Source organism: Cupressus sempervirens, chromosome 6, assembly GCF_028749045.1.
Source record: "Cupressus sempervirens isolate cs-2001-9-10 chromosome 6, ASM2874904v1, whole genome shotgun sequence".
Classification (NCBI taxonomy): Eukaryota; Viridiplantae; Streptophyta; class Pinopsida; order Cupressales; family Cupressaceae; genus Cupressus; species Cupressus sempervirens.
The window spans coordinates 125,088,573-125,149,650 of NC_143123.1; the positions used below are offsets into that span (position 1 = coordinate 125,088,573).

The 61,078-nt window shown below is 34.5% G+C and overlaps 1 long non-coding RNA gene and 2 pseudogenes across 3 annotated transcripts; 1 reads left to right on the plus strand and 2 right to left on the minus strand.

Moving 5' to 3' along the window:
• The first annotated feature begins 5,877 nt into the window (after window positions 1-5,877).
• LOC149551540 (uncharacterized) lies at window positions 5,878-27,770 on the plus strand. Its single transcript, XR_016352770.1, has 3 exons — window positions 5,878-6,145; window positions 13,509-13,617; window positions 23,994-27,770. It is a non-coding gene; the product is annotated as an uncharacterized LOC149551540 (long non-coding RNA).
• On the minus strand, window positions 7,813-11,687 carry LOC149551541 (disease resistance protein Roq1-like; annotated as a pseudogene). Its single transcript, XR_016352769.1, has 6 exons — window positions 10,884-11,687; window positions 9,675-10,770; window positions 9,274-9,549; window positions 9,045-9,163; window positions 8,295-8,865; window positions 7,813-8,207 (listed from the first exon to the last, which is right to left on the minus strand). The product of XR_016352769.1 is annotated as a disease resistance protein Roq1-like (transcript).
• LOC149551542 (TMV resistance protein N-like) lies at window positions 22,077-26,102 on the minus strand (annotated as a pseudogene). The gene is made up of 5 exons (XR_016352768.1): window positions 25,606-26,102; window positions 24,397-25,491; window positions 24,013-24,288; window positions 22,738-23,901; window positions 22,077-22,637 (listed from the first exon to the last, which is right to left on the minus strand). The product of XR_016352768.1 is annotated as a TMV resistance protein N-like (transcript).
• Window positions 27,771-61,078: the final 33,308 nt, after the last annotated feature.

Consider the following 61,078-nt stretch of genomic DNA (forward strand, 5'->3'; position numbering starts at 1 on the left):
CTCAACACAAATTCCAAGGTACATTAGTAAATGGAAAAAAACATTAGCAAAATACTTTGTTTCCTTTAATTTACAACAACCACTTAATTAACAAGTTTATGGACAATTTTATGAAAATCCAAATCCTCGAGGAGCTTAGTAGCACCTAAGGATTGGTAAAAATCGTGGCAAAACAAAACATTGATAAAAGACTAAAACCCCATTTATTAAACCCAAGAGGAAAAATTGGAGGCAAAAAGGTCTAGTCTTTTCTTCATAGATGATTTCTTCTATGTTTTTTTTACACAATAGATATAAAATCTCATACAGCTAAATACTTACACATTCAATGTGTTTTGCAAAGATATGATCAAAGTTAAAAAAAGAAGTCTTTTAATGAATTTTTCGAAGTTTTGAAATCTAGGGAAACACAACTCTTTATAGTGACCTAAGTGCCTATAACCCTATGATCACCTAATAATGTGCATGTTCATAATTAGTTGGAAAGATCATAGTTGACAAATATTATTATATGCATAGTTTTGATTCTATTGCTGTTATATATGTATTCTTGGGCTTTGTTGTGGATATGGTGGATCAAACGGTGAAGGAAGGAAGTGGGTACTAAGGTTGGTGGAATTTTAATGGCTCTTTTAAGTGAAAAAAGTGACAATCATATTAACCTTTAAAAAATAGTCTGAAATCATAGTAGAAGTTGTAATTAGTTTCATTTTTTTAATAGTTCAAACACTAGAAATGGAGAAATGATACAAACATGCAAATAGGGAATGCAAGAGGAGACTTTTAAAATAAGAACCTAGTCCAAATCTGTTGATGCTTGCTTTTCCAAATTGTTTTCCAAGAACTCAATGTCTTCTTCAGTTCACTTCTAGAAAGCTTGTTTGATCTCAAGTTGTCCTTCACTTGCCGAGGCATAACCGTATATTTTATCCTTCTTCTTGCATGTATAACTAACCCAATCTTTATCCATTGAAACTAATTCTTTAATGAAAATGAAATGAGTTTTTTTAGTGCAAATTTTATTAACTAACTATAAGGTTATCCTTTCTTACATTAGTTATTAAAAAGTGAACTATAACATGAACCCTAAAAATTGTGGAAAACATAAAACTATCTTCTAACCAAATTTTGTTACTATAATGGTAAAGTTAACATGATGTGGGCAAATCATAATTATATAGAAATTATTTGTGGTAAAGTTAACTTGACGTGGGTATCATGTAGATGCTAGGAATATTTTGAAATATGTTATTTTTGCTAGAAAAAAATTGTAGTAGTCCAAAAAAAAGTAATTTTTCACTAAACGTGTAAACAAATAAAAAGATAACAATACAGACTTGATTTGTTGGAAGTTAATAAAACATAGAGAATCATGCACTATTTCTGCATACAATTTTTCCTATCATTACTCCGACAAAGATGAACCTCCAATAGAAGCTTAAGCAATTTTAATTGAACTTCCATCAAGCTGGGATATGATAAGTTTCTTAAATAGCATTAAATTCTTGCAGGTGTCAAGAAAAATCTCAAAAACTTTGATGTAGAGGTTTACGCACAATCAAATACATAAACTATTTATCATTAGATCTCAAAAACGTGATAAGATGGTGGTATTCTACAATTTGTGTATAGTCTCCAAATTTCTTATCATGTGGAATACGAATTTCAACAAGGAGCTAAAGAAGTCCATTAAGAGCCTGTGGGTTGTAATTATATTTCTTTAAATATACTCTTGATAGGCAGTGACATATAAGTTTCAATAACTAAATATAAAGCTAACTCTATAAATGTGGATGAATGGACAATTTGCAAGTGGCGGATTAATAAAGAGAGATAAGGTAGATAACCATAACCATTTTAAGGGCCACTAATTTTATAAGTCCATAAAAGCTTAGTAAGGAACAAAAAAAATAATCTATTAATTTGTGACTAAAAATTGTAGTTGAGAAATGTTTTAAGCTCTATTGTCATATAGCAGTAAGTTTGCCCTATAAAATAATATTTATATGCAAGAAAATATATTATGGAAAAAATTGAATCAATTATACATTGCTTACTTGTTATTTGATCTTTGAATTACAGTACTGAACAATGATATGAGTTATTTTTCTCTTTTAATCAGATTTATAATGAATCATGTATTATGATCAAATATTTGACATGTTAAAGCATTAGTATATATTAATTTCTTTCAGAATATAATTATAATAAAAATATGGTTTGAAAACTTGAAAAAATAAAATTACACATTCTAATTTACAATATGCAAATTAGCACCTTTATAAATTATAAAATTCATCTTTATTAATATACATTCATAAATTAATTAATGTGAGGGTAACTTAATTGAGTCTTTTTTTAGCAAATCACATCTCAAACTTGATTCTCTAATTGGGGAAATTAATATGCTTTGAACTAGTATAAATAAGCCTAAAAGTGTTGGTCATCTGAATATAAAATAAAATACACATTCATAAACATACTCACAACTTCACTGCATGATTTCAAACACATATAATTTTATTTACTGTAAGTACAATATGAACTTTTAAAAAATGAAGATTAGTATCTATGGACCATCAGATCCTAGGTCAACTGTTTACCCACTAAAGTGCTACTTACATTGATATAGATGCTACATTTAGAGATAAGATTCCTCACCAACAATAGTTGGCTTTAAATAAAAGTTACTATTTGCATTTGATTCATAAAGTAATGAATCCACAGGTAGAGTGATGGTTTTGGTTGTCACAACCGTAGAATAAAGTAATCTATCCTTGGCATGTGCTGATATATTATGTGTAAAAAGTTGTAAGAAAAAGAATAATAAATCATGATGTGTTCTTGAAATTTATGTTGAAGAAACATTGACTTTACAACTTATAGGTTCTAAACATCTAGACCTAGCCAAATTGTGTTGATAGTGTATGTTCTAAATGTCTTAAGCTGATTGAAGCATGTTGCATTTATAGATTTATTTCATATTCTATTCCTATGGAAGAAGAATTAGCAATTTCTTTTTTAATGTATATTGTGCCTTAGCAAATATTCTTGTTCATATGAACAACAACACAAGGCCAATACAAACTCTCTTTGAGAATGCAATACATTTGGTGGTTTAGTATGCATTTCATACATCATGATAGGTAGTTGCAAGTGTAGTAGTGGTTATCTTTGTAATAGATTTAGTCTGTGGAATCTGTCTTTATAAGGCAGTCATGTTTCAATTTGCATGTATTTCGACCGTTGTCACTAATTGAATGAATTATTGAATTAAATTTAGTTAGAGATTATAAAAATTTAGATTCTATTAAATTATCTCTTTAATCAATGCAATCTTATATTTACTTTTTTTTACTGTAGGTCATCTTATTAAGAAATGGAGGCTATTTCTGTTTTGTATGTTGTGGAGCTAGTTTGTACTCTTGGTTGGAGCAGGTTCATTTGTGAATCAGACCGACAAATGGTGGTTCAAATGGTACTTTTTTCTAATTGAATAAATTTTTACTCTCTTCTATTTCATATTAAGAAAAATATGAGACAAATTTACCATATTTTATTTGCCCTAGAGTGAAATATAGCCAGGGTGTGGTAGAATGGTTCTACTATGCATCTTGACAATCTAAATCTTGGATTTTCAGCTTGCAAAGTGCAATTACAATTCACATTCTCAATTTTATTTAAGATTCACTCTTCAAAAGAAAAAGTACAATTAAATTCTTGATTTGGCAATATTAATCTAAATTTTTTACCATTCCAACACACGTTCATGTCTATTTTTTTTGGGATAGAGATGAATTTCAGATTTCAAATGTCCTAATAATGATTAGAGCTAAAATTCTTGGTCTGAAAATATAATTGTCAGTTTATAGAATTCCCAAAAACAATTAACAGTAAATTTCCAATCTAAAATAAGAAAATAAGCACAATTCTAGCCATAATTTTCAATCTTAAAACATGAACATGAACATTCAGTCCTCTATCAACCGATAACACTATTACTATTTAGATTTTTAATTCTTTGAGCTAGCATATCAGCATTCAAATATCAAATATAAACGCGGTAAGACAAAATTCAAGTTAATGAGCAATACCACACAATAATGATTTAGGTTGTAGTTACCACTTATTATTATTAGAGTTTTGAGGATTGCAGCATTGCACAATTTTAGTGATGTCTTACATTGCTTTCCAAATCTACTCTAGCTTCTGGGTTAAATCATGATAATTATTGCATTTGGGTGGAATGTTAGGATATAGATTCTTGGGATTATCATCGATGTTTTTTATCTGAATCTTGGTATCTTTGGATAATGAGAACATGTCCTATTTTGGACATTTTGGAGAAGTTCTTAGAAGACGGTCCTTAGTATCTCGATTGTTGAGAATCTTTTTTGAATCTCCCAACAAAGAAATATGAATCTTTGTATTCATTCTTTTCAAATATTAGATTTTTCTCTCTAAGATATGAATCACAATTCAAACTTCCAAAGTGCAATTATCATTGAGTTCTTGGTCTGGAATAAGTCAAGTTTTCAAACTAGGATTTAAACATTGGGCTTTCAACCTTCCAAAGTACAATTATGGTAAAAAAAAAATTGAGATAGAAATGCAAATATCAGATTTTCTATTTTCGAAAGCAAAATAACAGTTGAAATTCTCAAACCAAGGTCCAGGTGAATAAACATCAAGTTTCCACTTTCCAATGCACCTCTATAGTTATATCTTTCAAATATACACTGGAGATTCAATCTTCTCAAGCACGATTACTGCCAAGCTCTCAAGCTAGAAATGTGGATCTCAGATTTTGTATCATCCAAAGCACAATAAAATTTGAAATTCTAATACGAGATACATGAATATTGGGTTTTCAATTTCCAAAGCACCATTGAATACCACAATCTCATAATTCATTCTTCCAAATCATGATCAAAGTTAAATTTTCAAACTACAAATGTCAATTGCAGAAGCACAATTATAGCAAAATGTGAGGATGGGCATAAGTTTTTAAATGGAGATAAGATCCAATTTATCCTTAAACCAAGTGAATCAAGTAGTGGACTCAAGATCTAACTTGGTTACAGATGCAACCGTGGACTTTTTCTTAGATATATGTGTTCTTTAGGGTTTTTGTTTGAAACTAGAGTAAAATGTTGCATTCAACTGAGTTAGTAAATCTAGACAAATGATAATTTATTTACTAAAAATTATTGTTTACTTAAATGTTAGTATGAAAGTTAATAGATTAAAATGAAATAATATTTATTTGTAAAGTTTTATGTATTCACATTTGTATTTGCGCCCTTTCAATTTGGAGATTAAGAAAATGAGTTTGCATTATAGTTAAGGGATGATTTGTAGTGTTAGCATTTTATATCATATTTGAGTTATTATCTGGATTAAATGCATTGGTGTATATGTTTAATCTTAAGGCAAAATAATTTTTTAAACTAATCCTAAAATTTTGCCAAAGATTATGAATATGGAGCGCTCATTCGAAAAAAGGGGTCCTATAAAAGAAAATTGATTGAGCCCATCACAAGTGAATAAAATCAAGTCTATGAAATTTAAAATTTAGAAATATTTATTAAAACTTTAATAATAATGAAATCCAAAAAACAATACAAACATCTAATTGATTACAATGTGTGGAGAACTAAATACAATAGTACATTGCTTTTGGCAGTGGTAAATAATAAAGTGGAATTAATTGTGATCATACTATATTTAATACGTCAGTCATATTTTGGCTTAGCACGTCTTCAATAAATTTAATAATATTCATACCGTGGTGAATCTGGGTTAGATTAACAAACCATGCATGGTCACTAAACTTAATCTTTTACTTGGCAATGTTATGCGGCGGAATCCAAAACTCTTTTATTGTAGTTAAAACATTTCTTGAAAAGATTTTGAGCAAAGATAAATATTCATCATCTTCACAAACCCTACCACCAGCATAATTCTTTGACTGCATATTTGGAAGTGATTTTCTCAGACTGGTTGATAGGTTTTTGATATATCGTCCGCTTTGAAATTGTCAGTCTTGTGATACTCATTTTTGAGGCTAAGTTAGTGATGTTGAAGACTTTCCGCGTGGGTTTCCAATTTGGTGCATGATAATAGAAGCCAGAGCTTATGGAAGGTAAAATGATCAATTTTTTTTAGTGGTTTATTATGAAGAATAAGTATCATTTTCTTGTCGGTTGTTGCTCAATCTTTTTGTTTGTACATGTGACTTCTCCTCGCATATCTTTTGTGAGAGGTCGAAGAATTTAAGGAACACAGACAAGTTTTTGGTTTTCACTTCACCGTGATTTTGGGTATTGATAGAAGATGTATCTCATTTTTTTAAAGAAAGCCAAGGTTTGCTTGCTGACATTATCTCAAGTATAAATTAGGACTTTCAAGATTGTGATTTTTTTTTTTTTTTAGTTAAAATGTTATTTGTCGGTTTTCTTTTTTCACTCTAATCTAAAAAATGAAGTATTGAAAAGATCTTAGTAACAGATGGTTTGAAAAGAAACTTGTTTGGTTTCTTCAGTTGCTCAACAGTTAAAAACATAGTTGTTCATTTTTTGTTTTATGAAGTTGTTATTTATCATCTTCTTCTAGAATATGGGCCTCTCCTTGAACAAGCCCAACCACTTCCTCTTGACTTTCCACCATCTATTTGGGCTTCTAGACCATGATCCTCTTTATCCAATGTTTTGAATCTTTATTGGATTTTAGAGGATTGTGCCTGGTATAGTGCCTTGATTTCTTACGTGTAAAGAACAGAAAGAGAAATGTTTCATACTTAATAGCTTGAATCTATTTCCCCAGTTTAGAAACTAACTCAATAGAAGTAAGAAGATCAATGGAATGAACAATATTAACATATATCATTGCATACAACAATTGGTTCCTCATAAGTGTGTCATAATATCAATAGAAAGAAGCTTGCCAAAAGAGCTTACTATCCTACTAAACACATCCTCATGTTAATATTTGAGAGGAATCCCTGAGAGATTAACCAAACATGAACAACATTTAAAAAACCATCTGATAAATCTAACTTAAGAATCCATTTTTTAAGTGCCAAGGAAGCTTTATCAATAACCTAGGGCCCTTGATGTAAAATGTTCGTGAAGTACCCAACACAAGAGAAATTAAAAGAAAAGATTCATTTGGGCATAGTAAAGACCACAATTTGCCCCTTAAGCTTTGATCATTTTTGGCAGAACATCCCTCACAATATCAATATTGGGTTTAGGACCTAGGAACATTCCCACTAGAGAAAGAACCATGACTAAGATACTATGGTCAATAACATGGTCAAGTACAAAGATGATAAAGTTTGTTTTCCTCAAATTTGAAATATTGTGAGTAGGGGGACCTAAATTTCTCTATAGGTTTAACCCCAAAGAGATAAGCCCATTGTCTAACCTTATCATTATCTACCTACCTTACCCTAGATGAGGAGAGAATCTCCTTCCGAGGACAACAAGTGTGTTATTGGGGAGAGTGGGAATAAAATTTTGACACATAAGAGAATGGTCTAAGGGTTTAGTCACACCAAGGGGAAGATCTATAGTTAACTTACCTTCTAGGTACACCTAGGCCCCTAGCCCAAGATAGAAATTTTACAGGTCTTCGTCCTCTGAATTTGCACTCATTTGTCCTATGCCTAATCATTTTTCCTGAAGACCCATATTCTGAACCACACCAACCACATTAGTCAGAGATCCGAGTTTCATCACCTAAAACACTTTCTAGTATGCTTTGTGCTCTATCATTCCTTAACAATATTTTAGGAATTGTTGATAAAAGTGGACATAAAAATATTTCTTTAATTTTATTATTGCTTTAACCACACAAATCCAAATGGTGGTGTTGCACAAGATGTGACAATTTGTTAGTTATTAGATTACCTTTGTAGGTGCAAAGATATATTTGCGTTTACAAATTTGACCTCAACCTCCAATCTTGCCTTAACCTCCAAATTTGTAGGTGCAAAGATATACTGAGAAGATGCAAGGAAAGCATATAGATTGATTGTATTTGATGAACTCCTTATGTGCAATCTATTATGCGCTCCTCTCTATTCCACCTCAGAAAATAAATTCACTTCCAATCTAGACGATGTTTTATGGACTGGCTTCCCTACGAGAATGTTTTTTTCTGACTGGCTTCCTAACAAGAATAGCTTTTTCTGATGGCAGCTTCTGTCAAAATAAAAATAAAATAATTAATACAAATAAATAGACAAGCAAAATTTGCTTTCCACTCAAAATCAATTGTTTGCGTATTACCTTGAGTCCAGAAATGCAATTCTGTACCCATGAATATCCATGCAAACGGACTTCAATTGTCAGACTTTTCAACCCTTGCCACTCGCCCTCTAAAAAACCTTCTACATTCTCCAGCTTTTCACAACTAGTAACCTTCAATTGCTTCAGATGATGTTGATGTGCAAGGCTTGTCAACGATGTCAACCCTTCACAGTCTTTCACTTCAAACACTTTAAGCGCTGTTAGCCCTGATATTGATATTGTTTTTAATTTAGGACAGTCCCCCACTCTAAGATATTGAAGACCTGTTAGAGAAGATAGCCCTGATACTGATATTGTTTCCAATTCGGGAAAATTTTCCAGTGTAAGAGACTGAAGTCTGGGACAAAACTCTCCACTCACTAGCAGCTTTTCAATTTCACCTAATCCCCTGAAATGAATGGTCTCAAGGTTAGTCATACGGCTTGAATCTCTTCCTCTGCTTAGATTCAAACTCCTTTCTCTGTAGAAAACGCTACCATTTGATAGCAATCGCAATGATCTAAGAGTACTAAGCTGTTTAATTACTTCTAGGAGGGATGTAATATCAGTCAACTCAAAAGAATCTGTAAAATCAGTCTCCTCAGAAGAATCCTCTATTTTTTCAAGGATAAACCAGCCTCGACATAATTTAAAATAACCTCTACAAAATCAGGCATCTCAGAAGAATCCTCTGTAAAATCAATCCTTTCAATCTCCTCATACTTTGAATAGTCCTCTATAAAATCAGTCTTCTCAAAAGAATCCTCTATTTCCAATTCTTCCAAATGACTGAACATTCCTATTAAATCTGGAAGCTTTCCCAACCGGCTACAGTCCATAATTCTTAGCTTTCTCAACTCGAAACTAACCTGCCATTCACGGTTGCTCTGAAAAATAAATTAATTATCAGAAGTAGAAAACCCTGGATAAACTAAGTGTTCTTATATGACTTATTTACAGCAAAAGAATGGTGAAATACCTGGGTATTGGTCTACAACTGTTGACGAAAAGCTCTCCACAAATCTGTCATGTTGAGAACTGATAAATAATGCAATTTTCGCAGAGGAACCCATAGAGGAATTTCTTTTGAGTGGCCATGTTTTAAAAATCGAAAATCGAGTCCCAGGAGATCAGTCTCAGCAGAACCATTTGAATTCCCAATAAAATAAGTAATTTCCGTGTTGGACGAATCCCAGAATGAATGGAAACACCTGCCTTTTGTTTCTCTCAGGATGTGGCGAAATCCTTTTTCTTCCTGCGTGCAAGGATCAGGGTTAATTGTGCAGTCACCTCAAAAAATTTGAAAATAAATTGATTGAATTTTTTTCTCAAAAAGCTTTTTAAACAATTTTTTTTTAAAACAGCAAAGCAGGAGCACACCAGAGATCTAAGAATGTCTGGTCTCCAGAGACGAGGAGGGCCCAACTCGTCTGCTATCTGCCTTCCCAGATCGCGGAGGTGATCGTGCATTTCAAATCTACCATAACTCACTACCTCAACCAAGCACTTGTCTTGCAGGGTCTGAACTGCATGTTCACCGCTCCAACCGAACGCTCGCCAAAACGATTTAGCCATACTTAAATTAGCTCTGTAATTTTTATTAAATAGACAAGCAATATCTATAAAGATCTGTTTCTCCTCTGAATCCAGACCATCAAAGCTAATTTTAAGCCTTCGCATTATATCCTTGGGCTGAATTTTCTTCACTTTTTCAATTTCAAACTCCCAATAACGCTCATTCCTACCTTTCAGATGCGCACCCAAAACTTTCAGAGAGAGGGGCAAACCTCCACAGAATTACAGGAAGCTTTCAACCAATTTCTCATATGTAACGGGGGGATCCAGTAGACGAAAGGCATGGCTACAGAAGAGATCTTTGGCCTGGACCCTGTTCAGTCCCTTCATCTTATAACGGATATCTGCATCCGTTAACATACTTTGGTCTCGGGTTGTAATAATTACAAGGCTTCCAGAGCGCATACCTTGAGGTAACAGGGCATCTAACTGGTCTAAATGATCGACATCATCTAGGACTATAAGAAAACTCAATTGCCTAGCTCTTCCAAGACGTTGTTTCAGCTCTCCAATTCCATGGTCCACACTACTAATGTTTGGACCTTCAATCTTTAGAAGATCTTTCAAGAGCTGACTCTGCAAGCAGCGCAATTCACCTCTGGCATGTGATTCTCTGACATCAAACAGGAAAGATGATCCATGGTAGGCTGAACTCTTATTGTTAAAGAATTCTTTTGCAAGGGTTGTCTTGCCAGACCCTCCAAGTCCATAGATCCCTGCTATCGTGACCTTGTCTACAGTTTTGGCTCTTTTGTTCCTCCTTGTCTCTGAAAAGCTACTTTCAAAATCTTCAACAATTTCAGCAAGTCCAACAGGATATTTCGCAACATCAAGCAGTATTTTATTTTTTCTCTGTTGCACCTCTTGTAGCACACGGGAAACAATATTTTCACACAAATTGCTGAAGTCCAAATCAGTTTTATTTATAGTGAGTCGTCACACTACAGTAAAATTAATGTCATGATTTGAAACAAAAAAAAAGAAAACCAAGATAAATGGGTGCAGTAATCTTACTCTAGATGCGAGAAAGGGCTAAGTTCATAACCAGATATGTCTGCAGCGGATTGGATGGCCCTTTTTTCATTCATCGAGTTTTTCAAGATACCTGCCTTTGCTTTGATAATCAGAAAATGCCTTCGAATACTGAGACTTGGGGTTCTCGGTGTGACGAATCTCCCAGGGTTCCACATCATACAAAATTGGAATAAACAAAGTGTCAGTCTGTTCCAACATAAGAACAAGCTCGTCTAAACACCAAGAGGACTCTGCATATCCTCTTGAGAAAATGGCAATTTGCACAAGAGATGAGCTGATAGCATTTCGAATGGCAAAAGTGATGGAATCTCCCACTTGTATCTCTGGACGGTCTAGAAATGCCCTGCACCCTTTTTCTCGAAAAAGCTTATACAAGTGTTTAGCTAGGGTTTCCTTGACATCAGGGCCCCGGTGGCTGATGAAAGCGTCATATAACTTGGGAGATGCAATTGAATTAGAAGAAGAGGAAGCCATGAAAGCATAACAACAATTGCAAATTGCTTGAAGTTTTCTAAAGCAGTGTTACCAGCGCTCGATTTAACGGGGGATAAAACAATATCTGATAATTTGTAAAGAGTGGTAAGTAAATGCCAAGGATTAGCAGGGAAGTGAGGAGTATTGCAGGGCCAAGAGCAAAAGAATATTGAGCTGGATACACCAACAGCAAAGAAAAAGCAAAATAGTTTTGGGACCACAAGCAAAAGAATTGTGTCCATTATTGAAGACAACAATGGAGAGCATCTTGAAAATTTGGCTTTCTCAAAAGCAAAACAAAACCTTTTATTTTCATTCAACACTTGAATAAAATCCAACGATCAATCGTCCCTATTTATCTAAGGACATGGACGACCATTCCAACACGCACAACTGTAGAATTTTAAAAATCAAATCAGAGGAAAGGGATGAGAAACTTCAGGGCAAGAAAAGAGAAGGCGACTTAGTTGACTTCCAAAGCTTTTTAAAAGGCAATTAAAAGTTGGTGATCTGAAGTTCAACTTCCTGGCGAGTGCAAATGTCTTTTTCGACTGCTATAAAGAGTGTTTCTGGTGTCGGTCGGATATTTCGTAGCAGGTGGTAATGCAATTCGTGGAAATGGGAAGCACAGGAATTTACTCATTCGTAAATGAGATGCCCAGCGTCATTTTGTACGTCACGCAAAATCTGACGTCTTTAACTTGCAGGAGTGGTGCATGATTTGTAGTTACGCGTTTAGGGTTAAAATTATGAGCAAGAAATTACTCCATCCCTGGAGGTGACTCAACGTAAAGAATAAAAGTTCACTCCTCTTTTTTCAGTATTATTAGTCTTATGGGCAGAGACTAAAGTTTTCACCTGCTTATTTCTAATTAATCTATGCTTTGAAAATTGTGTCACAAATTTATAAGCTATGGTCCTCTCAAATAATTCAATTAAAACATAAATTTATATTTTTATTGCTATTTGATGATTGACTCTGGCCAATTTTATCAATAGTCTTTTTTATTTTTAGGTTAACAAATTGAGAAAAAAAAATAAGAGTCCACCTATCTATGAGTCATGGACAGATGGGATTGTTAAAATGGTTCAGCTGGCTGTGTGCATGCTTCTGTTGTGTGGCATCCTTCCCTTATATTATTTAGATTTGTAATTCTATAATCGTAATTAATAGTTATATGGAATTGTTCATATAGAAGGCACCTTCTTGCCCTACAAGATTTGTACTTGAAACCATTCTCTTAAAATATAGATTCACCTGTTTGACATAATTTTAGGCCAGATAAAATGTTGTGCTTATTAATAACTGCTGACTGACACCAAGGTATATATTAATGGTAGATAAAATGTTGTGCTTATTAATAGCTGCTGACTGACACCAAGGTATATATTAATGGTAGATGAATTTTACATCGGAAATGGAAAATGATTCTTTTATAAACTTCAATTTGTGAATGGTTGTCAAAAAGATTTGTTTTGTATTGGAAATGAAAGTTGATTCTTTTATAATTCAGAATATGAATGGTTGTTTAAAAAATCTGCAATATATGATACCCATCATACATAAAGAGTCAAACTGGACACAAACAAGATGTGAACTTTCTCTTTTCAAAATATAAACTCCACAGAATTGACCGAGTTTTTAAATCACATAAAATGGTGCTTACTTCATAACTGCTCACTGATAGCTATATATGCATTAATTGTATTTCCATTTTTTAAAGGGCTCTGAATCCGTCTTCACTACTTTCATGTCTAATATTCTGCAACTGACACCAGCAAGTACCTACCACTTTGATTTTAGTTATACCAGTCAATTCGCTGATGCCAATCAAGACTCTGCTATTTTATGAGTTATTAGTCCCTGCCTTTATAAAGGCAGAGACTATTGTTTTCATGCTAATTATAACCGATTAATTCTCCTTCGAAACTTTGCAAACAATAATATATCGTATGGTTGACAGTGTTTAATATTTCTAATTTTTACGTCAGACCAAATTTTCCCATTTTCCTATTGGTTGATATGAATTTCCTGAGGGTTTTTGGATATTTTTAATTTAAATTAAGAAGGAAAAAATCATCAAAGTACAGTCGTAGTGCACATGAATTAAATGCGTCTGGCAACCGCAGAGGGAAGAAATAGGAGCGAAATAAATGCGACATTTTCAATTAACCTACCTGTAGCATTAGTTGGTGCTTAGATGCAGGTTGCATGGAGGGTGAGAGTTGGTGTCAGAAGGTAAGACTTTGCCCTTTTTAAAATTTCTTCTTGTTGTTATTTTGTCAGTGCCATGAACGATTCTCCCCATTTAAATAGCTGGAGTCACCTGCAATTTTCTCTTTCTATTTAGTTGACATGCTTTGCTATATTCATATGAAGGGTTTCTGTTTCAATAGCAATGGTTTTTCTATTTTTTCCCCTTTGTGCGTCAGGATAGAAATACATGTTTTTTTCCTCTATTTGGTCACTTCAGCAATCTCCTCTATCTTTGGCTCACTGGAACTGATCACAAGTAATGCAACGTGGTCATTGTTCAAGCTTCAAAAAACTTGTATCTCTTCCTGTGATAATTTTGGGTTGGGAGTGTAGATCTTATTTTGCTTATATTTCCCAAAATCTATTCATATTCTTAACTGATAAGGGTTTTAAAATTTTTTTATCTTTGTTATAAAAATTTATCTTTGTTAATGCTCTAGCATTTACAAAATTAAGGCTTCTTATCCGTTCCAATTGTCAAGCCGCAGACTCTGTAAAACCAGAAACCCTGTTACTTCATTTAAACAAAATTGTGCCTGGGCATGAACCCTACATCTGTATCTGCTTCTGCAGCACTATAGCATGCAGATGGCTACAGATCTCGATATGTTGTAGGGTCCACTGCTATTGACTTCTTAAATGTCTGCTCCGCAAGAACCAGTATTGAATGCCCGCCTTCAGAATCAATTTTTTGGTTAGATCTGCCACCATTTTTGGGTCCTCATTCCAATTCACATCAATGATCTTTTGAATAAACAACAAAGTAACGATGCCATTCGGACTAGCCTTGATAGGCGAAAATTGGTGTTCATACGAATGGCCCAAAACAATAAGCAAATGAAGTTGGATAGAACACAACTTCGTAGGGTAAACTTTTGATTTCTGCTCAGAGGTCAATAAAAGTCACGTGTTAAAGATAATCGGCAATAAACTGTTCTATTATGAAAAAATATAGATTCTCAGCTTACTGCTAAAGAGTGCAATAAATCAGAATCTTGCTATGTCTAACTGAATTAATTAATTAATCACATCACGTTTACGATTTAGCACTCCCTCCAAAACTTAACATTGTTTCCACCCATGCAAAAGGCAGGGACTCCTGCTCCCCAGAGCCCTTGTTTTGTTACATTTCAAATTAAATGTGTATTAAGTAGAGTTGGCTGTTCCGAAAGTCAACTAGTATAGGTAATTAAACAAGGATGGTTTAGGGCAGGCCTAGATATCGATGGTTGTATGGGCTGTTTTTTCACTTTTCCACCTTATATGACAGTTTGGAAATTTATTGGCATGTATCAAGTGTTAGGTTATATTTTTATTTTTATAATTCTCTTTGCTTGGTCATATATTGGAGTTAAATTATTTATTGTGATACTCAAAGCTCTGAGTATGTTGTTCTTGTTTCTATCATTTAAACAAATTAAATTGCCTTTCTGAATGGTAGAAATAAAATTGAGGGTAACAATAAACTTTTCATTTCCAAATTGTAAAATAAATGCTTGAATCAAACTACTTAATTAGCAATTTGGTCTAAGAAGAAGATGATGTGTGCTTCTTGAAAGAAGGCATTTCAAGAAGCAATCTTGGAGGTACTTTGATTATTTTGATTTGTCTATGATGCATCAAGGTGGGCTCCCCATGACTAGTATGTTGGAAAATTTCAGAAATAATGTGAAGGCCTAGATGACCATCATAAGATTTTAGCATAGAGGCCAAAAAAATACTATAGGAAATGTTGTTGACATATATAGTTTTATACCATTTATGTACATTGTCCAAATTTTAAATAAAAAATATTTTAAGAATCTTACATAAAGATGTAGTTTGTTATTATTAGACATTGAGAATAAGTTTTGAAAAAATGGAAACACTAAAAATATATAGATATCACATAGTGAAAAATATACAAAATAATCTGACATATTTCCTTTCCTTATTACAATTCCCTCAAAATATGAAAGAAAAAATTAGAAAATACACTACAAAGAAATAAATTATAAAATAAGTAAACCATTGATTTCTTTGAAAAATTGAACAAAGATTATTAAGAGAAAAATAAAAAAATAACTTATAGACAGAGATATTACAAAATCCTAACAAAAGCATATTTTTTTCACAAAATCTTAGATGCCTTATACAAAAAATCCTAACCATATTTGTCCTCATGTAGTGTTCAAATGACTCAATCTTTATCCCCAAGAATTGGATTCATCAAGTCCCAAAGTAGTATTAAGCATATGGGTCTCAATTAAAAATAGGGCAGTTGTAATTTGATGTTCTAGGTTAAGTCGGTATTAAAGATGAGGGAAATGTATTTGGAAGGAATAGTGAAAGCAGTTGAAGAGAAGGGAAGTTATATATACAATGATGAACATGTGTGAGGAAAGCTTCGAAGAAAGGCAAATATCAAAACATGCATAAACATAAAATAAAATCTTGAATGACGTAGATCACCAAAACCCAAGTCAGCTCTAAATATTTAGGTTATAAAGAGTGGACATAAATATGGATCATTCCATACATAAATATGGATCATTCCATATTTAGTAGATTCATAATGAAGTTAGGAATCCTAGACCTTTTAAGTTATGACTATTTTGAACAGCCTTTGGGATGAAAATATATTTGATTGTGGAGTTAATATGTAGGTCACAATTGGATGAAAAAAGATCATTTCCCACCATCTCCATGATTGCTATCTTCACTTGATTTATTAGGAGATTCTATTTCTTCTCAATTCTCTTTGTAATTATGATATGTTCTTCAAAAGCTAATTTTTTTTTTCCTTTTTTATACTTGGATCTATAAAGGTAGCTATTGGAAAGACATAAAGTGAGTGAAAATCAATAATATTCAAGTGGGATATCAATTTTTTCTTTACAAAAATATTCTAAGATTGATTCATACAAATGCTTGCCTTTAGGAATTTCTATTTTAGAGATTGAAAATGTTGAAAATTATTTCAGTTATCATCTTTTGCACTCTTTAGAAATCAATAGATTTAACCATATCTATTTTAATTTTTCATGATTACATGCCCATTGCCTGATAAAATTTTAGATGTATTTAACTAGTTTATGAACAAAAGCAACTTTTAAAAGTCATATAATAAAATCATTAGAATTAGAGGAAAAGAATGATATTGAGAAGAAGAAGTGGAAACTAGAAATGAAAAGGATAATCAAGATAATCGAAAAGGAAGGCAGAATCAATCAATTAGGAGAATACTATCGCAGGTATGAGGTCGAAGACCAACAATTTTAAACATTTAATCATTAGCTATGAATTAGAAAAATATATTTGGTTCATAGTTTTCAAGTCTAAAAATTGTGGTACAAATAATTAGCCAATAGGCTATTATAAGTGGGCATTTCACCAAAAACCCATCTACTCAAACCAAATACCATTGATTTTTTTAGCCTTAGTTAAAAACTACTCATTGAATAGTAAATGAAGATCCTTGTGCAATCTCATATAAAATCAACTGCATTAAAGATAGAAAGTGTTAAAACAACCCTAAATAAAATAAAATGGCATAAAAACAACTGTTGCAATCTAAAATGAACTTGCACTACAAATGGATTGTGGAAATATGATATTGGTAAAATTGCACGCATGTCTATGAGGACAATCACAACTTAAACATATATTTGTCTTGGTAGACATGCATGTAAAATTAACAATATCAGATTTCCATAATCCATTCGTAGTGCAAGTTCATTTTGGATTTGATTGTGTGTGTTTTTTAGAATCATGGTTTCAGATCACTTTGCGTAATCCATCATCCGCCGGATGAGAGTGTAGGATGCATGCAAAATGTCGTATCATAGGCAAGACATGTGAACTGTTTTATAGAATGCCTGAAAAAAATTTACACCTTGTTGGTGGAAATTTCCACTTTCATTGGTCAAAATTTCCACCAACGTTTGGGTTTTTTTGACCTTTGTTGGTGGAAATTTCCACCAACGCTTAAATTTTTTTCGACCTTTGTTGGTGGAAATTTCCACCAACATCTAAATTTTTTTCTACCTTTGTTGGTCGAAATTTCCACCAACACTTAAATTTTTTTCTACCTTTATTGGTCGAAATTTCCACCAATGCCTCAAATTTTTTCCATCTTTGTTGGTCAAAATTTCCACCTTCATTGGTCAAAATTTCCACTAATGCCTAAATTTTTTTTTGCCTTCGTTGAAAATTCCACCAACGTGCAAATTTTTTTCTACCTTTGCTGGTCGAAATTTTGACCAATTCTTGCATGACCTTAGACAATGGCTTCTTGGGTTTTTGACAAACAGATTGGTCGAACTTTCGACCAACTAGTGAGTTGGTCAAAATTTCGACCAAAAAAAATCGACCAATGGGTTGGTCGAATTTGGTCAAAATTTGGTCAACAATTGGGTCGAAAATTCGACCATTAAAGGTCGAAAATTGAACCCAAATGTACTAGTGATACAAGCCACTATGTAGCACTTGTTTAATGATATAGTCCATCTACAATTTTTTGTATTGAAATCAAAGCTCTTCCTTCTTCCTTTTTATTTAGTAGGACTCTAAACCCCTTTTTTACTTGGATGGATAATGCACTAATACCTTCCATATTATGATGGGAGAGTAAAACTGTAATAATCCTTTCACTTCTATCTCGGATGGATATGGGTCCAATATATGTGGAAGAGTATCTAGGAGATGCAAGGAAAGCATAACATCTTCAACATCTAATTTAGAAGGAATAAGAGGTTTGTATTCGAATCTAATTTCTTCAGCCTCCAAGGAGTCTTCAGAATAGAAAAGTTTACTATAGTAATCAGCAAAAGCCAAAGAAATACAAACAAGATTAGAAACTTCTTGATTATTAATAACAAGCTTGTCAATAGATTCTTTAATCTGTTTTTGCTTGAGAAAATTAAAGAAAAATTTAGACCCTTGATCACCATGCTGGATCCAATTAATCCTAGAATGGAGTCTAGCTCCATGAATTTTAGTCTACTGATGCTTGCTAAAGGCATCCTTAGCAGCAATAGCTTGGTTCAAAAGATCTACATTAGAAGGGTCAGCCTAAACATTAAACTTAGTAGTTTGAAGGTTAGAGCAGAGCAACTGTTCAGTGAATCTGTAGTCCTTGGCACACTTTTGGCCAATGGTTTGCAAGAAAGCTTTCCAAGTCAGGAGATTAGCCTTCCACTTGTCATTCATGAGAGAGTCCTTCATGTTAAAGAAGTTGATGTTCTTGATAAGATGCAAGGCACATAGAACATCATCATCATGCAATAGCTTAGTATTCAGCAAGAATTTGGAAGAGGTAGGTTTATGATGAATAGGATCAAAATTAATGTTGATATGGGTGAACATAGGACAACGATCAGACAGGGTGGTGGCAAAAACCAAAACAATACTACCATTACTATTAGGAAGAAAAGAAAAAATGTCTTTATTGCCATAAAAGTGGTCTAATCTGGAATAGATCCTAGATCGACCTTGCTAGAAATTGCACCAAGTGTGTTAGATTCCAGGATGAGAGTCTTTAATGTTAGCTAGGGGTTCAAACAAATTTTTTGAGGTAATAAACTTAGACCAATGCAGATACTCATAATCCTTCCATTTGAACGGGTTCCCACCAATTTTATCCTTTTAGGACTCAATCATATTGAAGTCTCCTCCAAAAAACCAAGGAATATCAGGGAGACTGGATAGCCAATTCCAGAGGGAGATTCTATCCTTAGTATCATTAGGAGTGTAAATAGAGCAAAAACCAATTTGTTTATTATTAATATTCATAGTAAACCAGATAGCCCTTTGACAGCGGGAAACACCATTATTAGTTATGAGCTTCCCCCACTTGGGATTAGCAAGGACAACAATTCCACCTTTACCCCTAACATGGCTAGAGTAAAACTTAATGGCAACCTTCCAAATAAAATTAAGGTTGATATCAAGCAAGAAACTAGTAGCTTTAATTTCTTGCATCATAAACAAATCAACAAAGTTAAAAGAATTTAAAACATGCTTAACAACATATTTTCTATTCGGAGACTCAAGCCCCCAAACATTCCAGGATAAGCAATTCATTGAGACACATTGCAAGGGGTTTGGGATGTATCTTCAACAGTCATGCTGGGACAACAAGGAGCATCCCCAAGATTCTTATTAGCAAAATTGTTTTTGGACCTTGGTGGCCTCCCATGCCTACTAGTGGAAATGGAGTCTAATTTAGGATACTCATCAAGGATTGATGACTCCATATCCGTATTGAGATCAAAGAGAACAGATCCAAAAGTAGGAATGACTTTGAAAATATAACCATCCTCAATTTCCTTAAACACCTTTGGTGGAGCTTTTGGCGGATTCAAGGCAGGCTTGACTGCTTCAATGGAAGAAGCAGGATGCTCAATCGGGACAACACTTAGCGGGGGATTTAATATGGGAGGAGAATCTGGATTAACATAATTGGATTTAGGGTTAATCAAAGTAATCCCTCTCCTCTTTTTCCTATTTCTAACAGGAGTAAATCCATCATCTAATTCAGGCCCTGACATAGTCTCTGGAGGGGGAGATAAATTCAAGTTAAGAGCAAAGACAACTTGGTTAAAATTTGAGGAAATAGGAGCCTTCATAGTAGGTTGACCATCAGATTTAGAAGCAACTAGGGGGTTAACCGGCAAAGGGGACTTGGGAGGGGGATTATTGGTATTGGAAGACTTAGCAGAAGGCTTATTAAGGATGGGACAATCTCTACGCCGATGACCCTCCTTCCTGCACAAAAAACAAGCATTCAAGCCCGCTAAAATTTCAATAGGACAAACAAAATCTTCATAAGCACATTAATATTAATTTCAGACGAAATTTCTTTGCCAAGAAGGAGTGATAAGAACCCTAGCATCCATATGTGGAACTAATCTAATAGTTTCATCCATCCTGATAATTTTGCCCAAATTTCCCAATAGCTGTGGCAAAAAATGCAAAAGAAATGGTGGTAAATTTTTTACAAGAATCCACCTGGGCACCGAGAGGGCCAAAACTTCCTCATGGATGGCCTAAGGGGTCCAAGCCAATGCTCGGAAGGACGTCGACCCAACCATCCAATATTGCTTTTTCAGAACCTCTTGTTGAGCTTCATGGTTAGCGAAAAAGATAACAAAAATCCCTTTTGAAGTTGTCTAGAAAATGTTATGTGAAACCCTAGTTTGGTATTCTAGAAATTATGAAACCGATCATCCATAAACTTGCGTGGAGGGCATTTTTTCAATTTCAATGACAACAAAAAAGATTGCAGTGTCTTTAAGCCTACCTTTCTCTTTAGTAATTTCGGCAACCATCTCAAAATTAGGAATTAAAGAAAAATGAGCCGAGGAAGCCAAAGGGCTCTTATCATCCTTGGCAATCTCATAGTTGTTAGGGCCAGCAACAACAAACCTCGCATGTTAATGAATACCATCTGCTGAATTGGACACTGCCTTTGAGAAAGGTTTAGGTTGAAAGAATTGCTAGCGATCGAAAGAGGAATACCATTAATGTGTGCAGAAGCATTAGCTGAAGGAGGAGGTATGGGGAGCTACTTGGAAGTAAAAGCATCACTTGGAGCGCTGGGAGAAGAACAACCACCATTGACAGTCGTACGTGCGAGGACATCCAGATGTCCACTACCGTCGACCCCAAACTTTTCCTTTGCCACCATGCCAGTAGCGAGCAAGATCAGAGACCTAGCTCTTGCGTTGGACGTAGAGATAGAAAACAGCGAAAAAATGGAGTGAAAAAGAGCAGAGCCAAATCGCCAAATTCCAACTTTGAAAATTATTGCATTTGCAGTTTTTACATTGATTCGACAATTTTTTGCATATAGAAACGCTGGTTTGTGTTTTCGTTTGCAATCGCACCCAAAAAACCTCAAGAATCTTTCAAAATTTCATAGGGCAGAAATTTGCATTCACAGGGTAGAAATTCGCATTCGTCGTAAAAATTTTTTTTCTAAAAGCATACTAATCAAAATAATTATAATTTAATTTACTACATCTAAAAATATTTGTATTTCCTTTTATCTCGATTTATTTAGTTTTTTACTAACAAAGCTTTTTATTTTAATTTCTTAAAAAATAGATGATTTATATCTCCAAATATTATAATTTAAATAGATATTTTATGTAGTATTTATTAAATTATTTTAAAAATTATATTCTATTTATAATAAGTTTTAAACTTTTGACATGTAAATGGTTCTCAAATTTAACTTAAAAGAGTAAAAGTTAACATTAACACGCTCACACCATTCCACTCCCCCATTCTACCATTGTAGAATGCCTATTGGCATTAATTAGAAATATTCAATTAGGTTAAAAACAAAAAATGAAAATTTATAGTAAAAATATAAAATACTATAATTAAAATTTAGTCAAATGACTTTTACTTCCTAAAAATAATTAAAATGATTATTTGTTAATCAAACTAGGAAATGATACCCAAAAAAAATTTCATTTTTGCAAATATTATAGTTCTCAAGGCTAACTTGAGAGCATTATATTTTACATATGCAAAAGAGATATGCAATAATAAATGAGTCTTCAATAATGCTTCAAACACTAATACATCTATACAAGCCACTATATAGAACTTGTTTAATGATATAGTGTATCTACAATTCTTTGTATTAATATCAAAGCTCTGCGTTCTTCCTTTTTATTTAGTAGGACTCTAAACCCCTTTTTAACTTGGATGGATGTTGTGCTAATACCTTCCATATCATGATGGGGAAGTAAAACTGTAATGATCCTTTCACTTCCATCTCGGATGGATATGGGTCCAATATATGCCTCAGAGTAAGTAGGAGAAGCAAGGAAAGCATATATAGTGATTGCATTTGATGAGCTCCTCATGTGCAATCTCTGATGCGCTCCTCTCTGCATCTCAACAACTGCTTCGATGCCGGCCACCTCAGAAAATAAATTGACTTCCAGTCTAGACGATGCTGTATTGACTGGCTCCCCTGAAAGAATGGTTTTTTCTGATGGCAGCATCTGAAACATTTAATATGCCAAAATAAAAATAAAATAATTAATACAAATAAGTAAACAAACAAATTTGTATTCTAGTCAAAATTAATTGTTTGCGTATTACCTTGAGTCCATAAATGCAATTCCGTACCCATGAATATCCATGCTTAGGGACTTCAATTGTCAGACTGTTCAACCCTTGCCACTCGCCCTCTTCAAAACCTTCTACCTTCTCCAGCTGTCCACAACGAGTAACCCCGAATTGCTTCAGATGACGTTGATGTGCAAGGCCTGTCAATGATCTCAACCCTTCACAGTCTTCTACTTCAAACACTTTAAGCGCTGCTAGCCCTGATACTGATATTGTTTCCAATTTGGGAAAATTTTCCACTGTAAGAGACTGAAGTCTGGGACAAAACTCTCCACTCACTACCAAATTTTCAATTTTATGTAATCCCCTGAAATAAATGGTTTCAAGGCCATTAATACTGCTTGAATATCTTCCTCTGCTTAGATTCAAACTCCTCCTTCTGTAGAAAACACTGCCATTTGACAGGAATCGCAATGATCTAAGAGTACTAAGTTGTTTGATTGATTCTAGGAGGGATTCTAAATCAATCTCATAAGAATCAGTTCGGGATTCTTGTTGGATGTCAAGTGCAGCTATCATGTTGCAATGCATTGCCTCTGAAGAATACTCCTTTCTCATTCGTAGCTCAAAAGAATCCTTCTCTATAACATCAAAATTAATACCCTCTGTAAAATCAAAATTAATCCACTCAGGCATTGTCTCTGTAAAATCAAAATTAATCTTCTCACGCATTGCCTCTAAATAACTCTCTGAAGAATTACTCAATGCCTCTAAAGAATCCTCTAAAGAACTATTTGAAGAATTACTCAATGCCTCTAAAGAACTCTTTGAAGAATTACTCAATGCCTCTAAAGAATCCTCTAAAGAACTATTTGAAGAATTACTCAATGCCTCTAAAGAACTCTTTGAAGAATTACTCAATGCCTCTAAAGAATCCTCTAAAGAATACTCTACCATATTCTTCAAAGAATACTCCTTTAAAGAATACTCCTTTACCAGAAAAGAACTACCAAATGCCTCAAAATAATCCTCAAAAGAATACTCCTTTACCACAAAAGAATCTTCTGTAAAATTAGTCTCCTCACCACAATCCTCTATTTCCAATTCTTCTAAATGACTGAACATTCCTACTAAATCTGGAAGCTTTTCCAACCGGGGACAGCGTATAATTCTTAGCTTTCTCAACTCGAAACTGACCTGCCATTCACGGTTGCTCTGAATCATGAATTAATTATCAAAAGTAGAAAACCTTGGATAAAACTAAGTGTTCTTATATGACTTATTTGCAGGAAAAGAATGGTGAAATACCGGGGTATTCGTCTCCAACTGTTGACGAAAAGTGTTCCACAAATCTCTCACGTTGAGGACTGATAAATAATGCAACTTTCGTAGAGGAACCCATGGAGGAATTTCTTTTGAGTCGCCATGTTTTAAAAATCGAAAATCGAGTCCCAGGAGGTCAGTCTCAGCAGAACCATTTGAACTCCCAATAAAATAAGTGATCTCCGTGTTGGATGAATCCCAGAACGAATGGAAACACCTGCCTTTTGTTTCTGTCAGGATTTGCTGAAATCCTTTTTCTTCCTGCGTGCAAGGATCGGGGTTAATTGAAAAAAATATTGATTGAATTTTTTTTTCAAAAAGCTTTTTAAACAATTATTTTTAAAATAAAACAGTAAAGAAGGAGCACACCAGAGATCTAAGAATGTCTGATTTCCAGAGGCGAGGAGGGCCCAACTCATCTGCCATTTGTCTTCCCAGATCCCGGAGGTGATCGTGCATTTCAAATCTGCCATAACTCACTACCTCAACCAAACACTTGTCTTGCAGGGTCTGAACTGCATGTTCACTGCTCCAACCGGACGCTCGCCAACACGATTTAGCCATACTTAAATTAGCTCTGTAATTTTTATTGAATAGACAAGCAATATCTATAAAGATCTGTTTCTCCTCTGAATCCAGACCATCAAAGCTAATTTTAAGGCTTCGCATTATATCCTTAGGCTGAATTTTCTTTACTTTTTCCAATTCAATCTCCCAATAATGCTCATACCTACCTTTCAGATGCGCACCCAAAACTTTCAGAGAGAGGGGCAAACCTCCACAGAATTGCAGGAAGCTTTCAACCAATTTCTCATATGTAACAGCGGGATCCAGTCTACAAAAGCATGGCTACAGAAGAGATCTTTGGCCTGAACCCTGTTCAGTGCCTTCATCTTATAACGGATATCTGCATCCATTAACATACTTTGGTCTCGGGTTGTAATAATTACAAGGCTTCCAGAGCTGAGCATATCTTGAGGTAACAGGGCATCTAACTGGTCTAAATGATCGACATCATCGAGGACTATAAGAAAACTCAATTGCCTAGCTCTTCCAAGACTCTGTTTCAGCTTTCCAATTCCATGGTCCACACTACTAATGTTTTGACCTTCAATCTTTAGATCTTTCAAGAGCTGACTCTGCAAGCAGTGCAATTCACCTCTGGCATGTGATTCTCTGACATCAAACAGGAAAGATGATCCATGGTAGGCTGAACTCTTATTGTTAAAGAATTCTTTTGCAAGGGTCGTCTTACCAGATCCCCCAAGTCCATCGACCCCTGCTATCGTGACCTTGTCCACAATTTTGGCTCTTTTGTTCCTCCTTGTCTCTGAAAAGCTACTTTCAAAATCTTCAACAATTTCAGCAAGTCCAACAGGATATTTCGCAACATCGAGCAGTATTTTATTTTTTCTCTGTTGCACCTCTTGTAGCACACGGGAAACAATATTTTCACACAGATTGCTGAAATCCAAAATCAGTTTTATTTATAGTGAGTCGTCACACTGAAGTAAAATTAATGTCATGATTTGGAGAAAAAATTTAAAAAAACAAGATAAATGTGCGCAGTTATCTTACCCTAGATGTGAGGAAGGGCTATCATGTTGAAAGCCAGATATGTCTGCAGCGGATTGGATGGCCTTTTTCCATTCATTGAGTTTATCAAGGTACCTGCCTTTGCTTTGATGATCAGAAAATGCCTTCGAATACCGAGACTTGAGGTTGTCGGTGTGACGAAGCTCCCAGGGTTCCACATCATAGAAGACAGGAATAAATACAGCATCAGTCTGTTCCAACATAAGAACAAGCTCATCTAAACACCAACAGGACTCTGCATATCCTCCGGAGAAAATGGCAATTTGGACAAGAGACGAGCAAATGGCATTGCGAATGGCAAAAGTGATGGAATCCCCCACTTGTATCTCTGGACGGTCTAGAAATGCCGTACACCCTCTTTCATGAAGAAGGTCATACAAGTGTTTAGCAAGGGTTTCCTTGACATCAGAGCCTCGGTGGCTGATGAAAGCGTCATATAACTTGGGAGATGCAATTGAATTAGAAGAAGAGGAAGCCATGAATGCAAGATAACAATTGCAAATTGCTTGAGATTTCTAAAGCAGTGTTACCAGCGCTCGATTTAATGGGGGATAAACAATATCTGATATTTGTAAAGAGTGGCGTGTAAATGCCAAGGATTAGCAGGGAAGTAGGGAATATTGCAGGGCCAAGAGCAAAAGAATATTGAGCTGAATACACCAACAGCAAAGAAAAAGCAAAATAGTTTTGGGACCACAAGCAAGAGAATTGTGTCCATTATAGAAGACAATAATGGAGAGCATCTTGAAAATTTGGCTTTCTCAAAAGCAAAACAAAACCTTTTATTTTCATTCAACACTTGAGTAAAATCCAACGATCAATCGTCCCTATTTATCCAAGGACATGGACGACCATTCCAACACGCACAACTGTAGAATTTTAAAAATCAAGTCAGAGGAAAGGGATGAGAAACTTCAGGGCAAGAAAAGTGAAGGCGACTTAGTTGACTTCCAAAGCTTTTTAAAAGGCAATTAAAAGTTGGTGATCTGAAGTTCAACTTCCTGGCGAGTGCAAATCTCTTTTTCGACTGCTATAAACAGTGTTTTTGGTGTCGGTCCGATATTTCGTAGCAGGTAGTAATGCAATTCGTGGAAATGGGAAGCACAGGAATTTACTCATTCGTAGAGGAGATGCCCTCCGTCATTTTGTACGTCACGCAAAATCTGACGTCTTTAACTCGCAGGACTGGTGCATGATTTGTAGTTACGCGTTTAGGGTTAAAATTATGAGCAAGAAATTACTTCATCCCTGGAGGCGACTCAACCTAAAGAATAAAAGTTCACTCCTCTTTTTGCAATATTATTAGTCCTATAGCCAGAGACTAAGAGACTAAAGTTTTCACCTGTTTATCTCCAATTAATCTATGTCTTGAAAATTGTGTCACAAATTTATAAGCTATGGTCCTCTCAAATAATTCGATTGAAACATAAATTTATATTTTTATTGCTATATGATGATTGACTCTAGCCAATTTTATCAGTAGTCTTTTTTATTTTTAGGTTAACAAATTGAGGAAAAAAAAGTAAGAGTCCACCTATCTATGAATCATCAACAGATGGGATCATTAAAATGGTTCACTTGGCTGTATGCATGCTTCTGTTGCATGGTATCCTTCCCTTATATTATTTAGATTTGTAATTCTATAATCATAATGAATAGTTATCAGGTGTAGAAGGCATATCATCTGCAAGCAACCTCCCGTGTCATTTTGGATAAGCATCTAGATCCCCTCTTGGTCTACTAAAATAAATGTTCTCCCATTTTATTCCTCTTCAATTTATCTTCACCCAAATGAATGTCTTCTAACTTTGGCAGATCACCATCTATTGAGAGAATTTTCAGCGACTGCATGCTGATAAAAGGGAAGGTATCCATGTGGTATAGCTATTTTTTTCATTCAAAAGGTTTCATGCTAATTTGTAATTCTTTATTTTTAAATATAGTTGCAGGAATAGCGAGTACCTTCTACATTTGTAACTGCCCATAAGCACAGATGCAAGCGATTATTGGACTTTTGTTGGTACCAAAATCTCTTTCACTTGTGAATTCGTAGATAGTTGATATATGTCGGTTTACTTCATATACTTAAATGACTCAATTCATTGTTACCATTATTCTTTACAGCTAATGCTATTAGTATTTTTCAAGGGCATGACTTATAGTTTGACCTCTTCAATTTATAGATTTCTTAATGAGGTTGCCTTACTTGTGCTTCAAAAATTTAGGCAATTATATTTTTGACAAAGACGCACCTCCGTTATGCTTGAATATAGATACATACCATGTTCCAAAGCTTCTAATGTGTCATAAGTCGAGCATGTTGGCAGACATTGCTAATATTATCTTGTATACAGAGGCTCTACATGTAAATTATCAATGCTAGTTATTGCCTGTTTAGCAGATGGAAAGGGACACACCTTTGAATTTATGCCATTTACATTATTCGTGAATTCTTGTTAATATGCTTTTGTCTTCCTAACATTTGGGTTGTGCTCTTCATACCACCTACTATTGTTAGGATTGTGGCTTCGTGAATATTCATGTTATTCTCTTACCCCTATTCATGGGATCTGGGAACACTATTCATTTTAGTATTCCGGCTTCTATTTGGATTGATGAGGTGACTTTCATCTAGAATTTGAGAAATTCATAGTTTGTATATGGGGTGCCCCTTCTCTTGTCTCTTTATGTCACACTCTTCCTATATTCTAATATTATATTGACATGAGGTTATTTCTTTAATTAAAAGGATTCTAAACTGTAACTAATGTTTTCCTAAATGAAAACTCATCTTGTTGCCTCTTACTAGCATTGTCAACAACAAGGTTGCCATCTTCCCTTTCAATAGCATCTAATGCCATGGGATTCTTCAAAAATCTCAGTTTGTGTATATTTAGTTACAATTGCATCATCTGCTATAACTATATTGATCTGTCATCATGTTTCATTGGGAAATGTCCTTATTTGGGTTTAGTTATTTATTGTTGGAATACTTTGATATTGAACATGTTTAGAGTAGGTAGTGTATCACAATAGCCATAAAAGTCCTTATTTTTAACATCCTGAGAAACACATTGAGACAATTCCAGGGCTATAGACAAACACATAGACCATATATGGTCAATTATATTGAAATTAGTCTCAGTTAATATATTTTGATTCCTTGCTTGAGGACGTATAGCTTGGAAGAATCATCATCGAAACAAGTTTATTGTTATATTCGCTTTGTTTCTCTAGTGATCAATAGCTTATATCCTTGATACAACTAATGAACCCATTTAAGTTGATGACCTTGAATGAGCACCAACATTAGAAAAAAAGGGAGGCAACTAAGGCATTGAAAGGAAAGGCATCAACACCTATTGATCTGGAACCAATTAATCATCATTTGATCATTGCAAAATAGAAATAAAATTCAGCTTGTGATAGTAATTTTGACATTTGATGTTTTAATGACTATAATGGTAGGCTGTCCTATATTTATCTAATTGACAATCTCCCATGTAAAGCCCTATCAGCCAAAGAAAGAAAACAATACACTAGAGAAGAATAAAGAAAGAGTCATTTTGAAACAACCATTTACAAATATTACTTTGCACGAACCCCAATGTAAAACTACTAAGCTATTCATTCTCATTTGTTATTTTGTTATTTCCAATGTAAAACTACTAAGCTAATCATTAAATCCTTGAATCGAATTATTATTTATCAAGAATTTATAAAAATATTTTATATTTTTTAATTAATAAATTTATTATTCATTACTATTTGTTAAATTATGATTTTATAGAACATTTTTAAAATATTGCTTTAAATTGACATTAATTTGCATAGATTTTTTTTTTTTTTTAAAATTTTAAAAATTAAATAAAAATGTAATGTAAACACATGTTTATTTCATTTTCATTTTCCACCACTTCAACTATTAGCTGAAGTTGAAATTAATTGAAGTACCTACATTTCCATGGCCCCTAGCACACCTATCATGGGCCTTTCTACTCTATAAATAATTCAAGCACCTTAACTCTTCATTTTTTATTTCAATTGTATATTTGACATATTGGATTTGTATAGACAAGTTTGAAAAATTCTTTTGAGAGAATTATTTTTCCCTCTAGTTAACAATTATCATATTATTGATTAATGAGTTATAAATCATAAATTGTTAGTTAAAATTGATTTACGATGGAATCTTTATTTTTAATTAATAATCTTTACAATTGATTTTTAAATTTGATTTATAATTGAATCTTTATTTGTAATAAATAAGCTATAATTATATTTATTATAATTTTTAACTTTTAAAATTTATTGTACAATAATTTTATTATATGATTTATTTTTTAAATCATTTTATTATATAATTGTTATGCAAGTTTTAGCAAATTATCTAAAACATTATTTTTCATTCAATTATATTACAATTTTTAGTTTCATAGGCGGAGACTTATGTTTTCACCTCAAATTCTTATTATTTGTTTTCTTATGTTCCACCATATTAAACTAAATTGTTATATTTGGTTCTGTTTTTATTTCTATTTTGATTTATCGTAAATATATCTCTCTTTTCATATTTTTGCTGGTGGTCTTTTAATTTTCCATTCAAAAAGCTAAAAAAATGTATTATATAGCTAGTAAGAAATAAGCAAAATTCATATTTTTTAGATTTCTAATGTTTCTAATAATCTTTTTAAAAGTCATTCAAAATGTCTTATAATTTGATTTTAAAATAATAATAAGAAGAAAATATGTAAACAATAAATAAAAATGTATTATATAGCCAATAAGAAATAAGCAAAATTCAATTTTTTTTAGATTTCTAATATTTTTAATAATCTTTTTGAAAGTCATTCAAAATGTCCTATGATTTGATTTGAAAATAATAATAATAAGAAAATATGTAAACAATAAATAATTGATTAACTTTCAATATTTCTTTAAAATATTATTTTTACTTCATTATTTATTAATATTGAAAGTTTGAAAATATTGATGCATATTATATTTATATAGTTTTAATATTTATAAATATATTTAAATAGTGAATTATTTTTTATAATTTTAACAATAGCTTAACCTTGTTCTTTTCACATTAGGCAAAACTTGAGCTCTCTATCGAGAGCTCTTGTTTTCCATATTTTTCCATATCCTCTCATCAATCTACTTGCATCACATGTGAATCATATTGCCGTGGTATTTCTATGGTTTTGTAGTAGCTTGCGTAAATGCATGGGAGAGGGGAGATTATAGGAGGGGAGATTATAGGCAAAGGAGACTTTAAAATTTGTACCCTTTGAAAAAATGGCATTAACGTGAGGTTTTAAAAATATTTAAAAAAAATAATATGTTGGATGGTTTGTTTTTTCTTGAGGAAATTTTTGAAATGTATTTTTCTTATATAATATATTAATAAATTAATCATATTTCATAAGACAATAAGAGTCAATTCTCTACGTACTTGTCAAGTGCATAGACTAAAACAATATGGAAATACTAAAATTATGAATTTGGATCTTATTATTTTTAGACTTGGGATATTTTTTGGTTTGTATGACATTTTTTTGAGTTTCATAATAAATGAGAAACTTTCCTACGTATGTATGAAGTTCCTTCATACATAGACTCAAGATATCTTCCCTTCATACATATAATAGTAGAGTCATCTTTTGTGCAAGGATGAATCAAATTTTATTGAGAAATCATAAACTATATAATTTCATCAATGTACCAATACAAAATTTTTTTATTGAGAAATCATAAACTATATAATATCATCAATGTACCAATACAAAATTCTAAATGTAAAAATGCCTAAATTTGAATAGAGTAAACAAAAAAATCTTGAATACTCTTTTAACTGATTTATGTAGTTTGTTTGAATATTTCATTTTTTCAATTAGTTTATAATATAATAATTTATAATTTTAAAACAAATATTTATATTGTAAACAATTTTATTTCTCTTAAAAACTATCTTTTTAAATTATTTCTAATTTTGTATTTCATTCAAATGTTTCTATTGTAAACCCTTAAAAAATTAAACTTTATTTTCTTATATAAAGATTTGTCTATAATATAAATTAACAAATCAACTTTATGCAAATATTTTCCTCTCATATGTTAAATTTTAATTAATAGATTAATCAATAACCTACACTAGATTTTAAATTTTAAATAAAAGTTTAGCTTATGCAAATATTTTCCTACGTTACGTGCATGTTAAGTAAATACATCTTATAAGGGGCTTGCAATTTCCCATACGAATAAACAATTCAAGAAAATTCATTTTTTAACATTAATAATGAAAATAGAAAGGAAATTGATGTTCATAAACTTATACTTGCCATCAAAATTAAAGTTGAGAATAAGGAAAGTATGATTATTGTAGAAATAAGGTTAATTATTTGAAAAAATAAATTAAGTTTTATTTTTTAAAGAGTACCATTGGAAAATCAAAGTTCAATTAGTACTAACAACTTTTCCATGACAAGTTCAAATTTTGGTAGCAAAGCTTCCTTACAAAGCCTACTAGCTTAAATTTCAAAAAATAGGACAAATGTTATTGGAATGTTTTAGTCCAATGTTTGGAATCTTTGTTAAGATCTTCCTTGCCTAAGGTAAAATGGAGCTATTGAAACAAGATAAGGACATGCATCGAAGGATAAAGGATATATGGAATTTGTTTATGATATCAACTACCCCAGTAAACATGCATGTAAAATTATACAAAATTATAGACAAGTCACATCAACTATTTGATGAAATGCCTCAAAAAGAGATGCAATATTATGCAATGATATGATTGTAAGGTATTCACAAAGTGGATGTGTTAAAAAAGTATTGAAGTTGATGAAAGATCAACCCTACATCTCCCAAGAATCACCTACAACAAGCACCTATCACAAAAAGAGAGAAGCAAAAGTTATGGAAGTTAAAATTCCCAGATTCATAGATGAGACATTTTTTATGAGCAAAAATGAGATTGATATTAATGACAAGTGAATCAATTATGAATTACAAGAGAGATCGATCATTGTAAAGGAGATCAATACACTAATTGAATCTAACCTAGGTTGCATGATAATAATTAATAAAAGAATTAATTATTATATGCCTAAAGTTTAGCTTAAGTAAAATAGAGTTAATTAGAAAATATTTAATTACTTTAACACCTGTCTTTAAAAAAACTTAAGGAATAGTTAAAAACCTAGAAACTACTACTGAAAGTAGATTAGGGTTTCAATAGTAAAGTCTGATGAGATACCCAAGCACAACCAAATCTTTGTTAAGAGGATAACTAGAGAAAACAACATGGGAAAAACTCTACTCCAAAAAGAGATGGAAAGAATGTTGAAAGAAATAGTGAATGACTAAAGAAACCTCTAGACTAGAGAATGTCCTAAAAGATAGGAACAAAAGTATGATTACGTAGAACACCACTAAAGCATGTAAAAGTTGAAAAGCTCTATCAAAAGTAACTGTTTATCTGAAGAACCTCCATTGAAATAGAACTTGACTAGGTAGAGAAGACTCTAATCTACATGAGTGCTCTCAAAAGACTCTACTTGAATCATAAGGCACACAAAGGAAGATAACTGAACTCGAAGATATAGATGTCGTGAAAGACAAAATCTAGAAGAGCATATCAATCGAACATGGAAGGATGTAACTAAAATAGAAATAAAAAGGAGAGTTTATATATGGTAAATGATCTATCTCATTGAAATGCATAGCAAACCATCACTACATCCATCTAGTACATAGGAACAAAAACATATCTTACTCCATTGAACAAAGGAAGCATAAGAACCAACAGAAGAACCCCCTAATGTAGACAAGGGTGAGGTGAAAAGCAACTAGAAAATTGAGCCAAAAGAACTACATGTCAAGGAACCATGATCAAGATGCTCAAAATTATACATATGTGTGTAGTGAGGCAATCAATCTCTCACACATTGTAAGGCTAATGTAATAGAAGGGAAACTCACTAGACAAAGGAAGATGACAAAAAAAGGAAAAATATCAACCCCTCATGATACTTTAATCATAATAGTCTATGTACAATAAGACAAAAGGCATGGTGAGTCCAAAGAAGACAATAATATATATGAGTTTTCTCAAATGACACTGCTCAAATCAAAAGGCAAAATAAGGTAAAACAACTTAAATGAAAATACAAATGAAATATGACATTTTATCTTAGTGCATTTGCAAGAATCCATACAAGTGATGTCTACAAAGGCCAGAAGAGACATAAGACTAATATAGTAGATAGTACAACTCACGATGAATCATTTGAAGCAACATAACTAATCCCCAATCCTTAAACAACCAAGATAACTACTAGAACGCAAAAATGCAAAAAATGTATAGAATGTGCTTGGAGTCGAATCTAGAAAAGAAATCAATATCACTAGAAAGAGTACAAAAAGAGCTTTTCAATCATATAATTTTTTTTTCTAAATTAGAGATTAGATACTCAAGATATGTCTCCTAGAGTGCAAAATAGAACCCCTAACTTTGACTGCATAAATAGGAAACCAAACATAATCAAAAGTCCAAATAACTTACACCATCATGATAGGCTTAGAAAGATCTTTTTGATGATATAATATTTATCAAAAAATACCCCTTTATACCCAAAATATGGCAAAAAACCCATCAATAGATATTTAGGAAAAAACAAATCCAAGAAATGATTATTAAATGACTATCAAATTTTGGATCCAAAATTTCTAATATCATCACTGATGCTAGTACTTCATGTGTAGGCCTGTCAATACTTGCTAATGTTAGCACATGTGTAGGCATACCTTTTGTAAAGGAATTTTTTTTAAAAAAAAATGCACTTTTCAAATTGCTTTTTAAAACTATTTTAAAAAGACATACTTTTTTTTTTAATAAAGTGTTATTTTTGTGATTTACTTTTTTAATAAAAAATCACTGCCTTGGGAAATGTGCCCCAATTTGAGGGCAAAAATGTTTTCCTTACTAGTCAACTGTGTCCAAATTAGATAGTTTTTATATGAAAATGGAGGTTTTTGGGTGTTATGAATCCAATGGGGAGGTCTGTTTGGCTCAAATTACACTAAAAATAGTGACCCTCAAGATCCAATACAAAAGAATCTCTAAAAAATAATAGATTTGAAAACTAAAACCAAAACTCTCATGAAGATAACAAGGGTAGGAACACTTGGAGCTCTAATACCATGTTGAAGTTGATGAAACATCAACCTCACATCTCTCAAGAATTACCTATGTGAAAAAACCTATCATAGAAAGAGAGAAGCAACAACTATGGGGGTTGGAATTCTTAAATCCATAAATGAGACATTCTTGATGAGCAAAAAAGAGATTGTTATTAATCAAAAGTGAATCAATTATGAATTACGAGAGGGATCTACCCTTATAAAGGAGATCAAAATACTAATAAAATCTAACCTAGGTTTCATGATAATAATTAATAAATTAATTAATTATTATACATCTAAATTTTATCTTATGTAAAATAGACTTAATAAGAAAATATCTAATTGCTCTGAGAAAAGGCTTTAGAAAACTTCAATTAAATGAAAACAACTACTTTTCCAATTTTCATTTAATAATAATAATGGGTGTTCATCTTCCATCTTCAAATGAATGACCTACAATAATGACTTCATATCATTCTAGAGTCTATGCATCTCCATGTAATATTGGCTCCAAAATCCACTACTACTATGTGAAAGGGCATATTTCCATCCTTGCAAAGTGCTTGATTAAAAATAAATGATCTATTAGATTCAATACTAGTGGTCTCCCCATTATGATTGGACAAGAAAAATGAAGAGTATTCATATTATTTGGGTTTCTTCATTCACATTCTCACAATTTTAGTCTTTGTAACTACTTTAAGAAGGCTTATATCTATTGAGAATTTATAAACTACAAAATATTGATCATACCCATTGGAAATATTTTTTCCTACACACATATTACTCCTACACCTCTATAGTCATACAACTTATAACAAGTCATTCAAATATTTTGCAACAACTTGCTTTTCTATGCAAATTTATTTCATGAAATATAAAACCACATGCTTGGTTGATACCTAATCTTGTAGATTTGATATTTGTTGTTTGATTCTATTAAAATGCCCAATTTTGTGAGTTCCATATATTTTTAATAATCTACACCTTCACTTGTGTTTTTTCATATGCTCTACTTTTATTTTGTAATGAAGGGTGCTCCCCTTTATACTGCAAACACATCATAGAAACAAAGAAATAACATCAATTTATGAGAATAAAATATGGGCTTGTTATTATCACCATAGATGTTGAACTACATAATTTTGAAATACAATATGTGAACCCACATGGGTGCTTTCCTTACAATAATTTGCAACACAGAGCTACAAACTATTACCCAGAGTTGTCCTATACTATGTATAGGAATCCCTTAAATAGGCATTTTTACACTATTCGAGAAGTTTCTAGACATCAAACCCTGACCCTTGAGACACACCAACTCTAAAATTATGTATATAGTCGATATGATAGACCTTTGACACTTATTTTGGAAATTTTGGCCAGTCCAACTTTGAAAGGCCATAACTTTTGAACTATTTCTCCAATTGGCTAGTATACCACTTTTTGGAATCCTTAGCTTTTGATTCTACAAGGCCCAACTTGTGCAAGCTCTATTTGAGCCCCATTTCGTAACCCATCTGGGGCCTCTAAGGTCTTTAACGTTGAGCCTAAAGTTTTTATACCAAAATTACATGCAAAAAATCTGCAATAAATCCATGAATACTCATGCTATAGTATTGCGCCTCAAGTGGTAGGTTGATGTATCCAAGATGAACATCCACCTTTGCAATTAGGACATTCTAAGCTCATATGATTGACTTACTAAGTAGAAAGCCTCTAAAAATAAAAACTCTACACTAAGACAACTCTTCTTCAAGAACAAAAAAATTGAGAGTTTTGGGTGATGCAAGATGGCTCTTACACCCAAGATGCTTCCACATCAGACACCCAAGGTAATTTGAGAAGTGACCCCATCACATCTTAGGTGTTCAAAGGAAAATTAAGATGGTTAACCTTCTCCCTTGCTATCCAAGATGAATCTTCTACTGGCCCCCCTTTCCATTTGACCAGGTACTCTTCATTAGTTTTGTTCCTTGTAGTTTTTCCAACATGATTGTCTAGTTTCTCCTCAATCTCCTTTGTAGTAGAACTAGTTATCTGAATACTCCATTACACTTCTGCAAGTTCATCTCCATCACCCCCTTAATTATTCTTTGTCAAATCTGAAATGTTTAATATTGGTGAAATATTCAATTTAGCAGGAAACTACACTTCATAGGCATTTCCAAAATCATACCTCTTCACTATCTTGCACACTCCAAACTTCTTCAATTTCACTAGAAAGTGCTCCTTTCTCAAATGAACTATGACTTCATCTCCAATATGAAATTTCATATACCTCCTTTTCACATCTACCTTAGCTTTATATTGTGTACATTCATCTTAATAATGTGCTTCCTCACCTCCTCATGGATACTCTTCAAATGTTCATCAAATTCTTCTGCTTTAGCACTACTTATTTCTCTTTTATTAAACTATCTTAATTTAGAATCATTTCTAGGACTTCCCTCATATAAAATCTAGAATGGTGATTTTCCATATGACTATTGGTAGAATTATTGTATGTAAATTCTACCCATCATAAATAGATCCTCGCCCTTTGGTTTATCTCCAACCAAGCATCCCAGCAAATTCCCCATACTCTAGTTCACAATTTCAGTTTGTCCATCATTTTGTGGATGATGTGGTGAACTAAACTTTGAATTTGTCTTCAATTTCTTCCACAATGTACATCATAAGTACCCAACATACTTGATATCTTAGTCTGAAACTATACTCTTTGGTAGACTATGTAGTCTCACCACTTCTTTGAAAAACAACTCTGCCACATGAATATCACTAGTCTTCTTCCACGGAATTAAATGTATCATTTAAAAAAAAATTCAACCACCACAGATACTAAATCATTCCCTCACCGTGTCCTTGGTAAACCAAGAAAAAAATTCATACTGATATCTTCCCATGGCTTCTCTAATATAGGTAATGTTTGATACAACCCAATATTATGCTTTACTCCTTTTTCCATCTAACATACTCTACAAATCTGAACAAACTTCTTTATATCTTGTTGCAACTATGGCCAATAATAATTCTCAACAACCAAAGCAATGGTTTTGTCTCTATCAAAGTATCCATCAAACCATCCATTATGCTTCTCCTAAATGAGATTTTATCTCGTAAAACTTCTAGGAATGCACAACTAACTTCCTTTGAACAAAATACCATCTTAGATTATGAAATATAACTACTTTATCTTGTCAAGTGTAATAGGTTTTGTACAAGCCCTCTAAGCTTTCCCAAAATCAAGATCCCCTAGATACAAATTCTTGAGCTCCTTGAACCCAACCACCTAAATCTATATTTTTGTTAGCAAAAGTCATCGTCTACTAAGAGCATCTACAACTATGTTAGACTTCTCACTTCCATGTTTCAAAACAAATGTATAACTCTACAAAAACTCAACCCACTTCAAATGCCTTTGGTTCAATTTTCCTTGACTATTTAAATAATATAAAGCTTGATGATTAGTATACAAAACAAACTCCTTAGGAAGAAGATAGTGTTGGTAAACATATTTGTTCTTTTAAACTTGGAACAATATCTAATTAGAAATAGTTGAAAAGCCACTTATGGATGGATTGGCTCTTGTCTAAATTGGTAGGTACAACTCCCTAGAATAGATTTTTAATGAATTATGTTTTTCTCCTAAAATTAATTCGAGGTGTGTTCTTGACCCAAGAACATAAGTGGTAGAACCAAGCCAGACCTAAATAGGATCTAACTCAAGAAAATAATTTTTTTTGAGGATTTAAATCAATTTATGAATCCACACGTCTTATGAATTCACAAAGCTTAATAGAGTAATAACTAGTACTAAAATAAGTTAATTTGAATCTGTACTATAATTAACAAATGGAAAATGTTGAAGGGATTTCTCTTTGAATGAATAATGACACTACTTATCACATTCATTCATTTCTTCGAAATAGGGGAGTGAAACTCTATTTTTTCCTTGCTTCAATTCAAACAAAAAAGAAAATATAAGACTAAATATAACAGAACTGGAACAGAAAATAATTGATATAAAATACCATTCAATTGTCTCTGCAACATAAAGTACTTCACACCAAAAATTCGCTGACCTCTTATGAATCTTTCAATCTCATACATATACAATTTTGAGATGACCATTGCAATGGAAGTTCAATCAATTCATCTTCTCAAAAATGGCAATGAACCAATTTGTCACATTTCAATAATTACAAAAGAAAACAAAAAAGGAGGCAGAATGTGAATCACTTCAACTTCTTCCCCTTTTCTACTTTTTCTTTATAGGCCTTGGCGACAACTATGATTGGGATGAGCTCTTCATGTCTAGGCACGTGTATATTAGTATACCTTAAGAGCCATTTGGAATGTTCTCTAGCAAACTCCTTCACAATATTTAGTTGATTTGGTAGTTCCTTTGTGGCCACGTGTATGCATCCGCTGAGTTCCTAGAGTTCAGTAACCCTATTTTGACTACTAGAAGATACATCAGACAAACTATCCAAAAATTTGGAAAAGTTCTCCTTCATGACATCGATCCCAATGAGTGCTTTTCCTTGGCCACTAGTCTGTGAATCTATATGTAGTCCCTTCATAAGTTCAAATCCTTTGTCTTGTGTCTTCTTCACTTTATCCTCTGTTTCTTTAGGCCTTTTCTCTACTAACTGGATCATTTCCATCTTGAATTGCATGCTTTGAAGCCACTTGAATAGAGGTTTGTCTCCTTTTGGCAAGATTTTTGCTTCAACTACTTCCTTGGCCTTCATCTGAATGATCATCTTCAAGAGGGAGATGCAATCATCACACTTCACCCTTTCTCCAGCCAGTGTTAGATCTATTTTTTCCTTCTCCACTTATCAATCTACCTGCATCACATGTGGATCGTATTAAGTCATTTTGGTTTTAGCTTGCATAAATGCATACAAGAAGTGAGATTTCTAGCAAAAGAAGTCTTTTTTAAATTTGTACCCTTTAAAACTAGAAATCGCACCCAAAGGTGCAATGGGTATGTTGAAGACACATAATTTTAAAAATCTATCATGCCATGTATGATTAAGAGATTAGAAACATTGCGAATAAATGTATGGCACTACTTAAACCACAACAATGTGAATACCAATAATTAAAATAGTGCCAACCAGATTTTACTCACATAGTCTAATGCGTGTATTGATGCTCACTTTAAAATCCAAGCTAGGAAATGGTTAATAGTTTCTGAATATCAAAATACATAGTTGAATCTTTGAATTTCAATTGTAAAATGTTCTTTACAGTGGGATTTTTAAAATATGTTTACCTACTCACAATTATTTGGAGAGGTTGTTCGAGCATATCAAACCAGTAGAGATGTTCAATTATACATCATTGGACACCCCAATGGCCTATTTTAGGATTATATGTCAGATAGAATGTACAATTTTTTTAGGTTCATGTGGGTACCTATTGTTGAACAATTATCTTTAGTTGTTCATGATGTGATAATGTTAAATAAGTTCTCTATGGCCCCCACCTTTGCACAATCTATTGATCCCAAATGGCATTTGATCTAATACAATTTGTAAATGATAGTTGCAACCATGGTAGTTTGGCTGTTGTAGACCAAAGGTATTTGTTTGTGGCATGTGAAGCACTTGTTCTAATCATTTTTGGAATTTTCCTTGTAGGAGAGTGATGTACTTAGCTTTTGTTGTAATTTATTAACTATTTAAAAAAAAAAAAAAACAATAGACACCATTTTAGGACAATTACAATTCACATTTTTTAGAATGCTCTACCCTGAAGAGGAAATGTTCTAGAAATGAAAGGGGCATCTCAGTGTAATTGGGATGACAAACAATGTCCAATGTTATCTTAAACACTTATTCTTATCTACCAATACATATCCTTATATCTTAATATTCTATCTACATGACACATGATAAGTTATTGGAATTGGTTGTTACAATTCCTAGATGAATTTTATATGAAATTGGTGAAATACCACATGGAAATCATTAGCTGTTGTGAACCCTAAAAATCAAAGCCTATTACAAGTTCTAGATGAATTTTATAAAAATAATTAACCTTTGGTTGTGGTTGTAAGATAATTACCAATATCACCTTTGATTTGATCAATGCAAAATTTTGGCCTATATAGCTTCTAGATCCTAGCCCAAAAATTGTAAATAAAATATTATGGGTAGAGGCCTTTGAAGTATCTTCACTAACTCTTAGGGGATTGAACTCGAATCTTCCTCAATAACTCTCTATCATCATGCACCAAGATAGTTTCCAACAAAACCTTGGTTCTTGCTGGGATAGTCACATTCCCTAGCTCCATCTTTTTGCATTCCTTTATTGTTATAACCATGGACGATTAAGCCTTAACATCTCATATAAAATTATGGTCACCTATAAATGAGTCATTGGTTATACTTCTTGGCAAATATTATTTGTTAAAGCACCAATGAATCATTGACTATACTCCTTGGAAAATATTGTTTGTTAGAGCACCTCCATAGAGTCATTAGGAATCAAGGGAATCCTTATAATTATCTATACATTCTTAGCAAAGCTTCCGAAGTGTAATTTTTTTAGGTGCAATTAAGTTAAATAATATTAAATATTGCAATTAGAAAAAGATAAAATAGTGTTTTATCGAAGACTTAAATTTACAAATTATGTTATCTTATAAAAAAAATCTTTAAGATAATCTAATAAATGCACTTGACATTTTTTTGAGTAAGAATTAGGTTTTTCGATTTGAAGAATGATATTGGTGGATGGTTCATAATTCATATGTTGAGTTTCCTTATTAGTAAATACACAATGATATATTTTGAATGTATTTACTTAAATATTGTAGTTTAGCTTTGGTTGATATACATTTATTAGAAAAGTAGTACAATTTATTTTAGAAAAAAATATTTTACCAAAAGCTAATGTTTATATATATATATAACTAAAAACTTATCTTACAAATAGTTATAATTTAGATAAAATTACGCATTAAAATTCTTTTATCAATAAGTTGTTATAAATAGTAATAGCTAAAGAATTTTAGAAGGGTTTTTATTTTTGGGTTTTTGATTATTTTGACCAAGATTGGAAAAAGTAGAACAATTTATTTTAGAAAAAAATATCTTATCAAAATCTACAATCTACTTTTTCTCTCCTAGATAGCTAAACTCTTATCTTATGATAGCTATAATTTACATGAAATTAAGTATTAAAATTCTTTTACTTATAAGTTGTTTATAAACAAAAACAAGGAAAGAATTTTACAAGGGTTTTTCTTTTTGGGTTTCTTATCATTCTGAATTTTCTATTCACCAAGATTGGAAAAAGAAGATTCCTAGGGTATTTCTCCTTGCACTATTTGATTTAGCTCTTCATTTCTACATATCTATTTAGACTTTTCAAAATTGTAGTTCCTAAGAGTCTAACTAATTATCAACATCCTCATAATCAACATTGGAAAACGTCCACAACTCTCTATAGTTAATCCGATCTCCCAAGCCCAGATTGAATATTATTGAACATGATAAATTTATATTAAATGTATCTATACATATGTAACATTGGTGTTCACGTTGGAAATCATGTATGCTAGGGATATCGCCTTGTGCACATTATAGGGCAAGATTCCTAATGTCGATGCAACTCAGGAAAAAGAGGCCAAAGAACTTTGTTAATTCCTTAATGAGAAATTGGAAGGCATTTTTTATCTAAGAGGCTTGGCAAGATCTTGTTTTCTCTATAGTGGTTTTTTTTTTCTTTTGCTTGGATAGGTGGGTAAGTGCACCAAGTTGTGGTGCCAAAAGGAGGGTATAAATTGACACCTTTTTTCTAAAATCAGCAATTTCTGAACTTCAACAAGAATTTGAAGATAGTTACACTCAAAATTATGACAAAAACAAAAGTAGTAGTCCTTTGAATCTAATTTCTAAACTACTAATTTTTTTTTCAAAATGGTTTAGTTTTAGGTCCTCAAAAAAGGGGGCCACAGAAAGTGGTATTGTTTATTACAAAAAAACATAACATAGTACAAAGTGTGGCCCCCCTAAAATTTTAACCTTTTTTTCAAAACTCTTTAATCACTCTGGTCAAAAGTTACTTAACAGTATGTAGTTTATCCCAGATTTCTTGGGTAATTTTATAATGTGTATTTTTTTATGAATTTTTTAACTAGACACATCCCAAAAATGTGAAATATCTGTGTGCTCCCCCTAGAAATTATTGAAAACTAATCTAAAATCAATACTTCTTTTTTTCAAAGTGTGTAAAATGGAGTCTAGTTTCTAAAAAACTAAGTTATTGCAAAATTTGATGGACGAGCTAAAATATATAGCCCAATTAGTACATGGTGGTTTTTGACAAAAAAATGGGCATACATTCAAAAGAAATTATAGATGAAAGGCTTGAAATAGTTCAAATTAAAAATAAATTATATGGTTATATAGCTAACACAAAGACCTATAATGTCATGTAACCTAATCTTATTGATGCCCAACCACGAGGAATCTTGAAGTGGAGCACACAAGAAAAATCAATCATTTTTTGTATGTTTGCAGCAAAACACATCTCAGACCTATTTATAGACTCCAAACCTTTGAGTTGGATCTCCAAGGAAAAACCAAGCCTTAGACTTGGTTTAATGAAAAGCTTTGAATAGCACGTATGCCCTATAGCGTGTGTGCACTATTTAAAGCTTTTTGAATTTGGGTCTCAATAGCGTGTGTGTGCTATAGTGAACACACACTATTGAGACCTAAATAGTGCATAGAGAGAGAGAGATAGAGAGAGAAAGTAGGGGATGAGAGAGGGGAGAGAGAGAGAGAGAAAGTAGGGGATGGGGGAGAGAGAGTAGAGAGGGAGAAAGTGAGTGAGAGAGAGAGAGAGACAATGGGTGGTGGAAGAGGGAGTGGGAGAGGGAGAGAGAGGGGGGATGGGAGTGTGTGTGAGAGATCTAGAGAGGAGGGAGAAAGGCGGGATGGGAGTGTGTGGTGTGTGTGAAAGAGAGAGAGTAGGAGATGGGAGAGGGGAGAGAGAGAGTAGGGGATGGGAGAGAGAGAGTAGGTGGTGGGAGAGGGAGTGGGAGAGGGAGAGAGAGGGGAGGAATGGGAATGTGTGTAAGAGAGAGAAAGTAGGGGATGGGAGAGAGAGGAAGTGAGAGAGAGTAGAGGTGGCACAAAGAGAGCACAGGATGGGAGAGAGAGATTGAGAGTAGGGGATGGGGGAGAGAGAGAGTAGGCAGTGGGAGATAGAGTGGGAGAGGGAGAGTGAGAGAGAGGAGGATGGGAATGCATGTGTGTGAAAGAGAGAGAGTAGGGAATGGGAGAGGGGCTCGAGAGAGAGAGTAGGGGATGGGAGAGAGAGAGTAGAGGATGGGAGAGGGAGTGGGAGAGGAAGAGAGAGGGGGATGGAAATGTGCGTAAGAGTGAGAGAGAGAGTAGGGTATGGGAGAGAGTGTGAAAATGTGTGAGAGAGTAGGGGGTGGCAGAGAGAGAGTAGAGAGGGAGAGAGTGGGAGAGTGAGAGTGAGAGTGAGAGTGAGAGAGAGAGAGAGAGTAGACAGTGGGAGAGGGAGTGACAGAGGGAGAGCAAGTGAGAGATAGAGTAGGGGATGGGAGAGGAGAGAGAGGGTGGATGGGTGTGTGTGTGTGTGTGAAAGAGAGAGTAGGTAATGGGAGAGGGGAGAGAGAGATATAGAGAGAGTAGGGGATGGGAGAGAAAGAGAGTAGGCAGTGGGAGAGGGAGAGAGAGGGGGGATGAGAGTGTGTTTAAGAGAGAGAGTAGGGGATGGGAGAGAGTGTGAGAGTGTGAGAGAGAGTAGGGGTGGTAGAGAGAGTGAGAGTAGGGGATGGGAGAGAGAGAGTAGAGAGGGAGAGAGGGAGAGAGAGAGATAGTAGGTGGTGGGAGAGGGAGTGGGAGGGAGAGAGAGGGGGAATGAGAGAGTGTGTGAGAGATCTAGAGAGTAGGGGATGGGATTTTGGGGGATGGTAGAGGGGAGAGAGAGAGTAGGGGATGGGGAAGAGAGTAGGCAATGGGAGAGGGAGTGGGAGAGGGAGAGAGAGGGGGAATGGGAATGTGTGTAAGAGAGATAGAGTAGGGGATAGGAGAGAGTGTGAGAGAGAGTAGGGGGTGGTAGAGAGAGCTTGTATAGGATGGGAGAGAGAGAGTGAGAGTAGGGGATGTGAGAGAGAAAGTAGAGAGGGAGAGGGAGTACTTGAGAGAGAGAGATAGTAGGCAAGTGAGAGGGAGTGGGAGAGAGAGAGAGGGGGGGGATGAGAGTGTGTGACAAATCTAGAGAGTAGGGAATGAGAGAGGGGAGAGAGAGGGTAGATGAGATTGTGTGTGTTTATGAAAGAGAGAGATTAGGGGATGGGGGAGAGAGAGAGTAGGCAGTGGGAGAGGGAGAGAGAGGGGTAATGGGAATGTGTGTAAGAGAGACAGAGTAGGGGATGGGAGAGAGTGTGAGAGAGTAGGAGGTGGTAGAGAGAGCTCATACAGGATAGAAGAGAGAGAGAGTGAGAGTAGGGGATGGGAGAGAGAAAGTAGAGAGGGAGAGAGTACTTGAGAGAGAGTGAGAGTAGGGAATGGGAGAGAGTGTGAGAGAGAGTGAGAGTAGGGGATGAGAGAGAGAAAGTAGAGAGGGAGAGAGAGTACTTGAGAGAGAGAGATAGCAGGTAGTGTGAGAGAGATTGGGAAAGGGAGAGAGAGAGGGGGGATGGGAGTGTGTGTAACAAATCTAGAGAATAGGGGATGGGAGAGGAGAGAGAGGGGAGATGGGAGTGTGTGTGTGTCTGTGATAGAGAGAGAGTAGGGGATGGGGGAGAGGGAGTAGGCGTTGGGAGAGGGAGAGAGAGAGAGAGGGAATGTGAATGTGTGTAAGAGAGAGAGTAGGGGATGGGAGAGAGTATGAGAGTGTGAGAGAGAGTAGGCGGTGGTAGAGAGGTCATACGAGATGGGAGAGAGAGTGAGATTAGGGGATGGGAGAGGGTGTGAGAGAGAGTAGGGGATGGGGGAGAGAGAGAGAGAGAGAGAGAGAGAGAGAGAGAGAGAGTGAGAGTAAGAGATGGGAGAGAGAGTAGAGAGGGAGAGAGAACTTGAGAGAGAGATAGTAGGCAGTGGGAGAGGGAGTGGGAGAGGGAGAGAGATAGGGGGATGGGAGTGTGTGTGAAAGATTTAGAGAGTAGGGGATGGGAGAGAAGAGAGAGGGGGGATAAGAGTGTGTGTGTCTATGAAAGAGAGAGAGTAGGGGATGGGAGAGGGGAGAGAGAGTAAGGGATGGGGGATAGAGAGTAGGTTGTGGGAGAGGGAGAGAGTGAGAGTAAAGGATGGGAGACAATGTGAGAGAGAGTAGGGGATAGGAGAGAATGTGAGAGAGAGTAGGGAGAGGGAGAGAGAGGGGGGGATGGGAGTGTGTGTGTCTATGAAAGAGAAAGAGTAGGAGATGGGAGAGAGTGTGAGAGAGAGTAGGGGGTGGCAGAGAGAGTACAGGATGGGAGAGATACAATGAAAGGATGGGAGAGAGTGTGTGAGAGAGTAGGAGATGGGAGAGAGTGTGAGAGATAGTTGGGGATGGGAGAGAGAGAGAGAGAGAGACTAAGAGTAGGGTATGAGAGAGAGAGAGAGAGATTAGAGGGGGAGAGAGAGAGAGAGAGAGAGAGAGAGAGAGAGAGAGAGAGAGAGAGAGAGAGTAGGTAGTGGAAGAGGGAGTGGGAGAGGGGGAAAGAGGGGGGATGAGAGTGTGTGTGAGAGATCTAGAGAGTAGGGGATGGGAGAGGAGAGAGAGGGGGGATGGGAGTGTGTATCTATAAAAGAGAGAGTCTAGGGGATGGGAGAGGGGGGAGAGAGAGTAGCCTGAGAGAGAGAGAGAGAGAGAGAGAGAGAGAGTAGCGGATGGGAGAGAGATACTAGGTGGTGGGAGAGGGAGTAGGAGAGGGAGAGAGAGGGGGGATGGGAGTGTGTGTAAGAGAGAGAGTAGGGGTGGCAGAGAGAGAATGGGATGGGAGAGAGAAAGTATAGAGTGGGGGAGATAGTGAGAGAGAGATAGTAAGTAGTGGGAGGGGGAGTGGGAGAGGGAGACAAAGGGGGGATGGGAGTGTTTTTGAGAGATCTTGAGAGTAGGGGATGGGAGAGGAAAGAGGGTGAGAGAGTAGGTGGTGGGAGAGGGAGAGGGAGAGAGTAGGCGGTGGGAGAGGGAGAGCAAGAGAGAGAAAGAGTAGGGGATGGGAGAGAGAGAGAGAGAGAGAGAGAGAGAGAGAGAGTAGGGGATGGGAGAGAGAGAGAGTAGCTTGAGAGAGAGGGGGATGGGAGTGTGTGAGACAGAGAAAGTAGGGGATGGGAGAGGAGATAGAGAGTAGGGGATGGGAGAGAGAGTGAGAGGGAGTAGGCAATGGGATAGGGAGTAGGAGAGGGAGAGTGAGAGAGAGAGAGTAGGGGATGGGAGAGGAGAGAGAGTAGGGGGAGAGAGAGTTGGGGATGGGGGATGGTAGGATAGGGAGAGATGTGTTTTGACATAGTGTGTACGCACTATAGTGCATACATGCTTTATAGTGCGTACGCACTATAGTGGTATGCACTATGTCAAATCACCCAAATATGGTCACAAAGCAAGTTTGGGTCCCATTTCATCCATTCTCTACTTTTGGTTTGTTGTGCATTCTATTGTTCCAATAGAAAACACAGGTTTCAACATAGCAAACACTATTTGAAGACTTTTTGAAGCTAGCAAACACCAAATTCAATCATTGGATATGCTATTTGAAGGCTTTTTGAATATTCTTTGTATAGAAAAGGTTAGTGAAATCCTTTTCAAATATTGTTTGTTGATATATAGATACAAATTTGATTATAATTTGACATTTTGTTTAATATATAGTGAATTCATTGAAATTTGTATGTTTTAATTAAATATTATTTTGACATGATTAGAAATTTGACAATTTGTTTGATATATATTGTGTATTCATTGAAATAATTGTAAATTTTATATGTATTTGAATGATTTGTAATTTACACATTGTAAGTAATTCAAATTTTTGAATAATTTGGCATGTAGAAATCATCATCATGCCAAATAAGAAACCAAAAACTCAAACAAATGAAGATAGGGAGAGAGATTTGGCAATTAAAAGAGATAAAATGAGACTACTACGTAAACAAAGAAAATTGCAAAGCAATAATGAAGAATTGACTTTTGAAAAGGATCAAGAACCACCGATACAAAGAAACAAAGAGGAAGAATTGGAAAGATAGAGAACGAATGAGACTCTTATGCTTAAGAAGACAATTGAATTGTGAAGCTACACCATCTTTCAATGTTGGAGTCATATCATTCTCTCATGTTGAAGAGACACTAATTTGTATATTCAATGATGTACACACTCCATCATGTCATGTTGAAGGCACAACATCAACATATCAAGTAGGTGATATTCCATCTTTTTCATCTTATTGCCAAGGAACATCATCTTTGGTTCAAGGTACGCAATACACTCAACTTTATGTTGATGTTCAAAATGTTGAGGGAATGGAAGAGATTATAACATCTTCTAGAATTCATTTTAGAAGACCAAAATATTTGATTGATATTGATACTAACATTTTGAAATCAATGCTTGACAAGATTAGCAAGCGTACTTGTCAAAGAAAAGTTAATTGTATGTGGAGATTATTTTTTGAAGAATTAAATATTATAGGTCAATGCCGATTTTTTTTGAAATGATGAGGAATTTGAAATTTAGGCCTATCATGAAGATTCTTGGGTTAAGAACGATGGATGATTCAAATGAATTTTTTTTTGTAAAGAATCTAATGAGTGCTTATGACAAGTGGGTTCTAAGTCATGCATCAAAGATAGTAATATCACAAGATGAGTACTTACATCGATAATAGTAAGTACCCAAATGAAGAAAGCTTGACTCATGAGAAAGAAAAGAAAAACATTGAAAATTGGTAGAGGTACTCTAAGGAGAGCCATGCTAAGGCATGAGAGATTGGAAGGTCCAACAAAAAATGAGTTATGGACATTTAGCAGTAGACTACCGCAAAAGGATAAAGAAATTAGTGAAGCTTTGAAATCATTGATTAAATATTTTTGAAAAAATAACACACGTGTTTCCCCTAATGAAAGAGATGTTGTAAGAAGGAGGATTGGTCACCAAAATCGCAACCCACATGTGAAACATTTTTTGGACTGAACTCGAACACAATTTTTTGCAAAATTTATTCGTATATATCCTCAAATTTGAATAAGTCAAAGATTTTTGGAGATGGGTAAACCTTTTTATGTCAAGATAAATCACACATGCACAACTTGTTGTTGTAGGATACATATTGAATTTTCTAACCATTTTGATGTTTTTAGGCATATATGTGTGTTTTTGCATTCTAAGTTTGTTTTACAGAATTGTGACATCAATGAGCCACCAAGATCTTCAAGGTAATTCATATCCAAAATTTTATGTGAAATAGGGGACAACCAAAATTTTTACAAAACATCATGCTTGGATGGTACATGCTTATTTTGTGGTTCTTTGCAACTTTTATCAACTTGTGAGCATATGGATAGTACACATGCAATTGAAAATGAAATAGTAGATTACAGAAAATTTAAGACAATGAAATATGCTCTAAAAGATGGAAAACAGGGTAAAAGATGTGATTTAGTCATTGAAAAGATTCTAGTGTATGAGTTCATGAAGATTTTTTGTGAAAAGATTATTTACAACTATGCAAGGAATACACATAGAGCTCAATGGCTGGATTTGCAATTCAAGTTGTGCAAGGATACGTTTGCACTAGATACCATTATTTTGGTTGTAGACTTTGTAGAGAACTACGCACTACAACCACAAAATGAGGTGCAAGAAAAGCATTATACTTCTCAATAGGTTTTCACATTTTTTCACATAGCGTTAATGCATTCACCTATAAGTATAGAGGATGACAAGTAGATTTTGAGGGAGTACCATTTTTACATCAACGATGATCGATCACATTCTACGGAGTTTGTACAAGGTTGTTTTCAACTATTTTATGGAGATTTGGCTATCAAGGGCATAAGATCATCAACACATTATTTGGTTAGACAATTGTACATCTCAATTTAAGAATGCACAGCTGTTCTATTGCTTGAGAAGGATGCATAGGTTGTGTAGAATTCAATATATGTGGAATTTCACAGAGGCTGGTCATGGAAAGAGAGAGCACAATGGTGTAGGCGCATGCATCAAAAGAGCCTTATCTCGTGAAGAACTAAAATACAAAGATGGAGCAATATTGACATATGCAAAATTCATCATCTAATGGTTAAATGCTACAATGGGTCCAGGTTAGGAAGGTGAGTCTACGGTTCATAGATTTTTTTGGTTGATAGATAATACTAACATTGCACGATATTAGGATTGTTGCACACTAACAAGATCTAGTGAATTGCAGTCTTTTAGAAGCTCTGATGTAGGTTCATGGAGTATCTACACATGAAAAATGGTATGCTATTATCCATCATGTGCAAAGGAAAATTGGGATGAGTGTGAGTCGACTAAATGGGTGGACAAATGGGATATATAGGTTTTGGACCCAATTGACACCTATTATCCCCCACAAGCACTAGAAATGGTAGAGATGGATTTGTCTATTGACTTTGACCACTTGTCTGGTCTAGTGCAACCTAGTAATATATATATATATATATATATATATATATATATATATATATATATATCTTTGTAATTTCAATATGTAACTTTATAACTTTTACCTAAGTATTTTTTGAATTAATGATTGTAGTTTGTACATTTGTCACTGCAGGCTAGGTTTTTGTTGTTATTGCACCTAAAGAAAATGAAGAAGGGATAGATTATTATTTGTGTCGTTGTGTCCAAGACAAACAAAAATTGGATCACTTGGTTATATATGGTGAAGGTTTAGAGTACCATGTTAGTATAGTGGTTGTAAATGGCACACGGCTTAGACGATATTCTATGAAGAACCCTAACTTGTGGTTATTCGAGGATTGGCAAACGGAGATGAAGATTATTCATTATTAAAATCTTGTTGTCACATCAAATGTCCACTTGATAAAATATGGTGAAAAACTACATAATAAGATTCTTTGTAAAGTTCGTGAGTCAGACCATGAGGCAATACTTGAGACGTTAAAATGTAGAGCAGATCTAGTTGACTCATTAGATTGAATAGATAGATAGATAGAGAGAGAGAGAGAGAGAGAGAGAGAGAGAGAGAGAGAGAGAGAGAGAGAGAGAGAGATCAATTGGATCCAAATACAATGTTACAACCTCTCCCCCAAGACTGTCCACATGACAAGGTGGGTATTGTTATTATGTGTAAGTGATGAGATAAGTTTAAATCATAAATTTTATGTTTTGATTTGTTTATAATCTAGATACATTATTTGAATTTATATTAGATTCTTTAATAGGACCCATTTTCATATTAGTCATTTGAATAAGTGAAATTTTAGAATTTTTGTTTCGATCAAAATGTAATGAAAGAACATGAAAATTGTTAGAATGTGAATGTTTTGTGATGTAAAGTCATGATTGTGTGTATGTAACTAGAAACTTCAAACTGGTGAAAGAAAGGATACAATGGGAGAAGTTTCCAAGACTCATCAAGCCATTTAGTAAGTTGCTTAATCATTGCTAGAAGCTCAAACAAATAATTCTTTGCATTTGGAGCATTGTTACCAATAATGATATTATGACTAACATGCTTTTATCTTTTATTTGTTTTGTCATCTGTAATTATTTTAGATAAACTCCAAAACAAATTTATATCCAAATCATAAAATTATAAAACCCTTCTTATAAATTTTTTAGATGTTGTCTATTTGGAAGTGTTAAGACCAAAGTGTATGATCTTTGGTTCACTCCTAGTCACAATAACTAGTAACTAAGTGCTCTTACACACAACATGCATAGGCATTATTAATTGCGATCATAGGGTCTTTACTTACAACAACAATTTCATCATTCATTTTTCTATTTCATTATTCCTATGACCTATTACTAAGGTGATACATCCAACATTTAAACACAATGCAATGGACTTTAAATGACTATCAACAGAACACAATGTCAGCCATAGAGGATTTTCCAAGCTTATCTGAATCAGCAACCCTAAGGATGTGGAGTAGAAGAATTTGTAGCTACCGTCACTTGGGAGTTGGAGTGGATGATGTCAACATGTAATCTATAGTCTACACTTTATACCCCCTCTATCCATGTCTTGGCTTACCCAAACATCCAACTGCATCCATAGGGTAATTCAATAGCACTAGTACTCTTCTTACCATACACCATTGCATAAACATTCAAATCAATTAAATAAGACTTGCATGTGTAATCAGTACACACCATGAAATAAATCTATTCTTCATCAATGGAAACAAATAGAGACATATCAACTTGTTTTCATTATCCCTTGAGATAACATTTAGAATCAATGCCTTTCCTATGGCATTGCTATGTTCATTTAGCGATGGATGTGATTGACTGTTGTCCAAGCATCCTATACCATTCTACTATTGTTTTGGTTTATTTCTTATATTTTGATTCAATTTCTCAAATAGGTTGTCTAGTTATCCATTATCTGTTATTGATTGTTGTAGATCATAAACTCAGAATTACATTTTGTTTTTGAAAATTGTATCTTTGCTTGCACACAATTTGAATAATCCAACTCAATTTGAAATGAAAGAGTTTTTGTTTTTTTCATAATTCTAGGTATTGGAGGTCTGATAGTGCACTATTCATCAGTCAACAACAATTATCCATGTGTGGCAGGATGCCGCAAGTATTGTTATGGATGGGGTATTTTGGATTGTTTTCCAGCATCCATGGAAGCTTGTGGTGCACTCCTGGTTATTTTTGTAATTATTTTTGCAATCCTTGGCATTGCCTATGAGATGCTAGCAGCAACAATGACAATTCAAAGGATATGGCAGATACACTAGATCACATATTGACCAAGGCAATGTGGTGTTATTAGTTTTGATATTGAGTCTTCACCACTGCATTGCTAACATTGGCAACTAAGGCATGGTGCTTCTAATCCATTTTCTTTTGTAGCTATTTATTCCATCTATTGATTGACATTGTAGCTAATGACTCTTCCAAACTAGGTTGTTGGTTCCATCAAACTTAGGACCATCATTTTGTAAACTTTCCATGTCAAATATCACGTTAAGTGATCAAACATCTTTAAAAGGACTTGGCTATAATACCAATTTTTAGGCCCAGGAAGAGACAAGCACATCTTAGGGAGGGGGTGATTCAGTTGTATGCCAAATATAATAATTTCAACCACTTAAATATATCAAATATCTAAAAGATAAATAATAATACAAGTTCTATAACACATAATACATAATGCATAACACATAACATCATATATTGGTGTAGGGGCACCAAGTGGACACACGAAACTACAAGGTACACCAATACCTATGAAGGAGACCATGAAGGTACCAAGGGAAATAAATGCCTAATGAAGATATGTAAAGTCATTTGATGATGAACCATGGCTATTGAAGCCATCAAAATGTAAGGGAAGCATGACATTGTCAAATTTGTAATACATTGCTAAGAATGGGCAAACTTAGGCCAAAATGGCACAAGTGAGGTTTAAGGAGTTAAAAGTCATTTAATGTTATGTCATAGCCAAATGTAATGTATTTGGTTCATCAATGTCATAGTATGGAGGAGTCATAGGTCATTCAAGGTTAAGATACAAGATATGCATAAATAGATGTAAATTGCAAAATTGACAAAATGTTGTCAAGAATGCCAAAAATGGCTAAGAGAAAGGACTAATGGATATGTTTGTATGTTTATAGTGTAAATAAGTTAAATATTCTTTAGATTAGTATAGAAATGTTGAGTTTTCAAGTTGACAACTTTGTTGTCAACTCGATAACATTTTCATATGTTAAGTTAGTACACTGTTGCAAACAGTTAAGAAGTTGTTGTCGGGTTTGTGGGAGAAGAAAGGGTCTATTTAGAAGTTCTTCCATTTGATTAGAAGGGAGAGATGATCCATAATGATAAAATATGTAATGGAACCAAAGTTGGAAGTTTTATTAATAGAATTCAAAATTTTTGCATTTTATGAAGCTTACTATCCCATGGGTATAGTCCCAATAACAACAAATTTGTTTGAATATATAAATGTGAACTTGGTTGAAACGTGATGTAAATATATTTACTTTTATTTTCCCTTACATGTTTATGCATTAACTTCAATGTTTTTTTTGGTGATAAAGTGAAGGAAATCGCTAGTATAAGTGGTTGTGCCTGTATTGTGACTATAGACATTCATTAGTGCAAGGACTTTATTAAGTTCCTTGACTCACCCACCAATCGGTTTCGAGTGATTGGTGTGGTGAGTCAAATCAATAATATATCCTTTTAATATAGTGAATATATGCAAGGATTTGAGATGAAGTCTTTGAAGAACCCAAAAAGATGGGAAATTGTTGATTAAGGGAAACCAGTCCCATACCAGTCATGGTTGGGAATGATCCAAAGGATGGATAGGGTAACCAAGGTTTGGAAAGGTCTTTTTAGATGGATTGTAAGGTGTTTGAACCTTTTTTAGAGTTGAGTGAAATGGAGGGATATTTTCTACAAAACCCTTGGTTTCTTGTTCAAATAGTGAGGGTTTGTTGATTTGGGAGTTTGATGAATGGTGATACTTTTGGAGTTTGATAATATTGTGTCTTAAGAGGTCTAGAAAGACTATTTTAGGTTGGGGAGTCTTGGAGATTAGTGGAGGATAGGGTTCCTTTGTTGGGGTAGGCTAATTAGGCCTAAATGCATGTGCAATAAGTAGTAGAAAGGTTAACCAGTCAAGAGGTGAAGGTTTGATATTCACAGGGGTTTTATAACTCCCAAAAGGGTATTTGGAAAGTTAATTACTTACCAGGTTGTTTGGAAACATTTCATGGAATTTGCAAATTTCTATTTGATAGGGCTACTAGGTAGGCCTAAGAGGGTGTGAAATATGAGTTGGTTGGAGTTGGATCATGGTATATAGGCCTTGAAAAGGTTATCAAAGGTGTTAGGGTTAGTGTGGGAAGCTTGATTGGATATTTTTTTATGTTGGAGGCACTAGGTACATTAGGTGCACTAGATAACCCAGGAGAATATTGGAGTTTGAATAGATTGGATTGAGACAATGAGATGATGAACTCATGATCATGGTTGAGGAAGTAATCTATTAAGTGTCAATATTTAAATTGACTCTTGGTCAAAAATCTCAAAATTTTACTAAGTGTCAAATTTGAAATTCTGGCATCTGGGTTTTGTTCTTCTTCATCCCAAAGCTATGTTTGGATGTTTGCCCTTGAATTTATCTATCATCTTAGTAATCTTAACTTCATCAAAAAGATCTAAAGCCTCATATTTATCTTTTACCTTCTATTTGCAATTGTCTGCCTCAATCGAGGTGTTAGCAAAATCCCCGAGTTTGGTATCCAATTCTAATAGTGCTTCTTCTGTCTTGAAGGCTTGTCAGATATCCTCACCATCAGCAACCTCCACAAAAATATTCCTAAAATTTTCCACTACTATCTCTATAGGTAAAAAAATTTCTCATTCCTCATCTTCAAAAATATCCAAGCATGCATCATTGTAGTGTCTCTCTACTTCCAAAATTCGCTCTCAGGCTTGGTCCTTGAGCCAATGAATCTCCTCATGTAATACCTCCATTACCTTATTGCTCTCCGCTATATTTTCTATCTAGTCATCAATCATATCTAATTCTTCTCCACTATATACATCAATCAAAACCTGATATCTTTGGCCCTTTATGGCTTGTAGAGTCTACAAATCCTTACTCCAGGCCCAAACCTCATCCATAATACTGAAGTCCTACTTCAAAATTTCCATAATATTATTCACATTCTCTTATGTAGCATGTAGTAACTTCAAATTCCCTGTGATAATTGTAACACCTTTCTCCTCAAAAATTTCTCACCACTCTTGACAAGCCTTCAAAAATGGGTTTAATTGTACACCTCCCCCTTATCTAAATATAATGTTCAAAGTTTTCTCAGGGTGTTCAAGATTAAGAGGACTAACAAATTTGTCTAGATATCCCTTTAGGATCTCAACCTACCTTGGAAGTTCTTGGAGTTGAATCTCCTCTTGTTCTATGTACTTGAGGACCTCTTTGATTCCCATAGTCATCATTTGTCAAGCTAAATCCCATGTAGGTCTTCCCAATATAACATCCTTTAATTCATAATCCTTGAGGGTAAGGCCTTCTACATCTGTGCCTTTAAGAGGGAGAGCCACTTTTTCAAATAAATTCTAGTTCCTTATGCTAGTGATAAATGCCAATGGTGTTGCCTCGTGTGATGGAGATTCAGGTTTATTCAAGATCTCTACAATATCACAAATGTCATGCTCTGACACATGAAATTGAGGCTTAGTACTCCTTATTATTTCCTTAGGGATGCGTCCTACTGAGGACCTATCTCTTGATGATGAAGGAGTATGTTTTGCTATCTCCTTCCCCTTATCACTCCTACTTGGAGTCGTCTCCTATTGTGAGGGCTCCCCTTCTATATCCTTAGTCTCTGTGGATCCTGTGGCTTGAACCTCAATGTCTTGGGAAGGTAGTTGGGAGTATTCCACCATTTGTCCTTCTAACACTTCACCAGTCACCATTTTTTCTGGTCTCTCCTCTAATGATGGTTCCTTATGAACCTGCTCTTCTTCTAAACCTTGAGGTGGAGGAGTCACCAAGCCTTGTTCTACCACTATAACTTGTAGTGGAGATGGAGGAGTAAGATCAAGACCTTGTGTATCTAGTGGCATTTGTATCCAGTCTTCCTATTGAGGTTCACCTATAGGGGTGTCCTTGATCTTATTCCCAATCAATTCTATGCCTACGAGCATGAAATCAAAATCTAACATTGAGAAGACATCATCACTCTCTTCACTCTTCTCATCCACCCACTGCTATACTTCATCTTCCAAAGAAGAGAGTTCTAAGAGTTCTTCTTCAGTGGATGGTAGAGTACCTATGGCACTCTTTCTTCTTTGCAACTCTGTGGCTCTAGCTAGCTGAGTTCTTCCCTATAGTGGCACTTGTTCCTCTTCCTCTTCTGATTCTTCTTCTTCCTCCTCTTTGTCTCCCTCTAGAATGCTTTAAGGAATAGATGGATTAGGCACTAATCTTCTACTAATCCTTTACCTTTTTTTCATTTGAATCTTAATCATTTTCTTTTGTTTCTTGGAAGTAGAAGGAGAAGCTAGCTCATCTTGCATAGGAGGAATGGAGACTTTTCGAATCTCTCCCTCTTCTAGCTGACTAGACACAATGGGAGACAATTGCGGTTCATCCTGGACTTGGGTAGCTCCAATATCTTGGGACCCTTGTGGACTCTGTTCCTGCTACTGGGGAGGCACCTGTTTTGTCTGAATCCTCTGAGGAGGTCTCCTATTTCTTTTATTCTTTCCTTTCCTTTTAGGAGGGTGATAATATCCAACTAGACAATCAAGTTGGTACACTATCTCTAGCCTGATAGGAGACTGGGCTACAAAGGTAGGAATTGTGACTTTCTTTCCTCTACCTCTTTCTGGGCAAGCATGTGCATGGAAGATCATTGTGTCAGGAATTGGATCAAGTGGAAAAGGTTTCTTGATCCAATCCTTCATCATTCTAATGACATGCCTCACTCAATGATTAATATCATCAGCCTTCTCCCTATCAACCTTAGCATTCATAATGGGTTTTTCACCAATTTTGTCTATGTTGAATAGGGGGTCTAGTAACTCCTTAGAATCCTGTTGCTTTATCTCCTCTAGGATATTCAACTAGAGAGAATTTTTTGCTAGATACAAAGTCATCCTACAATAGTCCCTAATGTGGACATCATAGTCATTTGTGGCATTCATCCAGTGATCTTCAACAACATCCTCATGATGGAAGTCCTTTCCTACCAAACTCTCCATTCTCCCAACATTGTCAAAATTGGGTCAGGGAAAGTTATATTCTTCAAGGGGATAGTTCTCCCACTCCAACTCAAAGGACAAAATGTCTTGCTTCCGCTTCACCTGATATGGTCCAATGACCAATGACCATGCCCAACAAGGTCTCCATTGTCTCTTTATCTTTTCATAAGCTAACTCAATTTGTCGAGAAATCCCCAATAGCACCAAATTCTCACTTGGGTATCTGGGGAGCTTCTTAGGATTAATGGAGGCACCAGCTACCCGTAGATATGTGAATATCTTGAACTAGATGAAGTAGGCTTCGAGAGCTATGACTTGTGCTTTGGCTTCATCAGATAACCTCTTCCCATAATCTCCCTCAATGAATTGAATGATCGCAAAGATGAACACATCATTGATTATTCTGTACTCCTTGCTCTACACTGAAAGATTCTTCTTCACTAGCTAAGGGTAGACTATGTATGGCCAAGCATTGGGATCCTGCATATTGCCTCTTTTGTACAAACTGGGATAGTTTGTTGCCCTTGCTGCAAGTAGGTATACCATGTAAGAAGTCATATAAAACTTCTTCTTGTCCTTCACTATCCTCAGTTGCTCACACAAGTTTTCACTTAGTGTGGTGGCCCAATCTAGTGGTATCTTCACCTATCTGATGGTTTCAATAAAGTTGACCATAAAGGTGCTAAGCTGGCCCACTATGGGTAAGCCCATGACTCTACTCAGGAGAATGATGGAATAACTTATATCCTCCTTCATGTATCCTTGGGTCAGATCCACTTTTCTTGTTATCTTTCCCCGTGGGGGCTTCTCAATGAGGTAAGAGGACTAAATGATGTCAATTGCTTCCTGTTGGTGTTCCCTATACCATCTCTTAGCTGCTTCATATGAGAGCCTTATGAACTAATCCACTCTTGGTAGGTGGAAGATTCTCTTAATTTTGTCGAGTCGAAGATCCAACACAACTTCCCTTATGACACTCTTGACCACTCTTTCATCAGGAACAAAATGTTGTGACAAGGCCACGTTTAGTTCAACTGATTGTACTAACACGGGGTGAGATGTTCAATTTACCAATCAAGAATGGATCAATGTGGATACTAAGGCTGATCTCTCTATTGGCTTGTTACAAATTCTTAAGAATTCTCCTAGATCCATGTGTCCGAGGTCATATCTCTGATTTTTGTGTAATCATCATAGAATCTTAACTTCAAAGGTACACCTTGGAATTTGAAGACTATAGGTTTAGGTGCTACTTTGGATGTGGACACCATTTAATCACCTGCACATTGTGAGAAAAAATGTTTATTAGCCCAAAAATAAAACATAAAGACTAACTATGAGCGTAACAGAAAAAAAAAAACCCAATTTGGGTATTTTGTAATTTTTTTCCCTCTTTTTTATTTTTAGAATTTTAGAATTTTATATTTTTTTCCCTTATATATATATATATAAATTATTTTCTTTTTTTTCAAAAAAATTTAAATTTAAATTAAAAAAAAAAAAAAAAAAAACATGTGTGTGGGGAGGGGTTTTGAAGGCACACATAGCTAAGGTTTTAAGATGTGTGGCCAAGCAAGTGGCATGCGGGCACGAAGCGCTGCCGCGGGTGCTCATTTTTTTGTGATGCACGCGTATGTTTTATGGCATCATAGAAGCTGGATGGTGGAGGTTATGAGTGGCGTCAGGCACAAGGCACATGCCACGGTCGCTAGGGGTGAGTGGCACTAGGCGGTTGCAATGATAGGTAGAAAAGGCGCAATGTGTCATGCACAATAGAGATGTAGACATGAAGGGCACTACAAGCACAAGTGAAAAATGAAAGAGGCACTGTTGTTCTCATGCTGCGGTTGCAAAAAAAAAGAGTGCTACTGTGCTCATGCCGCAGGTGTGGGTGCAAAACGAAAGAGGCTTCGTCATGCTCATGTTGTGGGTGCAGGCACAAAACAAAAAAGAGGTGCCGTCACACTCATGCCATGGGTGCAAAACAAAAAGGTGCTGTCGTGCTCATGCCATGGGTGCAAGTGCAAAACAAAATAGGTGCCATCGCAACCATGTCTCACCTTAGTGCGGGGGTCAGAAGAGCATTGAACTTGTAGTCTTCAATAAAAATAATGGTGTGTGAAGTGTTTGGTGTGTGGGGGGGGGGGGGGGGGGTTTATAAACCCTCCCCATGCCGAGCCAGGTGTGAGGCGTGCACTTTGCCTGCGCGTGCTCTTGTGTGCATGCTGATGATTATTATTATTATTTATTTTTATTTTTATTTTTCTAATTTTTTATTTTTTTGGTGTTTTTTCAAGTTTTCTATTTTTTTAATTATTATTTTTTATTTTTTATTTTTTCAAATTTTCCATGACTCATACTCTTTAACTCTAACAATTTTTTTTTGACTCTTGAACTATGAGTCTGAGAGTTGTAAAAAAAAAAAGGGGTCCCCATTCCTAGTGAGGGATGGGGCGTGTGTTGTGAATACCACAACAAGTCCTTACTTTGTTGTAAGTGTTAAATTCTCTAACAAGATGATACCTACTAGTCTCTTAAGCTTTTAATAGGGCATACCCCTCTCACGGTAGATCATATTTTATGATCAAACATTATAACCATAAAAGTTAAATTTATTACTACAATAGTGAAGATTTGTCAATGTCATCCCCACCCCAGTTTTACCTTAGAAAGATTTGTGAGTGGATTAAATTTTTCTTAAGAAGAATCCATGACATGAAGTACTAGTTACATAATGAACACATGGAGATCATGAAGAAAATGATTCATATGGTTACAGGCTATCCAACCCTAAATAACAAGAAAACCATGTGATGCTTGAGTCATGAAGAAGTTGAAGAAAACACTGGAGCCAAGTGGAACATACCAAGTCTTTCTATTACAAACATTTTTGATCCACTAATTGAATTTGTAGTGAGAATTATATCTCATAAATTTTGTCAATCAAGAAAATTGAACAATGTTTCATTAATGGCAGTGGATCAAGCATGGAAGATAGTGATGAAAGATCATGAGTACGATCTTGCTAAGCTACAAAAATTATAATTTGCATAGAATTTGTTATCTATAAGAAAAGAAAAGAATTCAATGTGTACATTTGGATCCCTCATTGTATGTATTTTTTATATTTAGAATTATTTTTTCTAGTGTTGTTTGGGAAAAAGACAAATAAATGAATACATTACTCAATTGGGAGCAAATTTTGAGAATGTAATGGATGCTTACTTTGATGAATTTAAGCTCAAAGAATGAGAGTTAGGATAAGGATACCAAAATAATTGGTTACAAGGTACTACAATGA